At 43.2% G+C, this 72089-nt stretch overlaps 3 protein-coding genes and 3 long non-coding RNA genes across 6 annotated transcripts in view; 3 read left to right on the plus strand and 3 right to left on the minus strand.

Annotated features, from left to right (window-relative positions):
* The window catches only part of LOC133419001 (EMILIN-1-A-like), a 3326-nt gene extending 2602 nt beyond the window's left edge, over positions 1–724 (plus strand). Inside the window, exon 4 of the mRNA XM_061707982.1 lies at positions 1–724. This exon is cut by the window's left edge and continues 168 nt beyond it. Within this exon, the coding sequence (XP_061563966.1) occupies positions 1–155 (155 nt within the window). The 3' untranslated portion in view covers positions 156–724.
* Positions 725–27008: 26284 nt separating this feature from the next.
* On the plus strand, positions 27009–28197 carry LOC133457544 (uncharacterized). Its single transcript, XR_009783864.1, has 3 exons — positions 27009–27203; positions 27869–27996; positions 28153–28197. It is a non-coding gene; the product is annotated as an uncharacterized LOC133457544 (long non-coding RNA).
* A 3495-nt stretch (positions 28198–31692) lies between these two features.
* LOC133457548 (uncharacterized) lies at positions 31693–32723 on the minus strand. Its single transcript, XR_009783866.1, has 3 exons — positions 32600–32723; positions 31880–31923; positions 31693–31767 (listed from the first exon to the last, which is right to left on the minus strand). It is a non-coding gene; the product is annotated as an uncharacterized LOC133457548 (long non-coding RNA).
* A 4636-nt stretch (positions 32724–37359) lies between these two features.
* LOC133457552 (uncharacterized) lies at positions 37360–38353 on the plus strand. The gene is made up of 3 exons (XR_009783867.1): positions 37360–37443; positions 38123–38166; positions 38279–38353. It is a non-coding gene; the product is annotated as an uncharacterized LOC133457552 (long non-coding RNA).
* A 5771-nt stretch (positions 38354–44124) lies between these two features.
* Positions 44125–45148, minus strand: LOC133457539 (putative nuclease HARBI1). The gene is made up of 3 exons (XM_061736902.1): positions 44977–45148; positions 44396–44773; positions 44125–44267 (listed from the first exon to the last, which is right to left on the minus strand). The coding sequence occupies exons 1-3, from the start codon at positions 45095–45097 to the stop codon at positions 44248–44250; spliced, it is 519 nt and encodes a 172-aa protein (XP_061592886.1). The 5' UTR covers positions 45098–45148; the 3' UTR covers positions 44125–44247.
* Positions 45149–47337: 2189 nt separating this feature from the next.
* On the minus strand, positions 47338–53490 carry LOC133457483 (uncharacterized). The gene is made up of 5 exons (XM_061736811.1): positions 53308–53490; positions 52022–52258; positions 51679–51903; positions 49999–50068; positions 47338–48537 (listed from the first exon to the last, which is right to left on the minus strand). Exons 1-5 carry the CDS (start codon positions 53407–53409, stop codon positions 47471–47473), a joined length of 1701 nt encoding a protein of 566 aa, XP_061592795.1. The 5' UTR covers positions 53410–53490; the 3' UTR covers positions 47338–47470.
* Between the last annotated feature and the right edge of the window lie 18599 nt (positions 53491–72089).

The following is a 72089-nucleotide window of genomic DNA, read 5'->3' on the forward strand; positions in this document are numbered from 1 at the left end:
CCAGACCCCCCCCGGGTTCCCTGGCCGTGTTCAGCATCATCCTGCCCCTGCAGACCCGGGACACGGTCTGCATCGACCTGGTGATGGGCAGACTGGCCCACTCCGTGGAGCCCCTGACCATCTTCAACGGCATGCTGCTGTACGAGGACATATGACGTCCACGTCCAGGGCCGAGAACCTGAGCAACTCTTTGAAGGCTCTGTCCCAAACCCCAGAGGCCGGTGCTCATCTACAGTGTGATGTCATCGTCTCATCAGACATGATGTCATTCCCTGTGACGCCTTTGAACGCATTCTTCTTCACTTAATCCATTTTTAATAGGTTGGTCTGTACAGATCTGTGTCTCTGGAGCACTTTCATCTATCTTCATGTGTGGACACAAGTCAGCTGATCTGATGTGGCTCATGAGAAAATAAGAAGTTTTCATTTGACAAACTTTTGCAAACACTTCTGATGTTCCATCAGAATATAGTCTCACTTTTTTTTTTTTTTTTTTTTTACCATAACATGACCTGACTTCAAACATTTCTGACGTCCAGGAGAAGCTCAAATGTTTGCTCTTTCTTCTAAAGCCATCAGCTGATGTGATGAAGAACATTCTGGCTCTATGTTAGAGGCCCCTACTGACAACAGACATGTATCTCAGACATGTATCGTGCTCATTTACTTCATGTTTACCAACATTTAGACTAATGCAGGGTGCTGCCTCTAAATTAAAGACCACAGAAGAAAATGTGTGGTCTGTTATTTATTCATCGTGATCACTACACAGTGTGTAAATACACCACAAATGAATGTCATAGTGTCTCCTCTTACTGTTGGAAGATTCAACAGGACCAGACATGTTCTACTTTATCAGACCCAGGTCCAGATCCAGGGGCCTCATGATCAAAACTGTGCGTACGCTCAGCGTGGATTTGAGCGCACATGCGGGAGCACAACACTCCGCCCTGTCTCCTCCCTCATATATGTTTGAATATGATAATGAAGATAATTATCCATTAAAAACCGCTCATCTTAACGAGGAACTTGCAAAAACAAGTAAAACAAATTAAAAAAACATCGGCTGTGAGCTGGAGACAGTCCTGTCAGAACTTAAAGGCCTGGAAAAAATAATTTATTTGGGGGCATTTCTTCTGATTTAAGTTGCATTGCATTATGGGGTTTGCAGTTCTTTGCTTTGTGTTGCGTTCTGTGAAGAGTTTTGGATCATAAGGGTTTGTGAATGTTTATGGGCAGCGTTAGTGCATCATTACACTCTGCTTTTCATGTTTGAACCGACACCAGAACTTAAGTTGGTGGATGAAAAACGGCTCCTCATTCTGCTTTATTGACGGATTAAGACCAATGTACACGTTTATTGAGTTTTACACATTGTGGATCTCCGTGATCAACTCTCTCATAAGTACAACAATGTGAACAATATAAACTTATATTTATATATATATATCACTTATATCTTATATCACTTATATATCACCGGAGAAACTCTTTCTGGATCCTGCAGAACCTGCAGCCGACTCCATATCAGACTCTGAAAGTTGTCTAAACATTCAATAAAAACTTAATTCATTCATTGCTGATTCACATCAGTTCTTACCAACCAACCTTTCCGTGACATCTTAGTTTTATTTTAACTTTACAGAACCGTTTTCTCGCTGCAAAATGTATTTTAATGTTTTACCAGCTGATGGTCCAGTCTTAGTCCTGGACCAGCAGGTCGGTGTGATCTGATCATCAGCAGGTTCCTCTAACGGAGCCAAAGCTCCATCAGGATTTGCAGGTTCCATCGTTGAGCTCATTTAGTTGTTTGTTCAGATCATGTGGTTGATTGTGAGATTGTTGCAGCTCCACTCTTGTGTAACTTATCTGGTGATGTGGGGACTGTCGTGTCCTTCACGTGGTCGTGAACTTATTGTTGACGTCACGTTTCCTCATATTCTGGACTTCACTGCATCACCAGTGAGTGTCGCCAACGGACAAAACCTCAGAAAAGTGCGTACGCCAGCCTTGGTGTGTGCGTGAAAGACCACAACTTTCTACATTCAAATCAATTTTCGATCATCTGACCGTGAGTGTAGAAAGTGGCGTACGCACGTTTTTTTTGCGCTGCATGTTTTGATCATGAGATTTGCTCAATGCATCTTTGGTTATGGAGTGGTTTTCAGGTCTGTTGTTGAATTGATTCATTTCAAGTCTTGTCCTGTAGTCTCGGTACTCTGGAGGACACCAGTGGTTCACCGAATGGAAACAAAAAAACATAACAATGCCGCTTATGGACATCTATGGTATTTGTAGTTTCTAGTCATCTTCATCTTTCCTGTCTCTGCGCGTTCTGCTGCTCCTTTACACCTGCTCTAGGACAGTTACAGAGCTGGTATCACCATGAAGGTGGAGATGGGACGGGCTGTTTCTAGAACTGCTGCAGGATTATACTGATTTAACCATGAATGTGGATGTGAGGGGTTGTTTCTAGAAGTACAGCTGCAGGATTATCCTGATTTAACTATGAACTGGTGCAAATCTGAAATGAGAGAAACACAAGAAAACACAACGGGCACACAAGCCTTTGGAATCTGCGAGAGAGAAAGAAAATAAAACAAAAACGGAAACAGGCAGAGAAACAAACAGCAATCCTTCCAGGTGAGCATGTAAGTGAGTGAGCAGGTGAGAAGATGTCTGTGTACGGTGGCGCAGCTGGTAGTGCAGCCGTCTCACAGCAAGATGACTTCATGACTTCAGTAGACTGGGTGGGGTTGGAGAAAGGGCCTTTCTGTGTGGAGTTTGCATGTTCTCCCCGTGTTCCCTTGGTAGCTAACGTGAGCTACCAAAAAAAAACTGGGCTATACACTGCCCCTTCTGGCCAACCAGATGGGGTGGGGAGGATCTGGCCGGAATAACGTGATCCTTCCACGCGCTACATCCGGCCAGAGAAGCCCCACCCTGTCTGGTGAAAAAAAGCTGCTGCTCACTCCTCAGGTTAAGGAGGAGACCTGAGCTCAGTGCAGGAACTCCAGGGGTTGGTAGAGGGAGCAATGCCCAGGACTGTCACTTAGGTAGGAGCACTGGGTGATAAAATGGGGGAAAAAAACAGGATAAAAAAAAAAAAAACTTTTGTTTCCAGTTAATAAGAATGGTTTTCTTTGCGATACTGTCACATCCACTCCAGCTCTATACCTGCCTCACTCACCTGCCAGCTCCGTTTCCTCATGTCACTATGGTTTCTCCAGCCTTCCACACCTGCTCCACATCTGCAACCAGCCTCTACTCAAGCATTTCACTCCCAGCCAGTCACTGCAAGATTGTTCTTGTGTCATGCCTGACTTCCCAGCGTTATTCCCCGGACTGATCACCTGTTGTCAACCCTGCCTGTCCCCGTCCTGGTAATCACCTCAGCCTTCTGTCCTCGACCACAAGTTCTGCCTGAGTGTCTCTGGTTTCTATTTGCCTGCTCCCTGGGCTTCCTGGCAATTCCTCAGAACCGTCACCCATCAGACTGTCCCTGTCCAGATGCTGCTCTCAGGAACCACCATGAGACCATCTCACTCCACCTCTTGGACTGAGCTCGCATCCCGCTCCTCCTTTGGTTCCCCTGGCTTCGTCGCCATAACCCACACATTGACTGGGCGACAGGGTCCATCCTGGGGTGGATCACAGCCTGTCATCGAGTCTGCCTGAAGCAGGCCCTCGTCCCCCAGCCTCCGCCCTGCTCCACTTCAGTCCCTGACCTGGTGGGTGTACCATGACTTCAAGGAGGGGTGCAGGTCCAAGGCCACCTCCTTGCCTCCACACCGGCCGTACAACTGCACCATTGACCTCCTCCCTGGTACCAGTCCTCCCCGAGGCCGCCTCTACTCCATCTCTGCACCAGAGAGAACGGCGATGGAGGACTATATCAATGACTCTCTGTCCGCTGGCATCATCCGTCCCTCCTCGTTCGCTGCTGGGGCCGGGTTCTTCTTTGTCCAGATGAAGGATGACACTTTGAGGCCCTGCATAGACTACCGGGGTCTCAATGACATCACGATGAAGAACCGGTACCCGCCCCCCCTCATCTCCTCGCCAAACAGCCGTTCCTGGTGTGGACCTACCATAAAAACCTGGAATACATCAGGACGGCCAAAAGACTGAATTCCAGGCAGGCCCGCTGGTCCCTTTTCCTCACCCACTTCAGTTTTACTCTCTCCTACCATCCAGGTAGCTGCAACGTCATGCCAGACGATTTGTCTCACCAATTCTTGAAGGGGAGCAGGAAGGTTCCACAGGGGTGGACACCACCCTTCCCTCGACTCGCCTGGCCGCCGCCATCACCTGGAGAGTTGAGAGGGACCCACTGGAGGTGCAACCAGGTCCCAGCGCCTGTCCACCTGACCGACTCTTTGCTCCGGTCCGAGGTGCTCTAACGGGGCAAAAGTTCTTGTCTCACCTGCCACCCAGGGATCCAGAGAACAAAGAATTTCTCTGGTGCCGGTTCTGGTGGGAGTCCCTGAACCAGGATGTCCAGGAGTTTGTTAAAGCCTGCCACATCTATAACCAGAACAAGTCCTCCCACCACGCTCCGGCTGGACTCCTCCACCCACTTCCCATTCCTCATCGCTCCTGGTCCCATATATCCCTGGACTTGGTAACCGGTCTACCGCGGTGGTAGACCAGTTCAGCAAAATGGCACATTTCATCCCCTTGCCTAAGCTGCCTTCGGCCAAAGAGACTGCTGAGTTGGTCCTCCAACACGTGTTCCGGCTCCATGGCCTCCCTGTGGACAAAGTCCTCGACTGGGAACCGCAGTTCTCATCAGTCTTTTGGACCAAGGAGAACTGTAATGTATTATTAACATTATATCCAAGTAATTGCAGTTTGTTGTGCTGGTCCCCCCCGTCTTTTTCTCTTCTGTACATGTTTTCAGGCCAGAGCTTCAGGAGCTGCATGCTGCGATGCAGTCCCAGTGTGGATGCAGTGTGCAGACTGTTCATCCAGCCGGGACATATAATGCAGGAGTGTCCCAAGTTCCGGTGCTTGTCAGAAACAGGGACACTTCGCCAGAGAGTGCGAGGAGGAGCTCCGCTCGGACGCTGATGAGGAGGAGGAGGTGGGAGAGGAGACGGATGTGCTGGCAGGAAGGAGAGAGGAGCGAGAGGAGGCCCCGTCACCAGCCGAGAGCGAGGAGGAGAGGGAGACGCTGATGGCTGAGGAGGAGGAGACGGAGGACGGACGTGGCCCCCAGACTGCGGAGCCAGAGGCAGGTGGAAGGCTGGAGGTGAGCCGCGGCGCCCCACCGTTCCATGGAGGACGCAGGATTCGGGAGCAGCATGGACGAAGCGATGAGGGGAATCGACTCGTCGGTGGAGGGGAACGCTGGGGAGAGCATGGATGTAGCTCCGTCACCCGGTGACCATGCCACTTCCCCCATGGATGGGTCCCCTGCTCCGGCGGGCGCCAGAGTCGGCAGAGGTCGCAAGGGAGGGATCCTGACGCGGAGCGGAGGAAGAGCAGGCAGCGGAGTCAGGACCAGAGGGGGTCTCTCCTCTGGTCCTGCAACTCCAATGGACGAACACGCAGCGGGAAGAGATCCAGCCCAGGAGCTGCAGCAGGTATCGCCGGACTTTTCGGAGGGGGAAGATTTAGATTTAAGCGACGTGTTTATCAATAAATCAAAGAGGAAGGCCAGGGAGAAGAAAGGGATGATCGCAATGAAACTATCCATTATGTGCAGTTTACATTTTTTCTTTTTTTCCATCATGGTTTTGAGTTTTTCTTCGCTTAATGCAAATGGTCTGAGAACTGAACACAAAATGCAGCGGGTACTCAATCTGTGCAACACAGATATCATATGTCTACAGGAGACACGGTGGGATGATGAGACTGTAGAAATGGTCAAAAAGCTATGGGGAGGGCTTCTTTTTCATAACAATGGGACCATAAATGCAAGGTGGGTGGAAATACTAATTAGAAAACATGCAGTCACAGAGGTCAAACAGTGTCATACTGATGGAGACGGGAGGATAGTAGGGATTGAGTTTTCTTTTCAGAGGGTTTTGTTTAAGCTTTTCTGCATCTAACCAACCAACCAATTCAATTCAATTCAATTTTATTTATATAGTGTCTAATACAACAGATGTTGTCTCTAGACGCTTTCCAGAGATCCAGAACATGAACATAAACATAAACATAAACCCCCGAGCAAATATTATATAAACAATGGCAGGTAAAAACTCCCTTAGTGGGAGAAAAACCTTAAGCCAAACAGTGGCAAGAAAAACTCCCCTTTAGGAGGGAAGAAACCTTGAGCAGGACCAGGCTCATAAGGGGGGACCCTCCTGCCGAAGGCCAGACTGGGGGAGTCGGGGACGTCAGCAGAACACAGCAGGCAGGTGGAAGCAGCAGTGGGATGACCAGAGGTGGGGGGGGGGGCGTCAGCAGCACACAGCAGTCATGTGGAAGCAGCAGCGGGATGACCAGAGGGGGGGGGGGGGGTGCAGGCAGGCAGAAGCAGCAACAGCAGACATCCACGTGGGCAGGTGGAAGCAGCAACGGGATGAGTTGGGCCCCCCCCCCCCCCCCCGGGGATGGGGGGGGGGGCGGGAACACAGGCCAGAACGCAGCTCCCGAGGCTCCAGCCTGCAAACATGCACAAAAGAGAAAAAAGGGGGGCCGGCACAAGAAACTACAGGTACGATGGACAAAAATGATAGCTATGAGATATTTATAATAGATAAATGGTAATGGAGAAGAGAGGCAGGGAAAAGGAGAGGAGAAGAAGGGTGAGAGGCACCGCCCAGTGGATCATGTCGGTGCCCCCCTGCAGCATAGGCCTATAGCAGCATATCTACAGCGAAGCTATATTTGAGACTAACTTATTATAGTCTTGTTCTATAGCTGCAACAGACTACAGTTTACACTACCTAGAGATTTACCAACACCAGCTAGAGGTTTACTAAACACTAACTATAGGCTTTACTAAACAGAAAGGTTTTAAGTTTAGTTTTAAAGGTGGAGGTGGTGTCAGCCTCCTTAACCCAGATTGGAAGTTGTTTCCATAGTAATGGTGCCTGATAACAGAACGCCCGCCCTCCAAATCTACATTTAGATACTCTAGGAACTACGAGTAAACCTGCACCCTGGGAGCGGAGAGCTCGGCCAGGAACATAAGGCACTATCAGTTCTTGTAAATACTGCGGAGCTAAGCCGTTTTGGGCTTTATATGCAAGTAATAAAATTTTAAATTGAATTCTGAATTTTACGGGGAGCCAATGGAGCGACGCTAACACTGGAGAGACGTGGTCTCTCCTGCTAATTCCTGTCAGTACTCGTGCTGCTGCATTCTGGATCAGCTGGAGCCTATTCAGCAAATTACTTGGACATCCTGCTAACAACACATTACAGTAATCCAGTCTAGAAGATACAAACGCATGAACTAGTTTTTCTGCATCACTCTGCGAGAGGATTTTCCTAATTTTTGCAATATTACGGAGATGGAAAAACGCTATTTTACAAGCCTGATTAACATGTGGTTTAAACGACAAATCCTGATCGAAAACAACACCAAGGTTTCTCACAGTTGCACTGGAAGCCATCGCAACACCATCTAATCCCTTCCTAAAATGCTCTGGACCAAGAATGATAACCTCTGTTTTATCTGAATTTAGAAGCAAGAAATTTCTGGACATCCAGTCCTTGATGTCCCTAAGACATGCCTGAAGTTTAACTAACGGTTCTGTCTCATCCGGCTTCATAGACAAGTAGAGCTGCGTATCATCAGCATAGCAATGAAAGTGTATGCCGTGATTCTGGATTATACTTCCCAATGGCTGCATGTATAAACTGAACAAGATTGGCCCTAGCACTGAACCCTGCGGAACACCATAACAGACCCTTGACTGTTCTGAAGAAACCTCATGTACATGAACAAACTGGAACCTGTCAGATAGATATGATTTAAACCAACATAGAGCTGTCCCTTTAATCCCAACAACATGCTCTAACCTGTGCAGTAAAATGCTGATCTATAGTGTCAAAAGCAGCACTGAGGTCCAGTAGAACCAATATGGACACTATGTCCATCTCTCTCACCAATGTTGAGAGAGATAGAGATCTCTTCTTTGACAGTCTCAAGCCCCGCTGCTCTAAGAACTGCATTTGTCTGGGGGACATGAATGTCTGGATGGACAGGTTGGATGCATCCAAAAATACCAGGTTTAGATCAGATACATCCAGGAAGAAACTGTTAGATATGAATAGGATGTATAATTTAGTAGATAAATGAAGATGGGAGAACCCTGATAAAAGGGAGTTCTCCCGGCGACAGGTAGTACTGGGAGAACTCAAACAAAGCAGGATAGACATGTGCTCGGTGGCGAATGATATAATAGATTATATCGGTGAATTACCATATAACTTTAACACTATGAACTTAGTGATCATGTGAGTCTTACAGGAACGATAAGGGTAGGGGAAAAAGGGAGGGGAGGAGGAATATGGTGTTTAAATAATAGCTTACTTAGAGACGATGATTATGAATATAGAATTAGGGAATATTTAAAAGGCATGACAGATGATCCAAGCATGCTGACGGACACGGGTCGATGGTGGGAACGGGTGAAAGTAAGGAGTTAAGAAAATAAGCATTAAATATGCCAAATGCAGAAATGGGCATAAGAAAAGAAAGGAAAGAGAAATAAAACAACTAATAGATAGCGAATTAAAGAAGGCAGATGATGATGTTAATTGGAAGATAGACAAATTATTAGAACTAAAAAATATATAATATAATATATAATAAGAAATTCATCAACCTTTTAGCACCTATAATTATTCAACATATTAAAAGGACACAACAATCCCCTCACTCCATGGCACTTAGCATCATCACAATAATTTACAAAAATAAAAGAAGCAAACTCAGACTGGAAAACTTTAGGCCCATTAGTTTATTAAACACGGACTACAAAATTTTAGCTAAGGTCTTAGGCAATAGAATGAAGAATGTAGCAGATACGTTCATAGCACCGACGCAGGCGTACGGAATACCGGGCAGGGACATCAGTGACACAATGATGACAGCCAGAGATCTAATCCATCACATGAACACGAATGGTAAAGGAGGAATTGTTTTGGGGGTTAATCTAAGTAAAGCTTTTGACCGGGTCAGCCACGACTTCCTTTTCAACACCTTGGAAAAATTTGGCTTCGGCAACAGAATAACCACGTGGGTTAAATTGTTATATAAGAATGCGATAAGTCAGGTCAAGTGCAATGGGTTTTTAACAAACATCTTTCCATTGCAGCGCTCAGTCTGGCAAGGGTGTCCTATGTCATCGCTCCTCTACAGCCTGTCTGTAGAACCGTTGGCGACTTTCATCAATAGCAATAACAATATCAGGGGGAGATAAGACCACCATACTGCAGTACTCAGATGATACTACGATAACAGTACAAGACATGGAAAGTATACAAACTGTCGTGAAATACTTCGAGATCTACGGCAGGGCATCCGGGGCAAAGATCAACATACAAACCGGATTCGGTTGTAGTTGGGAAATTGCGTAAAATGTAAATAAAAACAAAATACAACGATTTAAAATCCTTCTCAACCTATATTCAATTGAATACACTACAAAGACAACATATTTAATGTTCAAACTCATAAACTTTATTTTATTTTTCAAATAATAATTAACTTAGAATTCCATGGCTGCAACACGTCCAGTAGAAGTTGGGAAAGTCGGCAAAAAATCCTGAGAAAGCTGAGAAAAGCTCATCAAACACCTATTTGGAACATCCCACATGTGATCAGGCTAATTGGGAACAGGTGGAACCATGATTGGGTATAAAAGGAGCCTCCCCAAACATGCTCAGTCATTCACAAGCAGGGATGGGCCGAGGGTCACCACTTTGTCCACAACTACGTGAGAAAATAGTTGAACAGTTTCAGAACAACATTTCTCAAAGCAAAATTGCAAGGAATTTAGGGATTTCAAAATCTACGGTCCATAATATCATCAACTTCATTCAAAAAACTAAGTGCTGCTTGGCAGGATCAAAACAGGGATCAAAACAAGACTGGAGCAAAACAGGCAGGAGACATGGAGGATAACACAGTACGGACCGACAGGGAATGACAAGACCAGATATACTCAGGTGATAACGAGACACGACACAGGTGTAGACAATCAGGGCAGATGGGACACAGGCGGGGCAAAACAGAAACTGAAAAGCTAATGTCAAACCCTGACAAGTTTTCTTAAGCTGTATGCCATGATCAGCAATATTAAAATAATAAAAGGCTTGCAATATTTCAGTTGATTTGTAATGAATCCAGAATTTATAACATTTTTGTTTTTGTAATTGCATTACAGAAAATCACAATATTCTAATTTTCTGAGACAGTCCTGTAATGCAATCTTTATCAAGGCAGGAATAAGACAGATAAAGGATATCATGTATGAGGTAATACCCGGCTTCCTGCCAGAACACTCAATAATAGATATGATTAGACACATGGATTATGGCATGAGGAAAGGAACTATAGTTAACACATACAAGAAAATTAAAAGTAGCATAAATACGGAATGGATAACTAGAATAAATAGTGATGAAGTAAAAAGGACGGAGAGGAGTTGGCCAGATTTATATATAGAAAAAGAAAACTGTAGAATTAATCTGGGCAAGCTGAAAGTATGGATGGCGTATGATATATTAATAGAAAAGGTCCTGAAAAGACCAGCCTCGGACGTGATGTGGAAGGAGAAATATACCAGCATGGACGTCAATGACATATGGTGTGGTACGATCAAATACAACAGCACAGACTGTGAGGACTATGATTTTAAGATAAAGCATAATAGAATATTTACAAAAATAATATTGCATCAAATAAATAAAAATTTGAGCAGAATATGCGATGTATGCAAGACAGAGGAGGAAGATCTTTTTCATTTATTTTTGAATTGTTTTTGAATTGTGCTTGTTTGATTCAGTTCTTTGAAAAGTTGAAACACACTTTAGTTAAACATTGGGGAAGTCACTACTTAGACAAATTTAATCGGGAGCAACTATTCTTGTTCGGTACAAGTAGAAGAAATAGGGAAATTAAGACCAATCTACTTAATTTTGTTTTAAACCATGCCAGATTGGCAGTCAGGCTGAGAAGAAACTATGCACATTTTGATGGGAAGATGTTGGATGTTTGGCCAGTTTTTAAATCCATCTTAAAAAGAGATCTGTATCTGATCTTGAGATACAACAGAAATGACTTTGTTGATGTTTTTGTTGAAGGGAATTACTTGGTTGAAATAACAGAAGGAGACAAAGTGTTAATTTTTGACTTTATTTCAGGATTACACTATAGAAGTTGCTCATTTTTTGTATTCTTTTGATTTCAACGCTAACAGTGTTATAATTTGTGTTCTTTTTTTTGGTTTGGTTTTTTTTATTTTTGAGTATAACTGTGTGTACATGATGGTTTTGTTGCAATGTATCTGAAAATTTCTGTTTGCAGAACAAAATGTAAACAATTCTTTTTAATGTAAGGTATATTTTCATATTAAAAGATCTTCTGGGAATACCGGATGCTGTAAGGTGTTTCAACCAGCAGAGGGCGCTGTCGCCCAATCTACCCACACATTTTTCAACGTGGTAACAGTGACCACTCACATCCTACAGCTTTTTGCACGTGGTTAAGGCCCTTTAAGTCCAACAAATAAGCGCTTTTACATTATTATCACCAACAAATCAATGACTTACATTCAACTGTGACGCACAACGTTCCTCTGACAATTCTACAAACTAAACCTTTTACAATTTTACTCAAGTATGTTTTTTAATCCAGCAGGTACGCCTGATGCCTGTTACTCCAACAATGCCACCTCCCTCACCTGTGATCCAGGAAGACATTCTCTGACACTCAGTGCGGTTACATGCAGCAGCTCAATCGGGTTGCAGATCGGATCAGATAATGACATGCAGAAGATCGGATCACTTGTCTGAGTATACATGCTGTTCAGAGATCAGACTGAATCAGATTGAATAACCCACTTGTAACCAGAGCATGGCTGACTCCGTGACGCTAGGTGGCGCTGTACCCAAGGTAACCATTTCAACAAAGAGCCACTTCCGGTTGACCTCTGCTTAACGGGTTAGCAGCAGCAGCGCTCGAGCCACGGGGTGAGGAGGATTGTTTGCACCTGGTGGAAGTGGGAGCAGGTGACAGCGGTGGTTGAAGCGGTTTGGCATCCAGTTGACGGTTGTACTAAAGTTATATGTTATTTTGTGTGAGAGTTGAATAAAGACTATAGTATATTGTTTAGTAGTAGGAATTAGGGGTGAAGGGGTGCCGACCGACGGCCTGTAAGGTCCGGAACGGTACCCTTTCTTCCTTTTTTTTTTTTTTTTTTTTTTTCTTCTTCTGATAGGGAGAATGTCTAAGAATAAAGCAGGGAATGATAGTGATAGGTATAGTAATTTAGAAGGAGGTATGAGGCAGGATAAAGCAGGGAAAGCGGCAGGTGGAAAGAAAGGTATGGAAAGGCAGGATCAGGGAAGAAAGGACAAGAAGAGGTTTAGACAGGCTAAGAGCGATTCTGATTCAGAGAAGGAATCAGAGCTGATGTTAAGTGAGGAGGAAGGAGTTGTGGAATCTGAGACTGAGAATAATGAAGGACATAAACGGTTTAATGTGGTGGTTCGATTTGCAGGTGAGGGAGGAGTGGCAAAAATGAATCCGTTGCAGTTGACTAGAGAACTTAAAAAGAAATGTGGGGATATCAAATTTGCTAGGGTTTTAAACGATGGCAATCTGTTTATAGGATGTTCAGATGAGATTCAGGTGGCTGTTGTCAAACAATTCACTATGGTCGGTGAAAAAAAGGTTGTGAAAGTTGTGCAGGTTGGAGAACAAAAATCCAAAAATACCAAGGGAGTCATTACTGGTGTGGCAGTAGACATGGGTGAGGAGGAGTTGAAGGAGAACTTGAATGCTCGTGGCATAGAAATAGTAAATGTGCACAGGATGACTAAAGGTACAGAAAAGGTAACAAGTGAAACGGTACTGGTAGAGTTTAAGGGTGAAGTAATTCCAGACAGAGTCTATTTAGGATTCATGTGTTTTTATGTGAGAGCCTAGATACCGAAACCGATGAGATGTTTCAAATGTCAAAAATTTGGCCATATTGCTAAATATTGTAAAGAAAAAAGAAGGTGTGCAAGATGTACAGGGGACCATGAATATGGAGAATGTGGAGAAGAAACAAAACCAAAGTGCTGTAGCTGTGGGGGTGAACATAGTGTTACCTTTGGGAAATGTCCAACAATGAGGAAAGAAGTAGAGATTCAGAAAGTAAAAGTGTTGGAAAAGGTAACTTATGCACAAGCCCTGAAGAAGGTTGAGAAGAGAGATGAACCACAAAGACTGGTGGGGGTGGGAGATGGAGGTGGAGAACCAAGAGAGCAGAGGAGAGAGCAGTATCACAAAGACAAAGTCTGGGTGGATAAGAAACAATTGGTGGTGTTCATTACTGCAGCAATAAATTCTACGAGAATATCTACGTCAAGGACGACAAATATACAGATTATAGCAAAGGCAGCGATAGATCACTTGGGAATGAATGATTTGAATTGGGAGGAGATCCAAAGTGAAATTAATAGACAGAGCAGTAGCCAGGACCAAGCAAGGGATCATCTAAATCACGATGAAAATACTTCAGTGGAATGCTAGAAGTTTGGTGGCTAATGGACAAGAGTTCAAACATTATTTAAGAGAGATGGTTGAAAAGCCAGATGTAATATGTATCCAAGAAACTTTTTTGAAACCAGTATTAGATTTTGTTATTTATGGATATGTGGTAATAAGAAGAGACAGGGCTGAAGGTGAAGGCACGGGTGGAGGCGGTGCAGTGTTTATTAGACAAGATTTGTCATACAGAATATTAGAAATAGGAGTAGAACAGGAATATATTGTGTTGGAAGTATGGGAGATGGAGCAGAATATGGTAATAGTGAACTACTATAACCCATGCAAAACGTTGGAGTTGGAAAGATTACTTAGGATTAAAGGTATTGACAGGAATAATATTATTTGGTGTGCTGATTTTAATGCTCATAATACACATACACATACAGACATAAATGGCAGAGTCATAGAAGAGTTAATGGAGGAGATGGATCTTGTATGTTTGAATGATGGGAGGGGGACACGAGTCGATGTAAGAACAGGTAATGAGTCGGCATTAGATCTAACATTGGTGTCAGTACGATACGCAGGAATTAGTAAGTGGGTGATGACAGGAAAAACTTTAGGTAGTGACCATTATGTGATAATGTGTACAATAGGAGGAAGAGCAGAAGTGAATGCTGGAAATGGGTTACAGAAGTGGGTGTATAGTAAAGCGAAGTGGGATATATTTAAATCAGTAAGTGAAAAATTAATGGAATCTGTTGAATTGAACGGGGACATAGATACTGTTAACAGTAATGTGACTGAAGCAATTATGTCTGCAGCAAGTCAAGCAATTCCAAAGAGTAAAAACAGGAGGAATAGGAAACTCGTCCCATGGTGGACAGAAGAGTGCTCAAAAGCGGTAAAAGCCCGGAACAAAGCATTTAAAAAAGTTAAAAGAGAGCATAATTATCACAGTCTGATAGAATATCAGAGGGCACAAGCAAAGGTAAGGAAGGTAATCAAACAAGCAAAGAGAGCAAGCTGGAGACACTTTTGTAGTGACATAGGGAGAACAACCCCGGTAGGAGAAGTTTGGGGGATGATAAGAAAGATGGGAGGAGACAGAAGGGAGTGGGAATATCCAGTTATCACCTCAGAAGAACAAACAGCAACAACTGATAAAGATAAAGCAGAGTTATTAGCTGAAGCTTTTGCAAAAGTACACAGTGTGGGAAACTTAACAGAGGAAGGGAGAACGAGAAGAGAAATGAACTTGAGTAATTATCCAGGAATATTAGATATGAGGGAAGATGGAGGGGGGAGTATGGATGACTGTCTTACAATGGCTGAGCTTGTGAGAGCGGTTAATAAAGCAAAACCTTCAGCTCCAGGTGGAGATCAGGTCAGCTATGTAATGTTGAAAAACCTTGGACCAAATGGGATGGCTAAAATGTTACATTTGTATAACAGAGTGTGGAAGGAAGGGAAGCTGCCAAGCGTGTGGAAGGAAGCAGTGGTAATTCCAATTAGGAAGCCTGGGAAAGATCCTTGTAAACCATCAAGCTACAGGCCGATTGCATTAACTTCCAATATGTGCAAGATTATGGAAAGAATGATTACAGAAAGATTAACTTACTACCTTGAGAAGAGAGGTTTGCTGACGAGCTGTCAAAGTGGTTTTAGAAAAGGTAGGAGTACTATGGATGCAGTAGTAAGACTTGAAAATGAGATTAGAAGGGCACAAGCAAATAAAGAATCAGTAGTGGTAGTCTTTTTTGATATTGAAAAAGCCTACGATATGATGTGGAGAGAAGGTTTGATGATCAAATTACATGGGATGGGAGTTGGAGGGAGAACCTTTAACTGGATAAAGAATTTTTTATTTGACAGGAAATTACAGGTCCGAATAGGATGTGAGATGTCGAACAAATATATGGTTGGGAATGGGACTCCGCAAGGGAGTGTTATTAGTCCTCTACTGTTCATAATCATGATAAATGATGTTTTTTCAAATTTTCCATCAGATATTGGTACTTCACTTTTTGCTGATGATGGGGCACTCTGGAAAAGAGGAAGGAATTTGGAGTATATAGTGAGTAAAGTTCAATCAGCAATTGATGGGGTAACAGAGTGGGGGTTGGATTGGGGATGTCGATTTTCTGTGGAAAAAACTCAGTCAGTTATTTTCACCAGGAAAAGAAGGGTGGAAGAGAAGCTATATATGTATGGGAAAGAGTTGGATCATTTAAATATTTGGGAGTGATATTTGACTCTAAATTGACGTGGGTAGACCACATAAAGAAAGTAGAGGACAAATGTAAAAAAGTAATAAATGTCTTGAGGTGTTTGACAGGAAGGGAATGGGGGGCAAGTTGTGCTTCATTAAAGACAATCTATGTAGCTATGATAAGATCAGTTATTGACTATGGTTGCATTGTTTATGGATCAGCAGCAGCGTCCCTTTTAAAAAAGGTGGATATAATTCAAGCGAAGGCACTACGGATATGCAGTGGGGCTTTTAGAACAACTCCAGTATGTGCACTACAAGTAGAACTGGAAGAAATGCTATTAGCATTAAGAAGAAAACAGTTGATGAGCAATTATTGGGCATCGTTACAGGGACATGGTGAGTCTCACCCTACAAAAAGAGTTTTAAAGGAGTGCTGGGAGTTTGGAAAATGTAAGAAAGATAACTTTGGTAGGGTGGGGAATGACATTGCTAAAGAGCTTGGTGTTGGGGAGATGAAGTTAAGTCCAACTGTGGTATATCCATTAATGCCCCCATGGAGGATGATATGGCCATATGTAGACTGGCATTTGTTGGACTGAAAGGGAAAGAGACAAGAGATTGATCTGGCAAATGCAGCAACTCAGTATTTAAAAACAGAGTACAGTGATTTTATTGAAATATATACGGATGGAGCTAAACAACCGGAGACTGGAGTGACTGGTTTTGGAGTAGTTGTTCCTTCAAAGAACATAGAAATGAATAGAAGAACTTCAGACCATTTAGCAGTCTACACAGTAGAGATGCTGGGTGTGCTTATAGCTTTAAAATGGGTGGAAAAGATTCAAGTTAAAAAAATAGTGATTTGTACAGATTCATCTGCAGTTTTAACTAGTATGAGATCGTCTCATTCAAAGAGTCGTCAAGGTCTGCTGTATGAGGTCCTTCAGTCAGCCACAAGATCAGTTTTAAAGGGAAGTGACATTAAGTTTTTATGGGTCCCTGCTCATGTTGGAGTTAAGGGAAATGAGATGGCAGACAGGATGGCCAAGAAGGCTATACAGAAAACGGTGGTAGAAATGAATGTGAATATTAGCAAGTCTGAAGTTAAAAGTGTGATCTGGGAAAAAGTGAATTTAATGTGGCAAGAAAAATGGAGCAACGAGATCAAAGGAAGGCATCTATATAGTATTCAAGAGAGCACTAGAATTAAAAGGGTGGGTAGTGGGAAAAGAAGAGAAGAAATCGTATTGACAAGGCTAAGATTAGGGCATAGTGCCCTAAACAAAAACTTGAAGGTTATAGGGAAACATCAGAATGGTTTGTGTGAAGAGTGTCAAGAAGATGAGACAATAGAGCATGTTTTACTGAGTTGTAGGAAATATGAGATGGAAAGGGAGACTATGAATAATAAATTGAGAGAATTGGGAGAACAGGAAATTAGTATTAAAAGTATGTTAGGAATGAAGACTAGGAAACATGTGAAGGCATTACTTGAGTTTTTGGGAGACACAGGATTATTTGAAAGAATATAGTGGGGCAGAGAATGAGTGTATGAGTCAGTGTCGGTAGGCTGGACCATGAAAGTGATCCAGAAGAGGGCGGTAATGCACCGGAAAAACTGGATGCCAACCGCCAATAAACCTGAAGAAGAAGAAGAAGAGAAGACCTCTGCTTAACAACAACAAGAAAGAAAGATGGCGTCTGAGCACCTCAACGAGGCTACAGCAGCCTACATTTCGTGCATTTTGTAGCTTTTAGTGCTGATTTTGAAAAGAACAACGGATCTTTTGACTGCAGTGATGATAGAAGAACGACGCCGGCTGTGGTGCAGGGTCGGCGCCAGAGCAAATATTCAGAGGGGGCACGAGGCTTATTAGGGCGGGCACCAAATCAGTCGTGTAGGACAGCATTTTAAGGAAAAAAGTGCATTCTCACTGCGTTATTATTAATAATCTGTCTAAAACAGCCTTTCTCAACCTTTTTTCAGTCATGACACCTTTCAAAAGTGAATAAAATCTCACGACACTCCAGAGTAAAATATAATTAAAAACCGCACTGCATCGCTCTGACTGTAAATGCATAAGTCCGTTTTATTTTGTATCATTAACTTGAACACGATAACTGCACCAGAGTAGAAGTCATCGTTCACTGCTGTGCTTGGTTGCCACGCTGATGGACAGAAACTATGGTGATTTTTAAAAGAAAGACTGCCTAAAGAGACTTTTCCAGCCGGCTTCACTTTGAACGGCCGGTGTGAACCGGCCGTTCAAAGCCTCGTAACCTACGGCTTAATCTCCGCGTTGGTTAACGCGGAACCATAAATCAGCCTTAAGGCTGCCAGCGGCGTGGGAGCGATGGATGACTGAGAGGGAACAGTTTCACCAAGAGTGGAAGGCAGCGCCGAGCAAGTTATGCCACAGTTTGCAGAGGGATTGTTGATGCGTGGGCTAACGTGTCTGCTGGGACTATTTTGCAAGCTTTTGCAAAAGCGTGCATTTCCGAGGCGCTGCACGGCACGGAAAGTGACTCTGACAGCTAGGAATTTCGGACTGGCACAGCTGAATTAGCGGAGCTCTTTAATGCAGAAACAGAGGATGAAGACTTTGAAGGGTTTGATTAATGTAAAAACTGAAATAAAGTAGCCTACTATCAAACAAAGTTTTGCTCCCGCTCTATTTTTAAATACGCACACTTGTGTGCTTGTGTGTGTGTTCTGCGGCGCGTGTGTGTGTGTGTGTGTGTGTGTGTGTGTGTAGACGGCTCCTCTCTATCTAAAGTACAATAGTGCTTTGAGGTTCCCAGACTCACTAGGTTCAGTAAACATCACAGTGATTATCACAAGGTGCACAAGCTTGGTCTGAATAGACACAGTGGACTGGAGCAGCCTACTTGCTCCACGACTCCTGCAGACACAAAGACCCACTTAAATATACAGTATACCGTTTGCCAGGGATGCATATACATAAATACACCACTGGCCTGGTGCACACTCACCTCAGTACGGTGCACTAGTTTACACACACACGCTTCACACTGAGTGTTTTAAGTACTGTTTAAAAAAAACATAAAGCATCAACTCTCAATCGGATTAACAATAAAACCAGTGTTGCCAACTCCTCAGTAAGGAAAGTAGCTATTGGCTGTCCCAAAAGTCAATAAATGACGTCATCGCCTAATTTGCATAATTGGCAATTTGCATATAACTGTAATGGACGCTGTAGGAGAGAGGAATAACGTCGTGGGAGAGACAAAAGTGAGTAAAAATATGTTTAGAACTACAAATGTACAAAAATAATTTCAACATTAACAACATTTAATGATTTTAATGCTTTGTCTAGATCCACATTACACACATCAGTTTTGTCCTGTATTGTTAAATGTTATAACAGCAAATTTAATCAAAAGATTGTTATGTAGGGTAAAATTGCTAGCTCCACAACCAACCCTCCTCCTTTATCCGGGCTTGGGACCGGCAAAGGGACCCAAAAGAAAAAGAGAAACGTTTACATTCACATCCCGCTCTGCAAGCCAGCAGCGGCTTTGCGCAAGCGCATTTCATTTGAAGTCTGGACGGAGAGTGGTGAGGGTCTCCTCTCTGCTCTGCTCTGCCCATCATATAAGTCTCCAATAACACCAGAAAAAGTTGCTAGATTTGTCGCTAGTCGCTTTTTTGAAAAAAAGTCGCTATATCGGTCTGAATAGTCGCTAAATCTAGCGACAAAGTCGCTAGAGATGTGTAGAGATGTGCGAGGTGTGGGGGAGACCATGAGTACAGAGAATGTGGAACAGGGGTACAACCAAAATGTTGTAATTATGGAGGAGCCCATAATGTGGCTTATGGGGGATGTGAGGTCATGAAAAGGGAGAATGACATTCAAAAATTGAGGGTGGAAAGAAAGATATCATATGCTGAAGCTGCAAGGGTGTCAAAGGGGCAAAGTGATGGAGCTAATGAACAAGGAGCAATGGGAAGTCAAGGGGCAACAATGGGAAGACACACACTCCTCCACAGAAATGTTGTGGAAAAAAGGGACTTGGTAACATTAATTGCAGGGGTGGTCAACAGTACAGCAGAAGTAAAATCAAAAAGTGAGAAAATCCAGCTGATTGTTAAAGCAGCAGTACATCATTTGGGACTAGTGGGACTGACATGGGAAGAAGTGAGGGACAACCTCACTAATCAGTCAAGTCAGGAAACACCATGGGTTGGATAATACTAATAATGGTAATAATCCTACAATGGAATGCAAGGAGCTTACTGGCTAATGGTCAGGAATTCAAGCATTTCATTAAAAAAGATGGCTGAAAAACCGGATGTAATGTGTGTGCAGGAAACGTGGCTAAAACCAAGTCTAGATTTTGTGGTACACGGATATACAGTAATAAGGAATGACAGAAGTAAAGGGGGAGGAGGAGGTTGTGCCACATTGATCAAACAAGACATTCCATATAGGTTACTGGAAAAGGGAGTGGATCAGGAATATATAGTAGTGGAAGTATGGGAAAGAGAGGAGAAAGTGGTGATAATCAATGTGGCAGAGTGGAGGAGCTGCAGCCACTCAGGCTGACGGGACACAGCTGTGGCCCGTCAGTCTCTCCACCCTGCCAGCCTTATAAGAGGAGAAGCTGCTGCTGAGACGGGTGTTGGACTGGGAAGCTGCTGGTGATCTGTGTTCAGACTGAAGCTGAAGCTGCTGGTATGCTGATGTGCACGTGTTGGAGGTGCTTTGCGTGAATAAAAGGGTCTGCACTAAACTCCGTGTCCTTCTCCATCCTGTCGGTCGGCCCCGTGGCACTCACACTGCTACATCAACTACTACAATCCATGCAAAAGGTTGGATTTGGATAGCCTATTAAGGATAACAGGACAAGACAGAAGTAAGGTAGTTTGGTGTGCGGATTTCAATGCTCACAGCACGGTGTGGGGAGGGTTGCAAACAGACACGAATGGACAGGTGATCGAAGATTTGATGGGTGAAAGGGATTTGGTATGTGTGAATGATGGCAGAGGAACTAGAGTGAACATTGCAGCAGGTACTGAGTCAGTCTTGGATATAACTTTAGTGTCTAACATTATGGCTGGGATTAGTGAATGGGAGGTTTGGACAGCATCAACAATATGTAGCGATCACTACCCAGTCTTATGCATGGTGGGGGAGAGAGTAGAAGTGGGAGTGAGTGGGGAGGTCGCAAAGTGGGTATTTCAGAAAGCAGAATGGGATGAGTTTCAGAGACTGAGTGAGGAAGCAATGAACAGGGTAGAAATGTCTGGAGATATTTGACATAAATAATCAGGTGACGTCAGCAATTGTGGGGGCAGCAGATGGCGCTATACCTAAGAGTAAAGGCAAGAGGAACAGGAAGCTGGTACCATGGTGGACAGAAGAATGTCATCAGGCTGTTAACACTAGGAACAAAGCATTCAGACAACTTAAAAGGACACATAACATGCAGAATTTGGTTCAATACAAAAAGACACAGGCAGTGGTGAGGAGAACAATACGTCAAGCCAAGAGGACAAGTTGGAGGAACTTCTGTGACGAGATAGGGAGAACTACACCAGTGGGAGAAGTGTGGGGAATGATAAAGAAGATGGGAGGGGACAGAAGGGAATGGGACTATCCGGTCATAACATCTGAGGAGGAGACAGCAGTAACCAACAGGGATAAAGCAGAGATCATGGCCAAGGCGTTTGTCAAAGTGCACAGCTCAGAAAACCTGTCAGAGGAAGGGAGACAGAGAAGAGAAAGAACAATGACTCACTATCCAGGGGTGTTAAACAGAAGGGAAAATACAGCGGGTGTGATTGATGAGCCATTTACCTTAGCAGAGATGATGAGGGCTATTAAAAGATCACGTCCAACTTCTCCAGGGAAAGATCAGGTGTGCTACAGATGGGTAAAGTTACAGCCATGTTAATTTAGCACCATCTGTACATCATGCTAAAGCATTTGGGGAAGGGTGCATTAGTGAAGTTGTTGCATCTTTATAACAGAGTGTGGGAGGAGGGAAGGTTACCAGGAGCCTGGAAGGAAGCAGTGGTGATTCCAATAAGAAAACCTGGCAAGGATCCATCCAAACCCACAAGTTACAGGCCTATAGCATTAACTTCAAATTTATGCAAAGTAATGGAAAGATAACAGAAAGGTTGTCATATGAACTTGAAAAGAGGGGGCTTTTGGCAGGTTATCAGAGTGGCTTCAGGAAAGGCAGACATACTATGGATTCAGTGATAAGATTAGAGTCAGAAATACGGAAGGCCCAGGCAAACAAAGAGTCAGTTATTGCAGTGTTTTTTGATATTGAGAAAGCCTATGATATGATGTGGAAGGAGGGGTTATTGATAAAGATTCACAAGATGGGTGTTGGAGGGAGGACTTTCAATTGGGTAAAGGATTTTATTGTTTGGAAGGAAAATTCAGGTACGCATTGGGCCAGACATGTCAAATCAATATACATTTGGAAATGGTACACCTCAAGGGAGTGTGATAAGCCCACTACTCTATATCATCATGATCAATGATATATTCTCAAAAGTACCGGAAGATATAAGCAGGTCACTTTCTGCTGACGACGGGGCCTTGTGGAAGAGAGGAAGGAACATGAAACATGCAGTAAAGAAAGTTCAAGGTGCAATTGATGAGATGGTGGAGTGGGGGTATGATTGGGGGTGCAGGTTTTCAGTGGAAAAAACACAAACAGTATTCTTCACCAGGAAAAGAATTGAGGAAGGAATGAGACTGAGGATGTATGGGGAAACGTTAGAAAGGGTTGGCACGTTTAAGATTTTGGGAATTTTATTTGATTCACAGTTAACATGGGCGGACCACATTAGGAGAGTGGAGGGAAAATGTAAAAAAGTGATAAATGTTATGCTAATTTACAGGGACATAAGGGTTCTCATCCCACGAAGGGGGTCCTGCAGGAGTGCTGGGAAGATGGGAGGAGCCAGAGATGCAACTTTGCTCGGGTGGCAAATGATGAAGCAAAAGTGTTTGGAGTGAACAATATGAGTATAAATCCAACAGTAGTCCTTCCCTCAGTGGCTCCGTGGATGCTTGTGTGGCCTGAGGTTGATTTGGGTTTGTTAGAGCTTAAAAGGAAGGAAAACTGTTTGAATAATTTGGTGGGTGCATTCAACTTCCATATAATGAGTAAGTATAGTGAATTTACACTTGTATTTACAGATGGGGCAAAACAACCTAAGACAGGAGTGACAGGGTTTGGGGTGGCGGTACCAGGAAAAGGAATAGGGATCAATAGAAGAACATCCGATAAATTAGCAGTGTATACAGTGGAAATGGTGGCAGTGTTGGTTGCATTACGGTGGGTGGAGGAAGCTGGTTTAGTCAAGGTATTAGTGTGTTCAGATGCATCGTCAGTACTTGCAAGCTTGAGGTCATTTCGTTCTAACAGCCGTCAAGATATATTGTATTCAGTCCTTTAGTCAGTCACTAGAATTGTTCATCAGGGAGGTCAGGTGAGGTTTCTGTGGGTTCCAGCACATGTAGGGGTGAGCGGTAATGAAAGGGCAGACAAGTTGGCTAAGAGGGCTTTACAGAAAGGTGAAGTAGAAATGCATCTTAGTATTAGTAAGGCAGAGGTAAAAAGCGTGATCTGGGAAAGGACTAATAGTATGTGGCAAGAGATGTGGGATCAGGAGGAGAGAGGGAGGCATTTCTATCAGGTACAAAAGAGTGTAAGAGGAGGAAGGATGAGTAGTGGATACAGGAGAGAGGAGACGGTTATGACAAGGATGAGGTTGGGGCATACTGCACTAAATAAAACACTTAGGGCCAAATCCACAAAAGGATTGCGCGGCTTTTGCGGCCGCTAAACCGGTGCAAATGAGACAAAAAGAGAGCATCTGATTCACAAAGCACCCGCAAAGGGCGAATTGCTCCACAAACTGCGCTGCCAAGCAAATAGTGTCATGGTGCGCCTGTGCCATTTGCATGCATGTAAATTAGGTAATATTCATACATTCGTCGCAAAATTGCCCCCTTTCTATGCAAATAAGCCTCATTGCAAAAACCGTCTAATTCACAAAGGCCAGCGCTATTTGCCACACGCAAAAATAGTGGAGCAAATACCGTCCTTTCGAAGCGTGTATTAACTGAGTGCAAACTCACTCCTCACTCCCCTCTGTCTCTGTTTCTCTCTCTCTTCAATATCATTCAAGCCTGTGTGATACTGAATGATATTAAGGGTGATCTACAGTCAGACATGACTGTAGCAGTCAGATCAAGTGGGGTTGTGGACTTATCTCGGATTTAAAAATAAAAATAACAGGACGGAGCTCAGGATTCATCCATACAGTAAGGGGCTGCTTTATTACAAACAATTCGACCATATAAAAATATAAATCTAGAATGTGTGTGTTTAACAGCTGACCTGTAGGTGTGTGTAGCAAAACACAGAACATGAATTACCGTCAGATCCTGATCTGATCCCGATCCGGTGTTAATGAAGTTACTGCAAAACTTTATGGGCGTGTTTGCGCCGGCATATCATTAGAGCAAAATCTTTTGTGAATAGGACCTTAAAGCGGGGCAAATTGTGGGCGCAAATGCGGCACAAATCTGACCATGCATGTGCAGAAATAATCCATCACATTGCCGAGGAAATGCAGCGCAAATTCACCTGCAATATTACAGAAATGGATTCACGGGTGTCAATCACCATTGATGAAAGCACTGTTCATGGCTTGGCCTATCTAATAATCTACGCCAGATGTGATGTCAGCGGTAAGGGGGATGTAGAAAATGTTTTTCTGGATCTAGTGGAACTAACAGATGGGCTCGATGCTGAATCAATTTTTAATTCCTTGATGGAGAGTCTACATGAAGCCGGATTAGACGATGACTTTTTTAAGACGCACCTGATCAGCATTGCCACCGACGGAGCTGCAGTGCTCACGGGAAAAAACAGTGGGCTCATCGTCCCACTCCAAGAAAAGTTTCCAAATGTGCAGTCTGTTCACTGCCTGGCGCACATCTTCTTCTCTTCTGGCATCCAGCTTTTAGGTGCATTACCGCCACCTTCTGTTCCGGAGTGTGGACCAAACCGCAGTTTCCCTATCACCTGATAAAACCAATAATTATTACACCTCCCACACCGACCTCACCTATATTCCCCTTATTACTCTATCCCTGCCTATCATACACCCCCGTCTCCCTTAAAAAACCTGTGCTCTCTCACCCATATTTAATAACCCTTTCAGTGTAAAATCCTGTATCCCTAAATCCTTCAATCTATTCACCATCTCCTCTCTCTGCACCTCATACCTCCTACAGCTCAAAACTACGTGCTCTACTGACTCCTCCTCCCCACACCCCTCACATAACCCTGTTTGGTGCTTCCCTATCAGTTTAAGGGCCAAATCCACAAAGAATAGATTGCACCCGCAAATAGCGCTGTGAATTGCGCCACACACACACACACGCACACACACACACACACACACACACACACAATCTGAAGTTTGTGTTTACTGTTAGTTAGTTGTTTTTGTGTAGTTTAGCCATCAGAATTTATCCTAAGTGTTGTTTTATCATCTTTTAACACCTGGGTAAAAAAATTTTGATTAATTTGAATGAGAGAAGTTGTTTGTGTTTATTTTATACATACCGTATTTTCGCGACCATATGGCGCACTGTGTGGAAAGGCGCACCCTCAGTTTTGTGTGTCATTTTTGGTGTTAAAACACACATATGGCGCACCGACCCAAAAGGCGCCGTCTACGGAGACGGAGCTGCACACACACGCGTTGCAAAACACACGCGCTAAAAATACAGCAGAAGCAAAACTTAGTTTGATATTTTATTTCACTTTTCACATCAATCAAACCCTTCAAAGGTTCATATTCTGTTTCTGCATTAAAGAATTTAAAAAAACCACCGGGTTGCTGCACAAACCTGTCTCAGCCACTGATCATCTCCTCATCCATCCAGCCCTTTTCATTTCACTCTGGCTGGAAAAGTCTCTTTAGGGAACGCTTTTCTTTTAAAAATCCCGACCGCGGCGGTCCCGGGTCCCGCTCCCCGTTTGCTCCCTCGCGCTGGACCGGGTCCCGGGTCCCGGTCCGCCCCCCCCCGCGCTGGTCCCGCGGCGGTCCCGGGTCCCGCGTACCGGGACCCTCGCGCTGGACCCGCTCACACACACGCGCTGTCGGGGAGCCGGTACCGGGGTTTGTATCCGACAGGAGCTCCGTTAATTCATCTGCGCCAGTCCGAATTTCCAGACCTGTCTCAGCTTCTTGATCACCATCATCCCTTCATCCAGCCCCCTCTTTTCATTCACCCTTATAATGACTCCGGCTGGAAACGTCTTATGCAAAGTTTTTCTTTTAAAAATCACCATAAGTTTCTGTCCATCAGCTGCGCCAGTCCAGCACCACATAGGCTACATGAGAATCTGTGTGTCGCGCCGCGAATACACACACGCGCATGTCGGGATCCGGTACCGGGTTTGTAACCGACAGATTTGGCTGCAAATCTCGGAGAGTGAAGCTGATCTGACCTGAGACAGACCCCAGAAATCTCTGCTCTTAAAGCGGCCGGGAACCAGGTCATCGGACCCGCTTGGGGAACCAGGAAGTCGGCTGCAGCAGCGCGCATCACCGCGCTGCTGCATCGGTTCCCGACATGCAAAACACACGCGCGCTGCAGAACACTCACACACAAGTGTGCTTATTTAAATAGAGCGGAGCAAAACTTAGTTTGATTGTATTTTATTTCACTTTACACATCAAGCAAATCCTTAAAAGTCTTCATCATCTGTTTCGCATTAAACAGCTCAGTGGATGGTCTCATTCAGCTTCACCCGCCCCCTTCTCTTTTTACCTTCTCATGGTGGCCGACCTGACATTACCGTAATTCAGGTAATAGACACGGCGCACCGTTTCTTAAAGGAGCTTGGGGCTGTTTTTTTTTTTTTCAAAATGTGCTGCAAGTCGGTCCCGATTTTCCCGCGCTGGGCTGCGGATGTGACGTGACATGATGCTGTATGCGCGTTCTCGACGGCGCTGGGCTTAGATTCAGGAAGAAGACGAGCGCGGTGGATCCAAACTTCTGTTTGGGTAGACATGGATTCTTCCACAGCCGGGAAACGACCCAGCGCCACTCAAAGCCCACTAAAAAGTGCTACCAAGAAGAAAACGAAGCCTTTATCAGAGACAAGTCGCGAGTCGAAAAGAAATTACGAGTTAACACGGATAAGCAAACGAGTAAACATTGGATATGCGTTTGAGTCATGGAGGCAGCTTCAACTTGAACTGGGACTGAAAACAGATGCTGACATGGCTCATTTCCTACTGACCAGGTAAGATAACATTGTAAGTCTGATTTAGAGCTTGATTTGAAAATCACATGAGATTACCAAGGAGTCGGAGTGGCCTAACGTGCTAAGTAGCGTTAGCCGCAAAGAAGTAACTTAGTCCACAGCTGTGGAGCATACTTGTTTGTTGTTGTGTAGTAACATTAGCCGCTTACACATATCAACCCCAAGCCTCTCACACTATATCAACCGTAATGGCAAAAAGCTCACTTTCCATACATTCATTTATTCATCGCTCCGTTCATTCACTATTCATTCTCCGGTCTTTCTCCGTATTTTGTATTGCACAAGACTCGGTTCATCATCATCATCATTATAGTTTTTGTTTTTGCAGGCAAAAGTATTTAGCCATGTTTGTTCTGACCGAAAATGAAAGACACAAAGGTAGCTAATGCCGCGTTCCATTTACTTCGGAGATCGGAACTGGGAACTGGGAATGGCAGCCATCTTGGAATGGTAACTCGGGGGTGGTGAAGACTCTCCCACTTTCCCAGTAGGAAATCCCACTTCGAGGGGCATTCCAGTTGAAAATTCCGACTGGGAACTGGGAAATTCTGACTTCCGAGGACAAATGGAACGCAGCATTAGTTACAGCCAGCTTGTTTACATATGCGGTCTGACTAAGAGTGTAAAATGTTGTTTTTTTTAAGATATAAGAAGAAGGACCCCCCTGAAGCAGCTACTCTGGGAAGTATGGAGAGGAAAGTCTCAACACCCAGCAAGGGAAAAGCTGCTAAACTCTGTCATCGGTTATCTCCAATTGAACCTGTGTCTGAGGGTATGAGAGTATGTTTTTAGTTAGACAAACATTGAAAAAAAATGACTAAAACAGCATAAAGTGCTGATATTACATTACACATAGTAATCATGTATTTAGCCACACTTGACAACTACACAAACATCACTGATTACATTCTTGACATTGTCTTGACAGGGAGGCAATGAGTGAGGACCAAGCTTTGGATCCTTTGGAAGAAAGGTAAATGTGTTCATGACAAATGCTATAGTACATTTATTTATTTATTTATTTATTTATTTTATTTATAATCCAGGGCAGGTTTGTGGTATTTGTTGAGTGAGTTTAGGGGAGATGGATTTTGCTCCATTTTTGCTTTGTAGTAACGATACTAGGGGTGGGACGATACGGGTAAGTCCCAATTCGATACTTTGGCGATATGTGGCCCAGGATATCGATAATATCACGATATTTTCGATATTCGATATATCGATATATCGATATATCGGTAAGAGCGATATATCACGATATATGGGACTGAAAAAGAAAAAATACCTATAAAAAGGAAAACGTCTGTAGTTATGCATTTATTCAATGCTAAAACTTCATACAAGAAAGTGCATTTGTATATTTCCTCACTGTCTCCTAGGCTTGTAAATGTAAACACTGTACAGCTGGACAAATTAAAGTGCATGAACATTAATAACATGTTTTATATAAACCAAGACAGTGCACTGCTTTGTTTCTAATACTGAAAAGTCAGTAAGCAACTTAATTTTGCACAGTACCTCACTGCCTCCTAGGGCTGGGTATCTATTAAAATGTCAAGAATTGATCCGATTCTTAAGATTCAGAATCTATTATCACCATTTGATTCGATTTGATCCGATATTGATGTGGATTAGTGTTATTAAAAAAAATGTTTGCGCTGTTGCCTGAATTATATGACTGTAAAATAACTAGTGAAATAATACTTTCACAAATAAATATTGTGAAATAACTAAGAAATAACTCAAATAGGCTTTTCAATATGCCTTCTTTTCCAATATCCTTTTAGCCTGTCTAATTTATTCTGTCACCACACACACATATTGCCATGAAGCATCAGGCATTTTTCACTTATCATGACAAACTGTATCCGATAACAGAAGAAACCAAACAAGCTATAATAAATATAAATAATATGAACTTCATTGAACTAATATAACATTTTGAAATTTAAGCTGAAATATCCAAAGCATGAACACTGGTTGTGCACGGGTGGGCGTGTGTCTGTGTGTCCGTGTCGTGTGTGAAGGCTGATTTATGGTTCCGCGTTACACCAACGCAGATTTACGCCGTAAGGTACGCGGCGACACGCACCGTACTGTACGCGTCGCCGCGTACCCTACGGCGTAGGCTCTGCGTTGGTGTAACGCGAGCCGCTCTCCTCACGTGGAGCGCGAGCGGAGCGGGGTCCGTTTCTTAACGCAGCTGGTTGTCTGTGTGAGCGGACATTAACGCACATGGCAGCTTAAACACCAGTAACTTCCAGCATTAACAGTGCTGCTCAGCCCGCTGTCTGTACGAAGTAACCCGTGGTTCTGTATTTTCTGAGCTGGTTTCTCAGGCGGCCGCTTTGATATGTTTGTTTTGTTCACGAGGGCAGCGGGGGCGGGCGGGGCAGAGCTTGAACAATAGTGCGGTGACAACCGCGTAAACCATTATGTGTGGTAATAAAATATCGATATTAGCCGACAGTATATCGATTATTTATTGAAACAGAGAGCACAACAATATATTGAAATATCGATTTTTTTTCCCACCCCTAAACGATACCAGTAATAATCTTTATGAACATACTTGTATTGTCTGTAGTTTCAAATCCATGGATCTTGCAGTGGATGCTATTATACTGGATGAGGAACGAGCGAACAACTTGCTCAACAGTGTGTGAGTTGAAAAATTCAACAAATCTCCACATCTTTTCATCTCCAATGTCTACTTTATTGCACATTCATGTTTATATTTTGGTTTTTTGATTACAGAATAGAACTGGATGTAAATGGTTCCAATCCAACAGTAAATTAATAAGATTTTTTTATATTAGCAGAACAGCTATAGTATCAGTATGAAACCTGACACATTACAAATCATAAAAAGATGGAATTATAACAATAATCTTCTAAAGTTTTAGCTTTGTTTTACATTACAGGTCAACTTCAGAACTGGAGAGTTTCCAGAACTGCATCTTGATGTATGCTGGAAAAAGGTAATTTGATTTTGTGATGATTTATTCAGTCTTTATTATAATTACTGATTTGAAATTATTGATTTATCCTGGTCCCATACAAATGAAAAGACATGTGACAAGCGAGCCTTATGCCCAAGAGGATGGAAGAATTTATTTGGTTGAACTTATATTACTTCTGTTGTCTCCTCCCACTCCACGCACACACAGGTTTGCCTTCTCTCCTCCGGTTTATGAAGCAAGTTGTCTTCTCGCTGCTTTAGATTACAACCACCACAATCACCGACCAGATTACATTGACCGGAATAATGAGTTATCGTAAGTCTTACATTTTATTGATGTACAGGACAACTGAATAATACTGAATATCTTGAAACTGGCCTTCGTCAGGACAGAAGTGAAAACTTCTTCTTCTTTCTTTCTTTTTTCACTTCTGTCCTGACGAAGGCCAGTTTGGCTGAAACGCGTAGACACGCTTTTAATAGATTAGCCATGCACCAATAAAAGCATTTTAATTAACCTTACCCTCAGAAGTGCCTCAGTTTTCTGTCTACAACATTTTATGGATCTCCCCAAATGAAGAGCACCTGAGGGATACACTTTTTGGCAATACCCAAGCAGCACTCCATGCACATGTTCCTGTCTGAAAATAATTGTTGTTGTTGTGGAGCTCAGGTCAAACAATACCTCTTTGAAATCTTCTGCTCACTATCACCATTTGTAATACACTGCTAATTCATTTTCAAGTCAGGAACTTCCATTTCTAAATGGTAAAATTATTTGCACCAAGCAATTATTTATATCTGATATCCCAAGGTTATTGAAAATAACAATCACCAGATTAGATTATGAGGCATTTTTGTTTGTTCTAATGCTACTGTTCTCTTCTCTCCATAAAGGCCTCAGCTACATGAAGCAAGAAAGGGAGAAGACAAGACAGTATTATCTTCCACACATTTTTTATTATGAACATATAAATAAATAATAAAAAAAAATTCAACAACGTGCATTTCCAATAAATAATGAAAATAAAAAATATATATTGCACATAACTGTTTTATCTTTTAGTCAGCCACCCTAAATGGGGCTTCCTTGTATCCCGTGTACTGCCCAAATGGGTCGGGAAATTTAGCCCTGATTCTTAGGACACAGCAGCTTGGTATTGGTCTCCGGTTGCCTCCTCCCAGACGCCCATGTTGCCAGATGGTGAATTGCCGGTAGACAGCGAACCGAAACTCTCGATTGTCACTGCCCACTTCTTGACTGTCCTCCAGAGCGAAGATGTCGTTCCACGTCATCCTCACCAGACGCAGCATACCCTCATCCAGACAGTACAGCTCCAGGTGGGCACTCCTGCTCAGACAGTGGTCTGGAGCCTGCCGACAGCACAGGTTTTCCAACTGTGTTGGCATGCGTCGGCAGTTCAAGCAGGTGCACCACGCAGGCTGCCCTGTGTCTGGATGATGTGGTCCTGGTGTCTGGTGCCGGAACTCGAGGGTGTCCAGCATCACCCCTGGAAGACGAGTCACCACCGACTGAAGGAGGACATCCCTCTCCTCCTGGCTCAGATGCTGTAAAGCCGTCTAGAAATTGATCAAGGAAATAGATTTACAGAGATAGATTAATATTTCAAGTATGTGTGCTCCTAGACTCATTCATATAACAAGATTATTATAAATAATAGCTATAACCAACCTGCATCTCAGCTAAGCTGGCAGCTCGAAGCTCGAATCAAAATCCTGAAACAGAAACAATGACAATAAGAACATATGTATTATCCGCAAAGGAATGTTATGACTTTATTTGATGTAATTTTTATTCAGATTCAACATTGACATTTTTCTCTTTCTTGTATTTACGTTGTCATGGTGCAGTGCTATTGATAGCATTCATATTGTCATATGATGGAAATGGTTTCACAAATTATCTCAGTAACTTGACACAATAAATGAGACATCACACATTGGATGCTGTTTCATGATAGTTCAGCCTGCAAAGTGAAAAAGGTGACAACGTACAAAACTAAAACCCTCTTCATTCACTTCTACTACCTAGCCTGTTGACAAAAAAAATGAATGTACCCAAAAGGTGACTTGTTTGCAGGTTACTGCAAACTTACCTCATTATATTACTCATCAGCTTTTTAGCAAGCATTGTACTAACTATGTTGGCAATTAGCAAAGTCTGAATTTGGCTGCAGACACAAAGCTAAATGCTCGTAAAATACAACCAGAGGAGGAAAGTAAGCTTCACTCATCAGTAACAAAACAATAAGGCTTATTGGCTCGTGAAATGTTTTACTCACCATTTGGCCAGTGAAAGGTAAACTTACATTACAACCGTCATTTTGCTAAATAAATATCCTAATGTCAAGGAAATAAAGTTAGACTAAAATGAACATTGTTAGTTACTTACTTCGTCGCTTGACATGATTGACGAGGTTTTGCACACGTCACTATCACAACTCAGTGCTGTGAGGGGTCTGTGCGCGCTCCCGTGCCGGCTTCACTGTTGGCTGCAGTACCCCAACGGCCGCCGTGGTGAGGGTGGCGATAGAGAGTCTCATTTTTAAAAAGCAGCCGCAAGCTCCTTTAAGGCGCCCGGCACATTAAAAAAAAAAAAAAAAAAAAAAAGTTGCGCCTTATGGTCGCGAAAATACGGTATTTGTCACAACTGCTGGTTGCAAAGGTCTGTGCTCGGACTCCTCCCTTCACTATTATTCTGAGGAATAACTTACCTTGAGACTGATTTTCCCGTTTAGTTATCATTTTCCTGATTAAGTCAGGTGGTGCCCCGTTTTGATTAATTCATTTTGATAATTCAATTTGATAAATAATCTACTTTATTAATTATTAATAATTGTCGAAGGATAATTATTAATAACTCTTTGATAACCAGCAACCCCACAACGTACCGTGTAAGCCTTCTACCACGTTTTTAGGATAGTTTAGTTGTGTTTATTTTAAGGCAACTCTTGTTCAGCACACGAAGAGCTGCTATCACCACTGAAGCTCAGTTCAGAATGAGCTCGGCTCATCAGCTGCACTCACTGACTACGTTTACATGCAGTCTAAATTGGGGTTATTGCTAATATTCTGGTTACTGAAACATTCAGAATATTCCGTTTACATGGTAATTAATCATTCAGGATATCTGGATCAAACCAGCGACGCACGGAGAACATCATGACACAATTACCGTCATCCCACTTCTTCTTCCTGTATCCAAATTCAAAACAAATGCTGCTTTGCGCAACTTTTCTCTCACCGTCTTGTAAATCTGGCTATCCCAGTACTTTCTACCGTCTACAAATGCAGAAATGTTCATATCCTTCATTACATTTATGAAGTGATTAGTCTCCTCCTGGTCTTGGTTTCTCCGTGTTTAGAAGAACTTCCTGGACTCAAAAGACCAGGATTCCTTGTGAACAGAGCATGCGCAGAAAACAAATTCCTGTTCCGTTTGATGGGGATATTGCGTTTGGTGTTTACATGACCAAATATTCGGGTTTTAAAAGGAGTAACCCAGGGCTCATATTCGGGTTATTAAAAACCCAAATATGCGCAAATTCGGGTTATTCAAAGGGGTTATTGGTGTTTACATGGCCGTGCAAATTCAGGTTATTGCCAATATTCGAGTTTTAAAAGGGTTATTTACTGCACGTAAACGTAGTCAATGTGCCCACCACCAATTAGGAGGAGGCCTGGCTCTGCTGCCCCTACAGCAGGTACTGAAGTACTGAAGGACATACACACACAGATACAATGTTGCTCAAAAGAAACACACATGGTACATATTATTTTTTAGAAACCCAATAAAATAAAAATATAACAAATGACCATTTCTGGCTACAAAGGGGATGTCTAAAACTTCAAGTAAAAACAGCAAGTATGTTGTGTTAATGGAAAAAAACTAGGACCTTTGGCTTCATTTGATTCACTACAACGCTGTCTTAACTGTAGTAAACGGGTATTTGTAAGATTCTTTACTGTTAAAAGCACTTTTTTTCTTTATACATTCCTGCACATACTGTTTAGTTTTGGTTGTTAACTCCAACTTTTTCCATAATAAATACAGAATCAACTTCTCTTTTCACCTTACATTCATATATGCTGAGATTCATGAGCAGGTTATTATTTGTTATTATTTTATGTGGAACTACATAAAAACAGTTCATACGTTGGAGAAATTGCAGAATAATTTCGGCATCTAGTGTTTACTTAGATCAAATCTTTTGGAAAAATGCATTCATTTCAGTGAAATCTTTGTACATTCTGTTCCTTCAAAGACTTTCACTTAGACGTTTGCATTTAATTTTTTTTGTTTTGTTTGTATTACATTATATTACATTAATATTAATATGGTGAGGGTGGGGCCCCACACATCCTCCACTCGAACACTCAGCACTGGCTATCCCCAGGGCTGCGTGCTCAGCCCCTTCCTGTTCACGCTGTACACACACGATTGTGCCCCCCTCCACCACTCCAACATCATCGTCAAGTTCGTCGATGACACAACAGTGGTGGGTCTCATCTCTGGCGGCGACGAGACAGCGTACAGGGAGGAGGTCCAGAGACCGGTGACCTGGTGTTCAGCCAACAACCTCTTGCTGAACACCAGCAAAACCAAGGAGATGGTGATGGACTGGAGGAAGAAGAGAGCTGACCACGTCCCGCTGCAGATCAACGGGGTGTGTGTGGACAGAGTTTCCTCCTTCAGGTTCCTGGGAGTCCATGTGTCTGATGACCTGGCATGGCACACCAACCCAGCAGCGGTGGTCAACAAAGCCCAGCAGTGACTGCATTTCCTGAGATTGCTCAGGAAGTGCAACGTGCAGCCCGAGCTCATGCAGTGCTTCTACCGGTCGGCAGTGCAGAGTGTGCTGACTTTTGGCATCACAGTGTGGTATGCCGGCCTCACTGTGAAGGACAAGACAGCTCTGCAGGGGGTCATAGAAGCGGCCCAGAAGATCGTCGGCCGCCCCCTGCCCTCCCTAAATGACATTGCAGACTCTCAGGGGCTGAAAAGGGCTAAAAGGATTTTGCAGGACCCATCTCATCCCGAGCACAGTCTTTTTGACCTGCTGCCCTCCGGCAGGAGGTACAGAGTCCTCAAGCAGCGGACGAACAGACTCAAAAACACCTACTATCCCTGGGCCATTAGATTGTTAAATAATACACAGCATAGCATAGCATAACATAACAGAACAGGTGTATTTTTTTTAATGATGTGGGAGTGATATATAAACAGACAACCAGACACACTCACACTCACACCGGGCAATTTAGAATCACCAATTAACCTAGCATGCATGTTTTTGGACTGTGGGAGGAAACCGGAGTGCCCGGAGGCACTTTAAAAACTCATATTATACATTTCTGTTTATTTCTGTTTATACATTTTATTTTATTCTATCTCTTATTTTATCTCTATACATTTGTTTGTTTTTATATTTTTATTTTTATTGTATTGCACCAATCACCACAACAAATTCCTTGTGTGTGTTAACAAACTTGGCAATAAACCCCTTTCTGATTCTGATTCTGATTCTGATGTCTAGGTCACAGTTTGTTGCACTTTATCCAGACGTTGTTTGTATTGCTTTTATGTTTTTATACTGTGCTTTTCATACTTATTTATTCCTCTTATTTTTGCTTCCTTTGCACTTTGGTTGGAACATCCCGACCAATCTCATTGTAACCTGAGCACAATGACAATAAAGTCTATTCTATTCTATTAGATAAGGCTTTATACACACACTAGTCACTACAGGGGACAGCTATCCAGGGGTTCTCCTGTATCACATTATTACGTTTGTATGGTTTAATTGCAAATAGGCGACTTCAGGGATCGTCAGAGAATCATCCAATTCTGTTCAATGGAGTGAAAAGGCTTATTAAAAAAAAGTTTTTATTTTACAAGTCAATGAGCAATTTTGTATTTTGAACTTCCTGTCATAAATTTTTTTATTTTGTATAACGACTGCATGATTTCTGCTCTGAAGTGTAAACAAAGCAAAAAATGAATGCAGCCTAGCGTTTCTATGAAAGTCAAACAAGTAAACATAAGTTTGTTTTTCTTTTTGTAACCCTGGGTCTCTTGGCGTTACAAATAATTTCCATGAGGCAAGACAAACATTTTTAAATGTTTGGATTTGCTAAATGATAAAATCTGTCCACGCTTTAGATCTTATTTCACTGATATGCAAGTACCGATCACCACAAAAACAAGGTCAGTTAGATATGGGGGAGCCCAATGTCCCAGTAATAGTGGAAAAATAGAAGCAAGAGATCCAGGCACTCGAGACTATGGAGGATTTTTTGTGCCAAAATTAAATAAATAAATAAATACATCATTAATTAATTAAAATGGGAATTAAATATATCATTAATTTATTAAATGTGTCATTAATTAATTAAAATTAGAATGAAATATGTTATTAATTAATTAAAATACAATTCATTTTAAGTAAAAATATATATTTATTATCTCAGCATTTAATTAATTAATGACACATTTAATTAATGATTTCGTGTTACGTGTGAATCATGAAATGTAAAACTGCATTTAATTAATTAATGACACATTTAATTAATGATTTCGTGTTGCTGAATCATGAAATGTAAATGTAAAACTGTCAGTTTCACTCGTCAAACTCAGTGGGCGGGGCTAACGCGAATCCAGCAGAGGAAGCACGCTACATGCTCGGGGTCAGCAGATCCTGTTCCACATACTCTGCAAGGTCGAAGATATCGCTCACCAACTCTCTACAAAGTTCACGAAAATCCTCCAAACTCACAGCTGCCATGTTTAGAACGGCTTCCTCTTCCACCTCCAGTTTCAGACCAAAGCAGTGGATTCCACTAGATTTGCGTTAGCCCCGCCCACTGAGTTTGACGAGTGAAACTGACAGTTTTACATTTACATTTCATGATTCAGCAACACGAAATCATTAATTAAATGTGTCATTAATTAATTAAATGCAGTTTTACATTTCATGATTCACACGTAAAACGAAATCATTAATTAAATGTGTCATTAATTAATTAAATGCTGAGATAATAAATATATATTTTTACTTAAAGGAGCTTGCGGCTGCTTTTTAAAAATGAGACTCTCTATCGCCACCCTCACCACGGCGGCCGTTGGGGTACTGCAGCTAACAGTGAAGCCGGCACGGGAGCGCGCACAGACCCCTCACAGCACTGAGTTGTGATAGTGACGTGTGCAAAACCTCGTCAATCATGTCAAGCGACGAAGTAAGTAACTAACAATGTTCATTTTAGTCTAACTTTATTTCCTTGACAACATTAGGATATTTATTTAGCAAAATGACGGTTGTAATGTAAGTTTACCTTTCACTGGCCAAATGGTGAGTAAAACATTTCACGAGCCAATAAGCCTTATTGTTTTGTTACTGATGAGTGAAGCTTACTTTCCTCCTCTGGTTGTATTTTACGAGCATTTAGCTTTGTGTCTGCAGCCAAATTCAGACTTTGCTAATTGCCAACATAGTTAGTACAATGCTTGCTAAAAAGCTGATGAGTAATATAATGAGGTAAGTTTGCAGTAACCTGCAAACAAGTCACCTTTTGGGTACATTCATTTTTTTTGTCAACAGGCTAGGTAGTAGAAGTGAATGAAGAGGGTTTTAGTTTTGTACGTTGTCACCTTTTTCACTTTGCAGGCTGAACTATCATGAAACAGCATCCAATGTGTGATGTCTCATTTATTGTGTCAAGTTACTGAGATAATTTGTGAAACCATTTCCATCATATGACAATATGAATGCTATCAATAGCACTGCACCATGACAACGTAAATACAAGAAAGAGAAAAATGTCAATGTTGAATCTGAATAAAAATTACATCAAATAAAGTCATAACATTCCTTTGCGGATAATACATATGTTCTTATTGTCATTGTTTCTGTTTCAGGATTTTGATTCGAGCTTCGAGCTGCCAGCTTAGCTGAGATGCAGGTTGGTTATAGCTATTATTTATAATAATCTTGTTATATGAATGAGTCTAGGAGCACACATACTTGAAATATTAATCTATCTCTGTAAATCTATTTCCTTGATCAATTTCTAGACGGCTTTACAGCATCTGAGCCAGGAGGAGAGGGATGTCCTCCTTCAGTCGGTGGTGACTCGTCTTCCAGGGGTGATGCTGGACACCCTCGAGTTCCGGCACCAGACACCAGGACCACATCATCCAGACACAGGGCAGCCTGCGTGGTGCACCTGCTTGAACTGCCGACGCATGCCAACACAGTTGGAAAACCTGTGCTGTCGGCAGGCTCCAGACCACTGTCTGAGCAGGAGTGCCCACCTGGAGCTGTACTGTCTGGATGAGGGTATGCTGCGTCTGGTGAGGATGACGTGGAACGACATCTTCGCTCTGGAGGACAGTCAAGAAGTGGGCAGTGACAATCGAGAGTTTCGGTTCGCTGTCTACCGGCAATTCACCATCTGGCAACATGGGCGTCTGGGAGGAGGCAACCGGAGACCAATACCAAGCTGTTGTGTCCTAAGAATCAGGGCTAAATTTCCCGACCCATTTGGGCAGTACACGGGATACAAGGAAGCCCCATTTAGGGTGGCTGACTAAAAGAGAAAACAGTTATGTGCAATATATATTTTTTATTTTCATTATTTATTGGAAATGCATGTTGTTGAATTTTTTTTAATTATTTATTTATATGTTCATAATAAAAAATGTGTGGAAGATGATACTGTCTTGTCTTCTCCCTTTCTTGCTTCATGTAGCTGAGGCCTTTATGGAGAGAAGAGAACAGTAGCGTTAGAACATAACAAAAATGCCTCATAATCTAATCTGGTGATTGTTATTTTCAATAACCTTGGGATATCAGATATAAATAATTGCTTGGTGCAAATAATTTTACCATTAGAAATGGAAGTTCCTGACTTGAAAATGAATTAGCAGTGTATTACAAATGGTGATAGTGAGCAGAAGATTTCAAAGAGGTATTGTTTGACCTGAGCTCCACAACAACAATTATTTTCAGACAGGAACATGTGCATGGAGTGCTGCTTGGGTATTGCCAAAAAGTGTATCCCTCGGGTGCTCTTCATTCGGGGAGATCCATAAAATGTTGTAGACAGAAAACTGAGGCACTTCTGAGGGTAAGATTAATTAAAATGCTTTTATTGGTGCATGGCTAATCTATTAAAAGCGTGTCTACGCGTTTCAGCCAAACTGGCCTTCGTCAGGACAGAAGTGAAAAAAGAAAGAAAGAAGAAGTTTTCACTTCTGTCCTGACGAAGGCCAGTTTGGCTGAAACACGTAGACACGCTTTTAATAGATTAGCCATGCACCAATAAAAGCATTTTAATTAATCTTATCCTCAGAAGTGCCTCAGTTCTCTGTCTACAACAACAATTATTTGAAATGTGTGATGTAGGTGAACGATATACCTGACCTCTGCGAACTTGGGTCCGGACCAGTTCTGCTGTTGGGGGGGGGGGACAACTCCCGCAAGATTTCCAAGGCGCCTTGGGTCATCCTGTGACAGTTTGGCTCTCCTTGGGAGCCCCCCTCCATCCATACGTTTCCTCAGGATGCAACACTGCAGCTCAGGGATGTAGCTGTAGTCTTTTGCTACCTTTACCGCTTGGACACGGTAATTGCGTGACTTCTTGCTGTAGAGTCTCCTAAATCTAAAAGACAACAATATAAAGATTTACAACATGTCTCCCTCTCTCCCCTACCTTTGTTGGTAAATGGTTGTCAAACAATACTTCAACCAAATAATTTATGTACATTTTACAATTTACAATTTATTACATTTTAATAAATCAGCACATTGGACAAGATATTCAGTATTATTCAGTTGTCCTGTACATCAATAAAATGTAAGACTTACGATAACTCATTATTCCGGTCAATGTAATCTGGTCGGTGATTGTGGTGGTTGTAATCTAAAGCAGCGAGAAGACACCTTGCTTCATAAACCGGAGGAGAGAAGGCAAACCTGTGTGTGCGTGGAGTGGGAGGAGACAACAGAAGTAATATAAGTTCAACCAAATAAATTCTTCCATCCTCTTGGGCATAAGGCTCGCTTGTCACATGTCTTTTCATTTGTATGGGACCAGGATAAATCAATAATTTCAAATCAGTAATTATAATAAAGACTGAATAAATCATCACAAAATCAAATTACCTTTTTCCAGCATACATCAAGATGCAGTTCTGGAAACTCTCCAGTTCTGAAGTTGACCTGTAATGTAAAACAAAGCTAAAACTTTAGAAGATTATTGTTATAATTCCATCTTTTTATGATTTGTAATGTGTCAGGTTTCATACTGATACTATAGCTGTTCTGCTAATATAAAAAATCTTATTAATTTACTGTTGGATTGGAACCATTTACATCCAGTTCTATTCTGTAATCAAAAAACCAAAATATAAACATGAATGTGCAATAAAGTAGACATTGGAGATGAAAAGATGTGGAGATTTGTTGAATTTTTCAACTCACACACTGTTGAGCAAGTTGTTCGCTCGTTCCTCATCCAGTATAATAGCATCCACTGCAAGATCCATGGATTTGAAACTACAGACAATACAAGTATGTTCATAAAGATTATTACTGGTATCGTTACTACAAAGCAAAAATGGAGCAAAATCCATCTCCCCTAAACTCACTCAACAAATACCACAAACCTGCCCTGGATTATAAATAAAATAAATAAATAAATAAATAAATGTACTATAACATTTGTCATGAACACATTTACCTTTCTTCCAAAGGATCCAAAGCTTGGTCCTCACTCATTGCCTCCCTGTCAAGACAATGTCAAGAATGTAATCAGTGATGTTTGTGTAGTTGTCAAGTGTGGCTAAATACATGATTACTATGTGTAATGTAATATCAGCACTTTATGCTGTTTTAGTCATTTTTTTTCAATGTTTGTCTAACTAAAAACATACTCTCATACCCTCAGACACAGGTTCAATTGGAGATAACCGATGACAGAGTTTAGCAGCTTTTCCCTTGCTGGGTGTTGAGACTTTCCTCTCCATACTTCCCAGAGTAGCTGCTTCAGGGGGGTCCTTCTTCTTATATCTTAAAAAAAACAACATTTTACACTCTTAGTCAGACCGCATATGTAAACAAGCTGGCTGTAACTAATGCTGCGTTCCATTTGTCCTCGGAAGTCGGAATTTCCCAGTTCCCAGTCGGAATTTTCAACTGGAACGCCCCTCGAAGTGGGATTTCCTACTGGGAAAGTGGGAGAGTCTTCACCACCCCCGAGTTACCATTCCAAGATGGCTGCCATTCCCAGTTCCCAGTTCCGATCTCCGAAGTAAATGGAACGCGGCATTAGCTACCTTTGTGTCTTTCATTTTCGGTCAGAACAAACATGGCTAAATACTTTTGCCTGCAAAAACAAAAACTATAATGATGATGATGATGAACCGAGTCTTGTGCAATACAAAATACGGAGAAAGACCGGAGAATGAATAGTGAATGAACGGAGCGATGAATAAATGAATGTATGGAAACTGAGCTTTTTGCCATTACGGTTGATATAGTGTGAGAGGCTTGGGGTTGATATGTGTAAGTGGCTAATGTTACTACACAACAACAAACAAGTATGCTCCACAGCTGTGGACTAAGTTACTTCTTTGCGGCTAACGCTACTTAGCACGTTAGGCCACTCCGACTCCTTGGTAATCTCATGTGATTTTCAAATCAAGCTCTAAATATGACTTACAATGTTATCTTACCTGGTCAGTAGGAAATGAGCCATGTCAGCATCTGTTTTCAGTCCCAGTTGAAGTTGAAGCTGCCTCCATGACTCAAACGCATATCCAATGTTTACTCGTTTGCTTATCCGTGTTAACTCGTAATTTCTTTTCGACTCGCGACTTGTCTCTGATAAAGGCTTCGTTTTCTTCTTGGTAGCACTTTTTAGTGGGCTTTGAGTGGCGCTGGGTCGTTCCATGTCTACCCAAACAGAAGTTTGGATCCACCGCGCTCGTCTTCTTCCTGAATCTAAGCCCAGCGCCGTCGAGAACGCGCATACAGCATCATGTCACGTCACATCCGCAGCCCAGCGCGGGAAAATCGGGACCGACTTGCAGCACATTTTGAAAAAAAAAAAAACAGCCTCAAGCTCCTTTAAAATGAATTGTATTTTATTAATTAATGACATATTTCATTCTAATTTTAATTAATTAATGACACATTTAATTAATTAATGATATATTTCATTCCCATTTTAATTAATTAATGATGTATTTATTTATTTAATTTTGGCACAAAAAATCCTCCATATGAGACGAGGTGGATAAAATATAAAAAAGCCTTTATTAAAAGATGGCTGCCAACATGTTTCGGCCTATCTGGCCTTCATCAGGGCAAAAGCAATACAAAGAAAGGAACCCGTATAAATAGCCACAGGTGTGGTAATGAGCACAGGTGAAAATAATCACTCATCATGGCGAAAACACAAGTGAACCATATAGCAACATTTAAGGTGGTATGGGGAGTTAAACTCATCACAACAAATAATCATTGGAATAAAACATCCATATAGTACACAAAAAAAGCGCTGCACGTATGAGCAAAAATGTCTAAAACCTGTGTGCAGAAAGGTCTGAAAAAGAAAAAAGAAACACTACACAATATGAAACCAAAATCAAAAGGAAAGAACATGACAAGCTGACAAGGGATGGCATATAATTAAAATAGGCTACAGTAGGCATGACCACAAGGCTACAAGACAAGCAAGACTATACCGATGACGTGCTTGTGTTAATAAAATATATAACATTTTAATAACATAAAAATAAAACAGCTACACAACATAAACTCCGTTCATTTGGAAGTCATAACGGTGCCTTAACGAGCGTTTGACTTGAACGTGCTCTGGATGTGCTCGCCGTGTAATGGCGGCCATCCGGGAACTTTCCGTTTCTTACACCATTTTATACAAAATAAAGCAAATAAACAGTTTGAACTTTCTTCCTACGTCACTGTAGACAGAAAGGCAACAACAGAAAACAACATTCTCCGGGCCTCAAACCGTATACTGACCTGTAAAAAGCAGGTGGAGTGCGGAGCAATTAAAGCACGATGCGTCTCTGTTCTCCGCCAGGTCATTTCTGAAGTGGCAGCGGCAGGTGCAATTCAATTTTCAATTCAATTCAATTTTATTTGTACAGCGTCTAATACACCAGGGGCCTCATGTACTAAGAGTGCGTGGATTTCAACGTGAATCCGTGCGTGGAATTAACAAGACCGCAAAAATTCATATGTACAAAGCTGTGCGTACGCCCAAATCCACGCAGTTTTCTCTGTACATCACAATCAGCGTGGAATTGAGCGCACATGCGGGAGCGCAAAACTCCGCCCTGACGCATGATCATGAGTATAAAACAGCAAGTGCAAATCGGCCAAATAAACTTTAGAAATGGCAAAAGCAACCAAAAAGAGAAGATACACAGAGTGTGAGCTGGAAACGCTTTTAACAGAGGTGGAGGCCAGGAAGACCGTCCTTTTTGGCTCCCTGTCCTCTGGGATAAATACAAAGAAGAAAAAAGGCGAGTGGGATCTTGTGGCTGTGTCCGTAAACGCTGTGGGGTCGGAGCACCGCAGCCCACAGGAATTAAAAAAGAAGTGGTCGGACATAAAGATGGAGGTAAAGAGGAGAGCGGCTGCACACCGGCGAAGTGCGGCCATGACGGGTGGTGGAGCAGGAACGGAGGCGCTCACCCCTTTTGAGGAGCGCGTGTGCGCAATCGTGGGTGAGACCGTCCTCACAGGATTCCTATCTGTCCCTGAGGGCGACTCCGTCTCATTTGAGCAGCCAAATGAAGGTAAATTAACTCCAAGTGTACCATAACCCACAGTGAAGTAAACTTATTTATGCTTGCATTGAAATAATAGACTCGAGTGACTGAAGTGATATTGTTACAATTTTATTCAGATGATGCCGAACCGGGAACCTCGGGGGTCACAGCCTCCTCCCTCCCATCTGAGGAACCCCGCGCCACCGCTGCCTCCGATCCTGAGGCCCGTCCGACCGGCCTCATGCTGACGCAGGCGGTCCTGGATATTCACGACAGGATCAGTCGGGGAATTGACCAACTAAATGCAACCATGTCACGCATTGCTGACTCACTGGAGCAGATCACTACTAAAATAATAATAACTAAAATAAACGTTAAAAAATTAACCTTGACTGAGTTTCCCATCTATAGTGTCAATGACACGTTGTCGGGCCCGAATGGCAGCTGCATGAGGTTGCACAAGGGGGGGTGCTGGCTCTGGCTTGTTTGCCGGCTCCTCCACCTCTGCCAGTGGGACGCCATGGCGGTTCGCCAGATTGTGCAAGGTGGCACAAGCAATAATGATGCGGCCCACCTTGTCGGGGCGGTACAGCAGCATCCCCCCGCTCCTGTCCAGGCAGCGCCACCGACATTTCAGCTGCCCGATCGCTCGCTCTACAACAGCTCTAGTGATGGTATGAGCGTGGTTGTAAGCGAGTTCTCGGGCAGTCTGGGGGTTGGTGAGGGGGGTCATCAACCACCCCTTCAGTGGATAGCCGCTGTCACCTGATGGGTTGTCAATAGACACATTAATGAATAGAATAGACTTCATTGATCTCCCAGAGGAGAAATTCAATCCTGCAGCAGCCGAAACACACACACACGCTCAACGGTCTATACAACTAAATTAAAAAATGGAAATAACCAATAAATAATAACTGAAGAACTGTGAAGTGGCTTTATTTTCGACATTGTAAGCGATCACTTACCAAGGAGCCATCCATCCCGCACCCTGCCAGCTTGGAGCCTCATCCCCATCAGGCTGTTGGCGAGGATGAAGGAGTCGTGGGTGGAGCCAGGCCACCTTGCCACAACATTTGTGAAGCGCATCTGTGCGTCACATATGATCTGCACGTTGATGGAATGAAAGTTTTTGCGATTGACATACGCAAATTCATCCACCGATGGCACCTTTATTGCAATGTGTGTGCAGTCAATCACACCGATTACATTAGGGAAACCGGCAATTGCTGCAAATTGCGTTTTAATATTTGCAAGGTCAGCTGCACCATACGGGAATCTGATGTACCTGCCGAACTTGCGGATGATCCCGTCCCATACAGCTGGCATTGCACGGCTCAGTGCGGACTGGCTTATTCCTGACCGGTCTGCCAACTCGCGCTGGTAGGACCCGGTAGCCAGGAAACCAAGTGTGGTCAGCACTTGCAGGGGGACAGGTAGTGCGTGGCTCCTCCTTGTGCTCCTCTCCAAACTGGGACCCAACTCAGCACAGAGTTCCAAGAGGATTGCTCTTGGAAATCTGAAACGGCTGACCAGCCAGTCATCATCGTGGGCCAGTAAATCAGTGTGGTCCCTGAAGATGCGCTCCCTCCTGATTCTCCCATTATTGCAGTCGTCTACCACGAGCAGTACTGCCATTGTGATTTGCACAGGTTACGTTGTCCTGCGCCGACCTTTATATGTTCAGACCATGTGGTTAATTGTGTAATTGGTGCAGTTCCACCCGTGTGTCACTTATTTGATGATTGGGGACTGTCGTGTCCTTCATGTGGTCGTGAACTTATTGTTGACGTCACGTTTCCTCATATTCTGCACTTCACTGCATCACCAGTGAGTGTCGCCAACGGACAGAACCTCAGAAAAGTGCGTGTAACAGCGTTGATGTGTGAGTGCCGGACCGCAGCTTTCTACGTTCACGTCATTCTTTGTACATCCGACCGTGAGCGTTGAAAGTGGCGTACGCACGTTTTTTGTGCGCCGCACTCTTAGTACATAAGGCCCCAGATGTTTTCTCTAGATGCTTTCCAGAGACCCAGAACATAAACCCCCCAGCAATTATTACATAAACAATGGCAGGTAAAAACTCCCCTAGTGGGAGAAAAGCCTGGTGCACCTCTTTTACCGAACCCCGGAAGAGTTATTTAATTTCAAATAAAATACATGAAAATAAAAATACACATCTTAATGAAGGTGTCCCATTCGTACACATTCTTAACCAAAATCACATTATTGTGACCAGAGCCGTCTGGGAGATTTGCAAGGCCCTGTGCGAAATGGCCGGGAGGGGTCCACGCGGATGAAATTTTTGGGTTTTTCGGGTCGGATCGGTTGTCTATATGCGCAATTTTAACTCTCCAATTAGCAAAATACTGGATACAAACACATACACACGTTTCATTATGAAGCATTGCATTGACAAGACATGACAAGTCATGAATACATGAATCAAATCAGCCTGTTACTGAGAGACTTATATATTAGTGACATAGGGGCCTAACTCAACTGACATTATATAGTGTGTGATTCATTCCAGTTCTAAACAAAACAAAATCGCCCCATAAGTTAACACATTAACAACATGCTTATGCATATAAGTCGTAATCTTCTCAAATTATAGAAGCTAAATAAATGAAAACCAAAAATATGTGCCTGGACTGCCTCGGGGCGGGGCACACTCAGTGCGTGGGGAAACCCCAGCGGCAGACAGGCAATGACGTAGCAGGGCTATAACAACTTCAAAGAACACAATCAGCAAGCAATAACGATCAATGAGCACTTAACTCGGTGGCTACAGTGGGAAGCCCCGGCGCCGGTGCTGCTATCTTCCCCCGCCTCATCATCATCTGGGCTTGCCTCGACGTGGGGCCCCGCGGCTGCTTGAGACCCGGTCGGATCGGTGATTTTTGTAAGGAATTTATCAAACGAGCCTTTCAGAGAGGCATTAAACTCTTCCATTTTCTTTAGTTTTTTTCTTTTTTCATCCCCTGATGGAAATTTCCTGAATCTGTCTCGTTCTCTCGACATTGTGTGACAGTTTGTTCCAACTCCACCCGTCTGGATCAGAGCACCTTGTGTCTGCGCTTGGTCTGACGCAGTTGTATTGAACAACAGACACGCGCAGCTGCGCAGCGACATCAATCAGCAAGCACATCATTGCACATATATTTATTGATATGCACAGACTAGTACACATTTAGGTCTGTAATGGAACGTGACTGTTGATATTTATAAGGGAAAGAAGGAAAAAAAAAAAAAAAAAAAAAAAACAGCCCATAGCGGGAGGCCCTGTGCGGTCGCACGGTTCGCACACTCCCTTGCGGCGGCCCCGATTTTGACCACTCCCTCACAGGGGTGTTACATTAACAGCATCACTATTGGGACTATTTGTGCTCAGGCTTTTCACATGTAAGAGAGAAATGTGCAGACTGAGATGCAATCGTAAAAACCCTTGTTCTTCTCCCTTTAATTCTTTTCCAGCTTCTGTAACACAGCTTGTCTCTTGTCAGTGACAGCCTTGTATGCCTTTTTTACAGCCTCCGTTGGTGTTTTTGCCCCCACAGCTGCATCGTGTCCAGCCTTACCTCCAATTATTCCTCCAGCCACTGCTGCAGTTCCTATAGCCACACCACCGGCTATCGCTCCAGTAGTGAGTGCTACCTCTCCAGCAGCCAATACTACAGGACCCACTAATGAGATTCCTCCAGGGATTTTCTTGAATACATATCTGATCATGGCTTCCACACCAAAAAAAGCCCCTAACAGAACTCCTGTTGCAATTCCTGCCAGTTGGATCAAAAATTGATTGGACACATTTGCTTGTGCCAGTTTTCTAATCTCCTGTAGGGCTAAGTGTCCCAATGACGCTCTAATCCGCCCTTCCTGTTTCCGGATTACTTTCTCCACATTCTGCAAAAATGTGTTGGTGTAGCACGCGCCGTCTTTTTCTTTCACCATCTTGTCTATTGTCTGAAGTAAGGCCTCCAGCTGGAGCTGGTTGCTCCTGTAATTATTCTGACCTTTATTATTCCAGTATTTATTGTCAAAGACGTGGCACCGGCCGCCACACTTCACCACTAAATCCCGCAGATCTTTATTCTGACTGACAAACTCTTCAATTTTGGTCCCTTTCTCGAGCTGATCACCGTGAGTGAAGACAACGACGGCGTATTTTAAAGCATCTTCTGAGAAATGCTTGCATATTTCACCGACGATCTCCTGCTCATGCGTTGTGAATTTTTCCACTTTAAGCACAATGAGGAAAACGTGAGGCCCAGGAGAGCAAGTCGTCATGGAGCTTATGATCTCACGGTTCAGCTCCTCCTCGGGCCTTCTAGTGTCGAAGAAACCCGGCGTGTCGACCAGTGTGATGCTCTTTCCACTGATGCTCTTGGTCTCAACTTGGCACTGGTTCGTTCCAGAGTTTGCGCTATTGTTTGCGGTGAAAAGCTGCTCCCCAAATATGGTGTTGGCCAAGTGGCTTTTCCCAGAGCCTGTTTTTCCCAGTAAAACGATCCTCTTTGTCGTTGAGTCTTAAGAAAAAAGAAGATGACTGATAAGTGCATTTGTTATTGTCTCACTAAGTTATAGTTTCACCAATATAATGTCTATTTATATTTCTGTCTACAGATAAGATATCAAATAATGTTTTTCAAGTGTGAGAATCCTCTTCTCCACTACACGTCACATGTAAAATCTAAGACTCGAGTATTCAACTGTTTTAAACAGGAACCAAACATCACAGGATTGAAGGATATTTATGGCGAGAAAATAAAACACCATTTTGGTCACAATTGCTTTAAGTTCTCATGAGATGCTGAGACGTAAACAAAAATGTTAACTCTGGGTTGTTAAATCACAAGTGTACTGAAAATGGCCACTTTATTGGGTAAACCGGGTGCAAGCGATAAAGTAGCCGGTAAGTTTATGTACAGTTCATTTTGATCATCCCTGAAAAAAATCCACTTATTCCCAAACAGACTATCGAACCATCTTTCTTTTGGAACAGTTTCAACAAAAAGCCACATCAGCATCTCTTTAACTTTTTAGGGACAGTTAATTACAGAAGTAAATAAGTTAAAGGGGACCTATTATGAAAAACAGGTTTTTTCTTGCTTTAACATATATAAAGTGGTCTCCCCTCAGCCTGCCAACTCAGAGAAGGAGGAAAGTAACCAAATTCTGCAGTGTCTGTACAGCCACCTGGATGAGCCGTCCAGTGTCATGTGACTTCTACGAGCCGTTCAGATTCTGCGCATTTTCGTTACGTAACCAAAATGCAAATCACGCCCACAACTATAAAAGCGTGTAACTGCATGAGCGTCCGACTATCGTAGCACTGCGTGACATCGGACGCTCTCTGTCCATCTCCCTCCAGCAGCTGCCACTTTATTGAGGTTTTTGTAGTGAGATGAGGAGGAATCATAGAGATAACTTCTCATTTCAACTAACTGGATCAGCCGTTCCTCATCCGTGACTGTTTCCTACAGCGCTTTCAACCGGCTTTCAACGCGAGCGACAGGAAGAAAATAGAAGCAGGGCGTCCAACAAATGTTCAGCTCAAAAAGGCGTTGCTGCGTCCAGTTTGGACAGTCCAATAGAAAATAAAGCAAATGGGTGGATGGAGTTGATTTTGTCGCTGACGCTGCAGGACACGGTGTAAATCCGCTGGCCGGAGCTTCCGCCATTTTTTCATAGCGGTTTATCGCGTCATTCAGGCAGCCAATCAGCACAGTACCTCATTATCATATCCCCACCCACTCAGAATCCTGCATAGATAATGAGGTTAGAGAATCGGATGATAAAGACATGGCTCAGAGGCTGAATTTCTAATTTATTTAGCAAAAACAATCAAAAGCTTGTTTTAAGACATCCAAGGCCTGTTTAAAATAGGTATTAGATGCCATAATAGGTCCCCTTTAAGTTTAGCCTAAAAGAAAAAGAAATGTTAGGAAAAGATTGGATTCTAAATCCAGCTCTCTGTCTACACCCACCTTGATCATCTTTGTAGTCATTTTCAGTGATTTCTTTGTGTGTCACTGCTTCCTGGACAGACATGAAGGCCTGCAAACACAAGAAAGTGGAGGTTTACTATCAGTTCCAGCATACACTCATCTGCAAATTATGGTATTTTAAACTAATAGGTTTCATTATCAGATTGCATTTTTACAGCTGAGTGCAAGCTGCATGATTTTAAGTTGCCTCTGATTAATAAGAGTCGTCAACAGAAATATGGATTACACATGTCTATCCTTCAATGTGACTGCTGTCTACTAACCGACACTATGGAACCATTTATATGAGATGAAAAATGAATTCTTCAGGGGTCCCACGTTGGTTCCCTGTGGAATGCCCACTAAGGTAAAGCTGTTTTCACCGCAATCTTCCCAAGTTAAAAGACCCAACCATGTCTGTCAACCATCTAATATCCATAACAAACTTGGGCATTTCACATGGGGGCAACAAGGAATCTATTACTTGAAATTTCTTTCTTGTAGAGAGCAAGTAAGAGGTTATACCATGGTGCTTTGGTATTTTGCAACTATTTACTGATCTTTCTGGTCATCCCCCTCTCTGTGCTTGAAGCAGCAAAAAGACCTAAGTGACCATCTCGCACAGAAAGTAGATTTACAGTTTGATTAAAAGGTTGCCACACCTTTTGCTAGGTGCTCTTTCAAAATAAACCCCTCAGAAAGGGTCTGATAAATGTTTAAAAAAAGACGAATGGCAACAGTACCACACAACAACATCAGTGCAGGTTTGTGTATTGATCTAGTGTATGTGCATAAGTTAGGTGGAGGTCTGAGGTCGTAACATGTGTATGAGGGAGAGAGAGAGATGGTAGCATTTCAGAGACATTTTATTATTACTAAAAAAATGGATTAAGTTCCTGTATGATACTGCACAAGTGTTAATATACCTGAGTGATGCTTCCAAGTATTAATTTTACACGAAAAACCTAAAGTTGTCAGGGTTTGACACTTCCTGTTTTATTTTGAAACCCTTGTCTTTCTGTTTAAGTTCTAGTTTGACCTTCCTGTTTCCATCTGCCCTGATTGTCTGCACCTGTGTCTCGTTAACCCTTCTGTATATCTGGCCTTGTCTTTCCCTGCTCCCTGCTGGTCCGTACTGTTTCCTCCCTCCGTGTTTTCCACGTCAAGTTTTTTCATAGTTTTTGGGTCACTGTAGCACGGCGAGTGCTACGGGGCCCGACCGACAGGGCAGAGAGGACACGGAGTTTCAGTGCACAACCACTTTATTCACCAAACACCCAGGACACACGTGCTTCGGCTTCAGCAGCCTCTCCAACAGCCCCCTTTGCTGCTGTGCAGTCCCTTCTTATGAAGGCAGGCAGGGTGGAGAGGTTGATGGGACACACCTGTGTCCCATCACCTGAGTGGCTGCTGCTCCACCATGCCACATTCACGTTCTGGTTTTTGGTATCCTGCTCAGCAGCACTTTGGTTTTGTTTTGGACTAATAAATCACTGTTTTGGGAACTCCTGCCGTCTGGTCTCCTGCATCTGGGTCCTACTACAACCTCCCTGACAAAAGTTTTAAAACACCCTAACCTCAAAAGGAGAGACTTTCTCTTTACTTTTTATTGTTTCATAGGGGGGGACTTTGAAACCTCGTAAAAATGTGTATAATCTGTATATTTTGGCGTTTGGTTACCTCATAGGCTTCTTTATCACTGGGGTGTGTGACGATGCGGACCAGAAGGCTTGTGCTGCTGGTTCGAGTCTCTTCAAATGCACGGATTTCCTCCATTAAGACCCTGGCCACCACACTGTGAGGAAAACGCAGGGCGATACCGGCCCCAAGTACAGGCAGAGCCACAGATGCAAAGCCTCTGTTCTCACACGATGTCAGGATATTGTTAATGCCCAGTCTGAGAACCTGGAGATCAACATTTAATATTCAAGGACAAGCAGACGAAAGTACTATGTTGTGATAAATTGATCCATGCAGTGTTCTCACAATAAGAACATCTAATGAAAACACTCCAATATTCCACCTGCACTGTCGTTCCACTTTCATCACCGTCCCAGGGGATAAGGCTGAGGAAGAACACAGCATGAGTCGGCAGTCCAGGTAACCCCTCCACCAGTACCGAGTCGCCAGGCATCGCTTCTTCTCCTCCTACTTTCCTAAACCCATTGGTCAGCCAAGAGCCTGCCGCTTCATGAAGAATGTTTCCGACACGGGTAGAGAGAGGGTAGTCTCCGACCATTGGAGATACCAGGACATCTGCCTGAGAGAAGAATGGGACATGCAGAGACGTATGAACAACCAGGATCACTATATAATCTTTAAAGGTATAACAGGACATAAAACAGGACATGACATTTCTTTCCTGGTGGACATGAGCCCAACATTCACGTTACTCTAATCGCCCTTTTCCACTAGTACCTACTCAGCGCGCCACGGCTCGTCCCGCCTTGTCCCACCTCCACCCGCTTTGTCCTCGTTTGTTTTTCCACACCCAGGTGAGAAGTGAGCGGGTTGGAGTGAAACTGCTGTGACGCATTTGATTGTGTATCTTAAATGAAGAAGACAACAACACTAAAGATGTAGAACCTGGAGGAGATGATAGATGTGCTGCTGGGTCTGTGACTTGTGCTCGATATCAAATTCAAAAATGAGAGTGAGAGAAGCTTCAAGCGGCAATGTTTTTTTTTTATTATGTTCGTCAGTGCTGATGAGAGCCTGAATTATGGTTCCGCGTTAAATCGACGGCTAAGCCTACGGCGTACGGTGTGCGTCGCCGCGTACTCTACGCCGTAGGCTCTGCGTTGGTGTAATGCGGAACCATAAATCAGCCTTCAGTTGAGAGCCGCGAGCAGCTATGAAGAGACAGAGCTCTTGGTAGATCTGGTCGTTCCTTATCGCCCGTCTAGATCCCTTTTTAATTCTCTCATCAGCACCAGGTTTATGAACATCTGCACCTCAGAGATGGATCACCAAACAAACTTTTGTGCTGCCACTGCCTGTCGGATAAAATGAGGCTCTCGCCTCTGACTCCCCGCTTCCTGATTCAAACGTCTGACGGCCCCCCGACCAATCGGTGGCCTGTATTGTGATGACATCAGATACAGGGCCGACTCAGCACGCTTAGAAACTCGGCAGAATAGGTACAGAAAAAGTATCTACTTGGCCAGCCTCTACCCGTCTCGGCCCGTAGTGGAAAAGCGCAAGACGGAGGCGTGGCGGGTAGAAGCGCGCAGAGTAGGTACTAGTGGAAAAGGGCCATAATATTTGTACTGAACAACTTTCAAAGATTCAAATTCAAATGTTTCTCACCTGCTGCGTCTCGATGGTCCCCTGAACAATCTCAACCTGGACACCACCGACAGCAGCTCCGACAGCAGCTCCTCGTTCTGCTTCTTGACCAGCAGCATCCATCTGGGACGGGAACCAATAGAAACAAATACCTCCAGTTTCCTTCAAGGAACTGAAATATTTTTTTACCCTTTAGTCCTTTGCATTTCCACAGCAGTCTAATGTACTGGGTAAACCGACTTAAAAGCAGAATATCATCGATCCACTGATTACGGTGGCCGACAAGGGCCAAACGCACTGCAACGGCCTAATGCGTCTCAGTTAAGGAAAACGGCTTCAAGAAACCATCTTCAAAAGAAAAACGCTTCATAACCGGTCACTACAACCGGAAGTGCTCCAAAGCTGCAGGGGGCGCTCTCGGCGTAACAGCTCAATGGACAGACACACGGGATGTAGAGAGAGACCGAACAGCTGACTGAACCACAGTGTTTACATCGATTACGAAACGCTTCTGGTTGTAGTGACCGGTTATGAATCTTTTGAAGATGGTTTCTTGTTTTATATGGTTTTGTGCTTTGCACCGTTTCTCTATTTGCAGCGCGTTTGATGATGCTGCATTTGTCTTTGTTTTTTGCAGCACGTTTTTTCATTTGCACCACGTTCCTCCTTTTGTACCTCGTTTTGAGTTTGTGAATTTGAATGGTTTCTGTACTTGAAGCCGTTTTCCTTAACTGAGACGCATTAGGCCGTTGCAGTGTGTTTGGCCCTTGTCGGCCACTATAATCCACTGATGGACAAAAGTGGTAACATTTGGAAACAACCACGTCTGATGAGGTCACACATAACAGGACAGGTGGAAGCAACGCTCCGTACCCCAATAAAACAAAGACAAGACTACTTTGGACAATTCTGCTTACAAATGGTGCTGTCAAGCGAAAAAAAATTGAGAGTTTAAATAATTAAGATATGTAATCAATTAATCAAATTAATCTCTTTTTTAATCTCACCTAAAAATTGCTGAGAAAAGCCCTCAACTTGAGGTGTTTTCCTTTGAATTCATTACATTATTGTGGCAGGTCAAAAGATTGATTTATAACAACAAAAAGTGGCTTCATAAAGTAATGTATTTACTTGAACAGATGCAGTCAAAGTCATTTACATCCACTTGGCAAGACTATTCGCCAGCCTCTCAGTCGCAGACTTTGCTGTGGCTCGATGAATTTGAAAAACATAACGTACTGAATATGCGTGTAATTAATTAATCGTAATTAACACGCTAATTCGACACCCCTAGGTACAATCCTCCTCTTTTTCTCCAGAGTAGCTTGAAATAACTGATACTTGTTGCTCTTACATTTTGGGCCTTTTTTAGAAAACTAGTTGGTAGATGGAAGCATATGAAGAGCTTGTTATTTTTTTCTTATTACAGATTTGGTCTCATTTACCCAAATTACTAACTCTCCTATAACGCTCCATGTGGACCAACCCTGTTTGAGATCCAGCTCCACCAGAGGTGAAACACTCCCGCTCCACTGGTGAGGAGCGGCTCTTCTTCAGTACGTGCCATAATTTATACCTGATGACAAGCAATAAGGAACGCAGTTTATTCCGTATTTCACAATTGTCCCATGCACGTCTGTCACACACGCACACACACTCGCACACACATGAACAACGAACTAAGTGCTAGGGCCAATCTTGTTTAGTTTATACATGCAGCCGTTGGGAAGTATAATCCAGAATCACGGCATACACTTTCATTGTTATGCTGATGATATGCAGCTCTATTTGTCTATGAAGCCGGATGAAACAGAACCGTTGGTTAAACTTCAGGCATGTCTTAGGGACATCAAGGACTGGATGTCCAGAAATTTCTTGCTTCTAAATTCAGATAAAACAGAGGTTATCATTCTTGGTCCAGAGCATCTTAGGAAGGGACTAGATGGTGTTGCGATGGCTTCCAGTGCAACTGTGAGAAACCTTGGTGTTGTTTTCGATCAGGATTTGTCGTTTAAACCATATGTTAATCAGGTTTGTAAAATAGCGTTTTTCCATCTCCGTAATATTGCAAAAATTAGGAAAATCCTCTCGCAGAGTGATGCAGAAAAACTAGTTCATGCGTTTGTATCTTCTAGACTGGATTACTGTAATGTGTTATTAGCAGGATGTCAAAGTAATTTGCTGAATAGTAAGTAAGTAAGTAAGTAAACTTTATTTGTAGAGCGCTCTTCACAGACCATGGTCACAGAGCGCTTCACAGTTAAAATAAAAACACAGTTAAGGGATACATACAAATTTAAGATTAAAAAGGCCAAGACAACACATTTACAATCATAGCAGCCCCAAGATAATTAGGCAAAAGCCTGCACAAATAAAAAGGTCTTTAGTTGCCTTTTGAAGGAGTCAACAGACTCCATGGAACGCAGAGAGACTGGAAGATCGTTCCAAAGCCTGGGAGCAACGGCCTGGAAGGATCGGTCTCCTCTGGTCCGGAAGCGAGTACGAGGAACCATCAGCAGATTCTGATCCACAGACCTCAGAGCCCGAGCTGGGGTGTAGGGCTGGATCAGATCGCTGATGTAAGGTGGAGCCTGACCATGCAAAGCTCTAAAAGTTAAAACCAGAATTTTAAAATTTACCCTAGAGGAAACTGGCAGCCAATGAAGAGCTTCGAGAATAGGGGTTATATGTGACCTCCTATTAGCGCGGGCCAGAATTCTTGCTGCGGAATTCTGCACTAGCTGCAGGCGAGACAGCTCCTTCTTGTTTAGACAAGAGAACAAACTGTTACAGTAGTCCAAACGCGAGGACACAAATGCGTGAATGACCAGCTCCAAATCCTTTTGCGACAACATTTTCCTGAGTTTCGAAATATTCCTCAGATGAAAAAAGCAATTCCTTGTCAGCTGTTTGCAGTGTTGCACTAATGACATGTCTTTGTCAAACACAACACCCAGATTTCTTAGGCTCGGTTTAACAGACTGGCCCAAGTCACCCAAATACTGGTTAATCCCAGGAATGGAGGCATCAGGGGCAATAACCAGGGTTTCAGTTTTGTCTACGTTTAGCTGCAAGGTGTTCACACTTAGCCATTGTTTTATCTCCACCAAGCAATGAACTAGGGAATTTAGCCGGTGGAGCTCAGTAGGCTTGAAAGAGCAGTAAAGCTGAATATCATCAGCAAACATGTGGTAGGAGACATCCGGAAAACTCTGGATGATTTTTCCCAAGGGGATCAAATACAACAAAAATAATAAAGGACCCAAAACAGAACCTTGGGGGACTCCACACAACAGATCTGCTGACCCAGACCTTATTTGGTTAGCTGTAACACTAAAGCTACGCCCAGAAAGGTATGACGAGAACCACTGTAGAACTGAACCTGACAGTCCTACTTCATCCCTCAGCCTTCTCAACAGGATTTGGTGGTCGACGGTGTCAAAGGCTGAGGACAGATCTAAGAGAACTAGAACAGTGCATTTTCCCGAATCAGCAGACATCATAATGTCACTGGACACTTTCAGCAAGGCTGTCTCCGTAGAGTGATGTTTGCGGAAACCAGACTGAAATGTCTCATGGATGTTGTTTTGATCCAGGAATAATGACAGCTGCTCAGAGACCACCTTCTCTAGGATCTTGGACAAGATAGGTAGCTTAGAGATCGGCCTGAAATTACTGAGGACAGTCGGGTCTAAGCCTGCCTTTTTGAGTAAAGGCTCCACTATAGCATGCTTAAAAGCATTGGGAAACACTCCGGAGGACAGAGAGAGGTTAACCATTTTGGTAACCCAGGGGCCAATTACATCAAACACTTTCACAAAAAGCCTACACGGAAGGACATCCGATGAGCAAGAGGAGAGTTTCATCTTGGTCACCAGTGCTGAGATATCAGCAAGAGTCACAGACCTAAATGAGGACCACAAGCTGGAGACAGGCTCAGCGACAGCAGGGGTTCCACACAAAAGGGGAGGGATTTTCTCCTTGATCAACTTAATTTTCTCAGTGAAAAATCTCAATAATGCATTGCTGTCCGCTTCACAAAAAACAGGAGTAACTGGTGCAGCAGGACACACAAGAGAATTGATTGTGTTAAAAAGCACTTTGGGATTTTTCTTGTTAGCCGTTACCAGTTGACGAATAAAGTCTGATCTGGCATTTTCCACCATCTCATTATATGAGGCCACAAGATCCCTGAGATGGAGTCTGTGCACCTCAAGTTTAGTGGATTTCCACAGGCGTTCAGTCTTACGGCAAAGTCTCCTTAGACTCATGGTGTCTTCATTTGTCCAAGGGCACACTTTTTCCCGAACTGACCAGCTTGATTTAAAAGGTGCCACCTGATCCAGAATTTTGACACAATGGTTGGTAAAACACTGAGTAAAATTGTCCACATCAAGGCAGTCCATAAACAAAAGAGGGTCAAACATGGCAGAGAAACTGTCTGCAGTATTAGCAGAAATAACACGCCTCTGAGACCTAGCTTCTATGGGCTTAGGCTCAGGGCTGAAGTGGAGATCAAACTGAACAAGAAAATGATCACTGAGCTGGATGTCCTGTACAGACACATTTGAAATGTCTAGTCCAAGGGTAAAAACTAGGTCTAAAATGTGGCCTTTCTGGTGTGTGGGCTCAGAAACATGTTGCTCAAAATTAAAAGCTTCAGTCAATGATAAAAGTTCCTTTGCGGAGCAAGATGAGCTGTCATCAACATGAAGGTTAAAATCTCCAAGGATAAGAACAGATTCCAACTTTATTATGGAGGATAAAAAGTCACTAAAATCCTTCAGAAACAAAGCAGCAGGTCCAGGGGGACGGTAGATTGACACACAGCAGAATGGATTTGAAGATCCCACCATGACCATTTGGGATTCAAATGAAGTCAAATCCTGGGTCTGAGTCATTTTGCATGTGCAACTGTCCTTATATATAACGGCCAGACCCCCCCCACGACGGCAGGGGCGGGGTTTCCCGACAACAGAGCAGCCAACTGGACAGAGTTCATTAAGATGAATAAACTCTTCCTCTCTCTGCCATGTCTCCGAAAGACACATTAAATCCAGCTTTTCTCTTGTGAAAAGATCGTTCAGAGAGAAGGATTTATTTGTAATAGACCGGGCATTCAGCAGGCCGATATGCAGGGTCGATGACGTCAGGGAGGTAGTGTCCGTGGAGCGCATCGGGATTGGTCGAAGGCACGTCCAGCGGTCACGTGGCCTCCAGCTGGACCTTGCGGGAGCCGGTGTAAACACGGAAGAGCGTGGAGGCGATGAGGACCATTGACCACTACTCCAGCGCTGTGTAGGCTCCAAGACTGTCCTTGTGGTCCAAGCAGACGAAAGCATGAATGTGCTGTCGCACACATTGAGGAGAGGGACCCGGCGCAGACACCTTGCACGTTGTCCATGGCCGACGACGGCAGAACCCAGGCGTGCTGCAGCGCGTCGTCGCTTCACCTGGACACCAGAGCGCGAGCCTCTTTTCCTTGATTTCTTGCGGACTGGGCCCGGGGCCCGACAAAGCAGCCAGAACTCAGGTGAGTCGGGGTTGATGAAAAAGGGAGGAGGAAACGCTTGTTTGTACCTGCCCCGTGTATCAAACATGCCCTCCATAGACTCCTTGATGCGAAACAGAGCGTCCCGATCATAGATCCGTAAAGCTGAGACACATCCATATGAAATACGGGCTGATATGATCACATATGTGGAGAAAATGACCATTAGAACGCTATACAGCAGGAGACGAGCCGTGGCACTGCCAGTCACAGGCGCCATGACAGCTGTCACGAATAGGAATGAATGAATAGGCTCCAGCTGATCCAAAATGCAGCAGCACGAGTGCTGACAGGAATCAGCAGGAGAGACCACGTCTCTCCAGTGTTAGCGTCGCTCCATTGGTTACCTGTAAAATTCAGAATTCAATTTAAAATTTTATTACTTGCATATAAAGCCCAAAACGGCTTAGCTCCGCATTATTTGCAAGATTTGATAGTGCCTTATATTCCTGGCCGAGCTCTCCGCTCCCAGGGTGCAGGTTTACTCCTAGTTCCTAGAGTATCTAAATGTAGATTTGGAGGGCGGGCGTTCTGCTATCAGGCACCACTACTATGGAAACAACTTCCAATCTGGGTTAAGGAGGCTGACACCACCTCCACCTTTTAAACTAAACTTAAAACCTTTCTGTTTAGTAAAGCCTATAGTTAGTGTTTAGTAAACCTCTAGCTGGTGTTGGTAAATCTCTAGGTAGTGTAAACTCTAGTGTGTTAGAGTCAGTAGTCATAGTTGCAGCTATAGAACAAGACTATAATAGTTAGTCTCAAATATAGCTTGGTGGTAGATATGCTGCTATAGGCTTATGCTGCAGGGGGGCACCGACATGATCCGCTGGGCGGTGCCTCTCACCCTTCTTCTCCTCTCCTTTTCCCTGCCTCTCTTCTCCATTACGATTTTTATCTATTATAAATATCTCATAGCTATCATTTTTGTCCATCGTACCTGTAGTTTCTTGTGCCGGCCCCCCTTTTTTCTCTTTTGTGCATGTTTGCAGGCCGGAGCCTCAGGAGCTGCGTTCTGGCCTGTGTTCCCGGCCCCCCTCCCCCCATCCCCGGTCATCCCGTTGCTGCTTCCACCTGCTTACGTGGATGTCTGCTGTTGCTGCTTCTGCCTGCCTACACCCCCCCCCCCCCCCCCCCCCCCCCCCTCTGGTCATCCCGCTGCTGCTTCCACATGACTGCTGTGTGCTGCTGACGCCCCCCCCCCCCCCCCACCTCTGGTCATCCTGTTGCTGCTTCCACCTGCCTGCTGTGTGCTGCTGACGTCCCCGACCCCCCCCAGTCTGGCCCTCGGCAGGAGGGTCCCCCCCTATGAGCCTGGTCCTGCTCAAGGTTTCTTCCCTCCTAAAGGGGAGTTTTTCTTGCCACTGTTTGGCTTAAGGTTTTTCTCCCACTATGGGAGTTTTTACCTGCCATTGTTTATATAATAATTGCTCGGGGGTTTATGTTTATGTTTATGTTTATGTTTATGTTCATGTTCTGGATCTCTGGGAAGCGTCTAGAGACAACATCTGTTGTATTAGACGCTATATAAATAAAATTGAATTGAATTGAATTGAACTAACAATAATGAACAAAATAAAGGACAGGATATATTAAAGACAGCAACATGTGTTGGTGCGCTCTCTGCCTGCCCTGCAGACGGCCCGCCCCTTTGCGCTCCGTTGCCTAGTTAAGCCTAAATTATGGTTCCGCGTTAAATCGACGCAGAGCCTACACCGTACCCTACACCGTACCCTACGGCTCGATTTAACGCGGAACCATAAATCAGCCTTTACCTCTCACTGCTGCTCACTGCACCGCCATGCGTGGCTTTAAAAAAAAAAGTCAAGTCAAGATGTGTACAGAGGCTCCACACACCCCACCCCGTCCTAAAAGAGGAAACAGACACCCCACCCCGTCCTAAAAGAGGAACCACACACCCCACCTCGTCCTAAAAGAGGAAACAGACACCCCACCTCGTCCTAAAAGAGGAAACAGAGGTCTCCTGTTTGACGAAGCCCAAGAATGAGATGAAATCATATTTAGGTAGAAACAACCTTTCATTAACTGTATTTGGCCTTCAATCAATTTTTGGCAGGTGAAAAGACCGTTTTGGAAATAAACCCTGTAATAATCTAATAAATCAATCGAAAACATATAATAAACACACATAGGCTACGTTCATTAAAAAGGCATATTCTGTATCTCCGACTGTTTGCATTGCATATTGAAATAAAAGACAATTCTCAACAACGTTATTAGGGCAATTTGAAAGGTTCCTTTTAAACAAAGAAGTCCAGATCGCAGTACGAGCAAATAAAAACAGTAATGGTTTAAACTGTACCTTTTTTATGTCTGAATTTAATAGGGTAAAGGCTCTCAGACACAGTTGTCAGTGTCCCGCAGTCGCCTCCGCCTGATCTCCGACGGAACCCAAAGTATGTTCCTATCTTCTTCTTCTGTCCTTCTAGAGGACTTGGACACTCAAAGAAACTCTTTGACTCCAGAACAGGAAGTCTGTCAGTCGAAGGGAGGCTCCGCCCGCGGCTGCATCCTACAATAGAGAAAGTCTGCTACTCTTTACAGATTAATCATTGTCACTACGCGAAAACATGTCCTTCTCTTTTATTTTGGCATCATTAAACTGAAAGAAGAATCCTTGTGAATAGTTGAACTTAGGGGAAAGTGAGGCAATGTGAAACACTTTTTACATTTCCTCCCCTCCAGGCAAGCTAAAATGATATATCAATACAATTTGCACATTTACTATTAGTTCAGGATGTTTTCTAGCAACATAAATAGTCAGAATGTGTTTAGGACTGTTAGAAGAAAACTGTAAATATACTTATTGTCCTACTCTGTATCTGTATGACATGCCCTATGACCTATAATCACTTTGATGTATACACCTCCATGTATGGTATTTTGTTTTCTACTTCTCCATCCCGCTCGTCTCTCACTGTATTGTGAAGCCCCCATGCTTCACTCTGATAAATAAAGGAACAACGAACTGTTCAGCGCTTCTCTGCTACGGTGTTACCTGAGCAGTGAGCCCTTTGTACAAAGAAAGCTCTGTGTCTTCACTCATTCCTTGATTCTGATCCGCAGGTTAGGAGCGTCGTCTCCTCACAGGACAATGGGCAGTGAAAATATGATTGTTTTTAAAATAGTGGTCAATTGTCTCACTTTGCCCCCAGACCCGGTGTAAAGTGAGACAGACCAGAAAAATCAAGGGTTTAAAGGGTCCCCCCAGCCTTCAGTTTCTGTTTTGCCCCGCCTGTGTCCCATCTGCCCTGATTGTGTCTGCACCTGTGTCTCGTCATGTCTCGTTATCCCCTCAGTATATCTCGTCTTGTCATTCCTTTGTTCCCTGTCGGACCTTACTGTGCTCCCCTTCATGTTTCCTGTTTTGCTCCAGTTTTGATCCCTGTTGCTGTGTTAGTTTATAATCCTGCCAAGCAGCACTTTTGTTTTTGGCCTTTGCCTTTTGGAATAAACCCTTTATGTTGCAAACTCCTGGCTCCTGCTCTCCTGCACTTGGGTCCTAACTAAACCGAACCATGACAGAGACAGCTTAGGGTAATCTGATACATTTACCTTTTCCCCTTAAAAACTACGATAACCACACATGTTTTAGCATTAATGAAGATAATGCTGCTGGTCCTCTCCGCCCAGCAGCAGCAGGAAATTCTCCAACTCCACCACACAGTGATGAGCGCTGTTGTAAGGCATTACTAGATGACACACAAAGGGTAAAGGCCATTTACTCAATTCAATTCAATTTTATTTATATAGCGTCTTATATAACAGATGTTGTCTCTAGACGCTTTCCAGAGATCCAGAACATGAACATAAACATAAACATAAACCCCAGAGCAATTATTACATAAACAATGGCAGGTAAAAACTCCCATAATGGGAGAAAAGCCTTAAGCCAAACAGTGGCAAGGAAGCGCAGGCAGGCGGAAGCAGCAGCACACAGCAGACATCCACGTAGGCAGGTGGAAGCAGCAACAGGATGACCGTGGATGGGGGGGGGGGGGGCGGGACCGCAGGCCAGAACGCAGCTCCCAAGGCTCCGGCCTGCAAACATGCACAAAAAAGAGAAAAGGGGGGCCAGCACAAGAAACTACAGGAGCGATGGACAAAAACGATAGCTATGAGATATTTATAATAAATAAAAATGGAAATGGAGAAGAGAGGAAGGGAAAAGGAGAGGAGAAGAAGGGTGAGAGGCACCGCTAAGTGGATCATGTCTGTGCCCCCTGCAGCATAAGCCTATAGCAGCATATCTACCGCAAAGCTATATTTGAGACTAACTATTATAGTCTTGTTCTATAGCTGCAACTATGACTACTGACTCTAACACACTTGAGTTTACACTAACTAGAGATTTACCAACACCAGCTAGAGGTTTACTAAACACTAACTATAGGCTTTACTAAACAGGAAGGTTTTAAGTTTAGTTTTAAAGGTGGAGGTGGTGTCAGCCTCCTTAACCCAGATTGGAAGTTGGTTCCATAGTAACGGTTCCTGATAGCAGAACGCCCGCCCTCCAAATCTACATTTAGATACTCTAGGAACTACGAGTAAACCTGCACTCTGAGAGCGGAGAGCTCTGCCAGGAACATAAGGCACTATCAGGTCTTGTAAATATGCGGAACTTAGCCGTTTTGGGCTTTATAAGCAAGTAATAACATTTTAAATTGGACTCTGAATTTTACAGGTAGCCAATAGAGCGAAGCGATTTTTGCAATATTACGGAGATGGAAAAATGCTATTTTACAAACCTGATTAACATATGGTTTAAACGACAAATCCTGATCGAAAACAACACCAAGGTTTCTCACAGTTGCACTGGAAGCCATCGCAACACCATCTAATCCATGTGGATTCCATGTGGACTCAACCATGTGGATGATATAGATCAATACAAGAAAATTCCAGGTTTGCAGGTTCAATATATAATATAATATAACGCAGATTATTGTCACTTCCCAGTATGTAAGAAAGAAAAAGAAGTGAAAGCACAGTGCATTTGGTTGTAGCCAGTACTGGAGTTGAGGGGGGATGAGGGGGGATGGCACCCCCCCTGAAATAAAAACGGTCCAAATCATCCCCCCTGTAAAACTGCCATCCCTCCTTTCCATCCCTTATGTCATTTCATCAATGAATGTGGTTTTACTGCTATTTCAACATTTAGAGTCATCACCAGAAAAATAACTTATTTGACAATTTTCACCTGTTTCAAGTAAATTTTCACTTGAAATAAGTAGAAAAATCTTCCAGTTACTTCCAGTTACAATCTTCTCATTACAAGCAAAAAATCTTGTTCCACTGGCAGATTTTTCTACTTATTTTAAGTGAAAATCTACTTGGAACAGGTGAAAATTGTTTTTTCCAGTGATGAGTCTTGTTTTAAGTGTAATGAGATTTTTTTTACTAAAATGAGACATTTTAACTAGAAATAAGACAAATATTCTTGTTAAGATTTTGTGTTTTTGCAGTGATCCATTTTACTTATCCTGTGAAGGACAGAGTCATATTGATAAGTTCAGAAAACTGTTTTTTATTGTTGTGTTTTGATGTATTTGATGTAAGCCCAGTGGATATTTAAAGCTTACAGAAGGCTGCATTTAACTGCTGCTATGTCATTCCTGCAGTATTTCGGCAGGTGTTTTGGTCACTGCTATTATTTGTAATATATTATATTATTTGTAATCAGCACAAATTATCTGTCCCCATATGATAAAATCCACCATCCCCCCTGATTTGTTTTTACAACTTGAGTACTGGTTGTAGCTGAAGTGAAACTAGGCTGAGACTTGAGAGTCAGGCTGAGAGTCAGGTTTGCACTTTCAGAGCTAAATCAGATGCCAAATGGGAGTTTTGTCAAATGTAGCTTGAGGGAAGGAAGGCTGGGGAACCCTAGGGTGGGCGGAGGGTGTGGGTGCGGATAGGAGTCTGGGGTTGGTGGGCTGTCATCCTGTTACACTCCTGCCACAACTGGCAGTTCAGCTTTGTGTTCTGCCAGTTTACACTAGGGATGGCATAATTACGGTGGCCGAGACCCGCCATGGCTGAAAATAAAAGTAACGCTGCAAACAGAGAACAGAGAACAGTTTGTTCTCTTTAACTGGATCAGAATTTCCTTTACAGTAATTCACCAAATAACTGAAAACAGTGAGCAAATAACTTCTGCATATCAACTCTTATAGTGGAACAAAGAAGACTCTTTTATTGATGGGTGAATTTTTACCACCTGAGCAACATTAAAATATGCTGTATTTTTGTAATTACTCCTACAAAAGTACAAATTGCATCTATCTTGAGATATGTATACAGTATCTGCAGAAATACGCTGGTCAGTTATTAACCAAATGACAGAAATAATCACTCTGAAGCTGACACAATAAAAAAGGATCACTGGCTGGTTATTAAACAATTTCGGAGCAACAGCGAAAAAAATATAAATTCTGGCTATACTGAAAGGGTATTACAAACAGATTTTCCTCCTGTTTAAAGATAATAATCTTCACATTTTTGGACTCTGAAGTTTTTCCTATTTTTGATATTTAAAAGACAGTTATACAATTAGCTCTGAATGATAATCTCAGATTGCTCAGTGATTGAAATGACTGTCAGTCGCTGTCTTGTGTCTATTCAGCTGCTGTCTCTCTATGAGCTCTGTGCATTTCTATTTTGGGAATTTTACTTAACTGTTAGTGAGCACTGCTACAACTGAATCCCACAATAACAGTGTAGATTTTTTTTCTGTTGAAATATTCCATGGCAATGATTCATCGAGTAACATACGTGTGTGTGTCTGATGAATTCATACCCCCTTTCATGTGTTAGTTCAGTTTCAGCATTCAAGTTTCTACAGCTGCCACAGGACGTTTAACATGCTGGATTTTCACCCGCATGTGTTTTTGTGGTCTCCTCCTCTCTTTCATCTTCTTCTGCTAAAGTGACCCCATTGAGATGTAGAGAAATGGTCTTAGGTGACAGTCATAATGAACATGTGTGGCCGGGTGGAGAGGTTGACGGGACACGCACCTGTGCCCCATCCACCTGAGTGGCTGCCACGCCTCCACCCTGCCTGCCTTTATAAGGCAGAGCTGGACAGCAGCAAAGGGGGTCGGAGGAGCTGCTGGTATGCTGGGGTGCTTGTGCACTGGGTGTTGTGAGAAATAAAAAAGGGTCTGCACGCAACTCCGTGTCTCTCCATCCTTCGGGCGGGCCCCCGTAGCATCCACCCTGCTACATCTCTCCTCCGCGTTCCGCTGTCATTGGTGCCTCACGTTGGGCGCCACTGTAGCACTGCTCGTTGCTACGGGGGTCACTCAAGACAGCAGATACCGGGATTTTGTTAGAAATATCTTTATTTCTTTTCAGTTTTGTCTCTCTCCGAGTTCTGTGCTTCTGCACCGTCCGCAGAGCTGCACTTCTGCTCCGCTCTGCGTCCGTCCTCTCCCCCCATCGTCTCCGTCCCAGGAGCCGTCGCCTGGCGGCCCGCAGCTTCTGCCTCCCGGCCTCTAAGCTGCGGCACCGCCAGCGCTGCCGCGGCGAACCTCAGACGGGGTGCAGGGGTGGCTCGCTCCGTTGGCCACGCTGCCTCGGGAGCCGTCGCCTGGTGGCCCGCAGCTTCTGCCTCACGGCCTCTCAGCTGCGGCGCCGCCAGCTCCTCCCGCGCTGCTGCGGCGAACCTCTGGCGTGGCGCAGGGGTGGGTCGGTCCGCGGGCATCAGCGCCGCCAACACAGCAAGCTGATGCCCGCCCTGGTCTCGGCGCAGGGCGGCCTGGTCCGCAATGGCCTGGGCGAGCGCGTCCAGGGCCCGCTCCATGCCTCTCCTCCCATCGGGCCCCACGTTGGGCGCCAGTGTAGCAGTGTGAGTGCCACGGGGGCCCGACCGACAGGATGGAGAGACACAGAGTTTCGTGCAGACCCTTTTATTTACCCAAATCACACGCGTGCACAAGCACCTTCACAGCAGTTTCACAGGAGAACCCTTGCTGCTGTGCAGCTATGCCTTATGAAGGCTGGCAGGGTGGAGAGGCTGATTGGGCCCACCTGTGCCCTAATCAGCCTGAGTGGCTGCAGCTCCTCCACCCTGCCTGCCTTTATAAGGCAGAGCTGGACAGCAGCAAAGGGGGTCGGAGGAGCTGCTGGTATGCTGGGGTGCTTGTGCACTGGGTGTTGTGAGAAATAAAAAAGGGTCTGCACGAAACTCCGTGTCTCTCCATCCTTCGGGCGGGCCCCCGTAGCATCCACCCTGCTACATCTGGCTCCCAACGTGGGGCACCAATGACAGCGGAACGCGGAGGAGAGATGTAGCAGGGTGGATGCTACGGGGGCCTGAAGATGATTATTTTGTACTTTTATTTGTTTGAATGGTTGTTAAAAAAATAAATCAGACGTTACTCAACAGTTACTCAGTACTTGAGTAGTTTTTTCAGCAAGTACTTTTTTACTTTTACTCAAGTAATTATTTGGATGACTACTTTTTACTTTCACTTGAGTCATATTATTCTGAAGTAACAGTACTTGTACTTGATTACAATCTTTGGCTCCTCTACCCAGCTCTGCCCCTTCTGTCCTCACTAGTGAGGGAGCCATCTGGAAGTACAGTCAGTCAACACAGACACAAGTACATGGGAGTATTTCTAAGCAGTGTGTGACAATGTCACCAGTCAAACTACAATTATCAACATTTGTACCATTGAAGAATGATATTTACCCTTCCCATTTTTATTAAAACTAGATTTTTTTTTTTTTTAGTTTCCGTTTAGTGTGTTTTTCACTCCATTTAGTAATACTTTTACTTTTTCAGTGGATGTAGTGCAGACGATGGTCTGTGTGCAGTTTTTTTGATGCTGTTTAAACATTATGAACCCAAAAATCAATTTTCTACAAGAACTAAATGTGATTCAGTTAAGATTCTCAATTGAAAACAGTGATTCCCCAGGGTTCTTTAGAAAGCCAGTGGATAGTGCGCACACAACATCCTTCTGTGCACACTATTTACCCCTGGATTGCTCCAGGCTAATGTCTCAATAATTTTCACTCCTTTCTCAGGTCCTTCCCAAAAAGGACTTAAATAATGATCCATGGACAAAATGAAGCATTTAAAATGTATTCATTAATCATTCATCTCTAACTCACAACGAGCTGGAGATGAATTGAAAACTTCCACAAACCGGATTGAGAACTTTTCACAAAAAACTTCCATAAACTGAACTGAAACTTCCACAAAATGAAGACTGAATATCAATAAAAGAACGTGAAATTTCCACAAAAAACGTCTATTTCAAAAAAAACTTCCATAAACTGAACTGAAACTTCCACAAAATGAAGACTGAATATCGATTAAAGGATGAAGACAGACAGCTTTCAGTCAGTGCGCAGAGTGAGGAAATATGGGGTGCCATAACAAGAACCTGAAATTTCCACAAAAAACGTCTACGAAATTAAATTGTACACAAAATTAAGACTAAATATATTGACAAGTGATTGAGAAAGGCTTCAGTGAGTGAAGAAGAGTGGAGAGGTGTGGGGTGATGCTTTCATAGTCAGTGGTTTCTAACTGGGTATGGTCAAGTTGCTCAAGGTTTACTAAGTGCTAGTTAAGGTCACAGGGTTTCACTAGTTGTAATTAGATCTCGGAATCTGGAGAAGCGTAGAATTTCTGTCAGCACGGCCTGTAATTATTCTCTTTCCCAATTAATGGTGACATAGATTAATTATCTGATGATTGCAATCATTCACCCAGCTAAAATGAGATCAGTCCTGACAGCAGCATGAAAGTCACCTGTTTCATTGTTATGGATTTGCAGCAAGTAAAGAGGGGTGGAATAGTGAAGCGTGCTAGGATGAGTAAGTTGTCTGGTACAGGTGAATGTCCAATTACACTGCTGTTTGAACTGAAGGCATCTACTCGTCTACTCATTTAATCCAGCAGCATCTGAGCTGGCTTGTTCTTGACCCGAAGCATTGTCCGTGGTATCTGTCTTGGTCCAGGCATCTGTCAGGGATTCCCGAAATGATGCGATGAGCTCAATATCTTTCGACAACTTCTCCTGTTCCAACAAAGAAAAAAAAAGAAAGAAATGAAAACAGGCTGATTTGTACAAATGCCAAATCCTCTTTCTGTGTGCATCCCACACACGGTTGATAAGTACTAGTGTGAGAGTAAAGTTACCATCTTGTTCTTGTTTTTGTAGGGAAGCTGAACAACGTTCCTGGTGAACCATGTCCAGGCTCAGTGCTCCTGCGTTTTAAAAACCTCAGCATTCAGTTTTTCTATTAAACTTCCTGGCAGTGTCAACCAACTTGGGAATGTGAACCAGCCTGGCCATGCAGAAATTCTCTGACTAAAGCTTGAGTTATGGTTCTGCGTCAAAACGACGCAGTGCCTACGGTGTGTGGTACGCGTAGGCGCAAACCACGCCGTCACTTAATCATTGCGGTTTTTCCTCTGCATTACCTCAGCATTGTTAGCAACATCGTAGAAAGCTCATCAATCCCTTTATTTTGGCTTATCACTCTGATTGAATGTCTTCGCATTTTTGAAAATGAAGGGGCAGAAGACACAGATCCTTCTACATAAGAACAACCAATTTATGTTTGTGCTTACAAATAAAGTGCTAATTTGCAGCAAACCTAAATAATCACAGATTCACTTCAGCAACAAGCCTGAAAACCAAATTCCAAACCAAAGTCACTTATAAGAAGTGGACCTGACGAGACTTCTGGTGATTCCTTTAAGCTTTACCTAACTATTGTGCTTGAGGAATACTTTTTTTCCTACATGCCTGTAACAGCAAACAAATATAAACAGCTCCTGTTAAGATGATGAATGCATTTTTTAAAAATCCCCTCGTATTTATTTATTTAAAAAAAACCTGCCCCCAAATCCTTCCCCCACCTCACCTGTTAACCAGAAAACAGGCTTAAAAAGAAGTGGGATGTGAGTAAAACATGCATGATTTGTGCATATACACTTATTTAGAGAGGCGGGCCCAGCTTCAGACATAGGGTCACTAAATAGACAGTCGAGCACGGGGGTCGGCAACCCGCGGCTCTAGAGCCGCATGCGGCTCTTTAGCGCCGCCCTAGTGGCTCCTGGAGCTTTTTCAAAAATGTTTGAAAATGGAAGTAAATGGGGGAGGGAAATATATTTTTGGTTTTAATGTGGTTTCTGTAGGAGGACAAACATGACACAAACATTCTTAAAATTTTCCAATGCTGTAAAAATATATAGAATAAATATTAAATTTCAACATTTCTGTTAACGAAGATTTGAGTCAGAGCCTGCGACACATGTTTCTACCAGCAGGGGGCGCCAGGCAGGAGGTGCTAGAAACAAACCGGCCAAAGGGAAAAAGAGGATTCAAAAAACAAAAAATGTAAATCCTTAAAATATGTAAAAACTAAACAATATTAAGGTTTTAATTACTTTAAATCCGGATTAAATCCTTTTTTATTTAAATTCTTTGTTTCAATATTGTTGCTGGTGTTTCTATGTAATATATGCTGAGTCATGTTTGTTACACGTTGACCCAAATATGTAATTTAAATTCTGATTAAATGAAAAAATTTACAAAAAAAAGTGGATTAAACTTGAATAATTCACATATTAACAAATTGAAAACTACAATTAAAAAAATAAATTAAAAACATTTAAAAAAAAAACCAATCCTTAAAATGAAAAAACTAAACAATATGAAGGTTTAAAGGAGCTTGAGGCTCCTTTTAAGAAATGAGACTCTCTAGCGCCGCCCTTCACCACGACGGCCGTTGGGGGTACTGCAGCCAACAGTGAAGCCGGCACGGGAGAACGGGGAGAACGTGCATGCAGCGTCATGTGACGTCACATCCGCAGCCCAGGGCGGGAAATTCGGGACCGAATTGCAGCACATTTTGCAGCACACAGCCTGTTCAAGGCAAAGGAGAGATACACTAGAGGAAACATTCTTTTGGGTTTGGAACGCTTGATCTGACATTATTACTAGAAAACTTAAAATGTATACGGATTTTTTTCATAAATCCTGCCACAATCCGGCCTCAAGCTCCTTTAATTACTTTAAATCCTTAAAACGTATAAAAACTAAAAAATATGAAGGTTTAATTACTTTAAATCTGGATTAAATCCTTATTTATTTCATTTTTTTTTTAAATATTTTGGCTGGTGTTTCTATGTAATTTATGCTTAGTCATATTAGTTGACCAAAATATGTCATTTAAATTGTGCGTCTCTACCAGCAGGGCATTCTAAGGCTTATACAAGGCTTTTCATTTTTTGCTCCAGACACATTTGTTTTTTGTGTTTTTGGTCCAATACGGCTCTTTCAACATGTTGGGTTGCCGACCCCTGGTCTAGCAGTAGCAAGCGCCTCATCCATCACATCAGTCCGTGATCTGATGAGTAGATGTATAGACAGAAATGTAAGAACGGTGTCTCAGAACTCCACCATAGCAGCGAGGCATGACGTCTTGGTGGACGCTTCCCTGGTTGCTCTTGCTTGGCAAAGAAGACACAAGGCAAATGACTAGCAAGCTCAAACAATGCCAAGCATAACATGGAGTTACTGTGGTATGCAAAAGAACGCACTACCATCCAGCACAATACCTACACTGGAATGAAGGATGAATAAAGGGATTGGCTGTGTAGATAAATGGTGGTGGTTAGTGCACTTTTTGCCAGCCTGTTTTACATGTATATATACAAATACTGTACCTCGGCTGCTTTTATTTTCTCGTTGGTTTCTTGTTCCCACCGATCCAGTTTAGCCTGGCTGTTGAGGGCGCGTTGTCCTAAGTATTCCAAATCTTTGTGCATCCTCTTCTGCAACAAAGCGCTCTAGAGGGAGAGAAGGCACAGAAAAGGAATTGGTAAGGCAGGAGAGGAAATTAAGATAAGATAAGATATTCCTTTATTAGTCCCACAGCGGGGAAATTCGCAAATTAATGAATGGCAGCGTTCAAGAAGAATGATGGAGGGGAATAGAGAAAGCAGTCAATAGCCCTTTCTGCAGTACACGGGCCTGACAGGAATTTCACTGACTGCGTTTACATGCAGTCAATAACCCTTTTAAAACCCGAATATTAGTAATAACCCGAATTTTGACTGCATGTAAACGTAGTGATTGTCTCTTGGTTTCTCTGCCACTCGTGTGCACTCATCAGAATCCAGTCACATCTGGCTGCCAGGGTGGGGGGTTCATTTTCTCTAAATGCTTCAGCAGTTTTGTTCTAGCATAGAACATATTTA

Source organism: Cololabis saira, chromosome 2 (genome assembly GCF_033807715.1).
Source record: "Cololabis saira isolate AMF1-May2022 chromosome 2, fColSai1.1, whole genome shotgun sequence".
Taxonomy (NCBI): domain Eukaryota; kingdom Metazoa; phylum Chordata; class Actinopteri; order Beloniformes; family Belonidae; genus Cololabis; species Cololabis saira.

Excerpts from the sequence above, each read along its gene's own strand:
- LOC133457483 (XM_061736811.1), bottom strand. The coding sequence starts at position 53,409 with ATGGATGCTGCTGGTCAAGAAGCAGAACGAGGAGCTGCTGTCGGAGCT. Across the intron at positions 50,069-51,678 it reads GTGATAAAGAAGCCTATGAG|GCCTTCATGTCTGTCCAGGA; the intron begins GTAACCAAACGC and ends TTGTGTTTGCAG. Across the intron at positions 48,538-49,998 it reads TGACTACAAAGATGATCAAG|ACTCAACGACAAAGAGGATC; the intron begins GTGGGTGTAGAC and ends TTTTTTCTTAAG.
- LOC133457539 (XM_061736902.1), bottom strand. The coding sequence starts at position 45,097 with ATGCGCTTCACAAATGTTGTGGCAAGGTGGCCTGGCTCCACCCACGAC. Across the intron at positions 44,774-44,976 it reads GCGGGATGGATGGCTCCTTG|GTGACAGCGGCTATCCACTG; the intron begins GTAAGTGATCGC and ends ACAACCCATCAG. Across the intron at positions 44,268-44,395 it reads AGATGGGAAACTCAGTCAAG|GACCGCCTGCGTCAGCATGA; the intron begins GTTAATTTTTTA and ends GTGAATATCCAG.